General features: G+C 39.6%; 2 protein-coding genes across 5 annotated transcripts; one reads left to right on the plus strand and one right to left on the minus strand.

The window, feature by feature from the left end:
- Positions 1-23,530: 23,530 nt before the first annotated feature.
- HSF2 (heat shock transcription factor 2) lies at positions 23,531-39,438 on the plus strand. 4 transcript variants are annotated; one of them, XM_080342795.1, is made up of 13 exons: positions 23,550-23,801; positions 27,439-27,547; positions 27,772-27,899; positions 28,711-28,835; positions 31,212-31,287; positions 32,489-32,550; positions 32,664-32,748; positions 33,633-33,802; positions 35,059-35,328; positions 35,747-35,852; positions 37,446-37,499; positions 38,106-38,187; positions 38,543-39,438. In XM_080342795.1, the coding sequence occupies exons 1-13, from the start codon at positions 23,667-23,669 to the stop codon at positions 38,830-38,832; spliced, it is 1,692 nt and encodes a 563-aa protein (XP_080198921.1). In that variant the 5' UTR covers positions 23,550-23,666; the 3' UTR covers positions 38,833-39,438. The 4 variants fall into 4 exon arrangements, 2 of the variants coding, with proteins under 2 accessions (XP_080198922.1, XP_080198921.1); XM_080342796.1 differs by lacking the exon at positions 27,439-27,547 and having other exon boundaries at positions 23,531-23,801; XR_013922027.1 differs by lacking the exon at positions 35,747-35,852 and having other exon boundaries at positions 38,543-38,600.
- A 732-nt stretch (positions 39,439-40,170) lies between these two features.
- SERINC1 (serine incorporator 1) lies at positions 40,171-57,372 on the minus strand. The gene is made up of 10 exons (XM_080341578.1): positions 57,244-57,372; positions 51,455-51,616; positions 49,933-50,126; positions 46,644-46,723; positions 46,310-46,447; positions 45,175-45,344; positions 44,964-45,054; positions 43,700-43,841; positions 43,359-43,589; positions 40,171-41,836 (listed from the first exon to the last, which is right to left on the minus strand). Exons 1-10 carry the CDS (start codon positions 57,280-57,282, stop codon positions 41,698-41,700), a joined length of 1,386 nt encoding a protein of 461 aa, XP_080197704.1. The 5' UTR covers positions 57,283-57,372; the 3' UTR covers positions 40,171-41,697.
- Positions 57,373-72,089: the final 14,717 nt, after the last annotated feature.

The following is a 72,089-nucleotide window of genomic DNA, read 5'->3' on the forward strand; positions in this document are numbered from 1 at the left end:
TGGTGGTTTTTTGTTTGTTTTGTATTGTGGTTTTTTTTGTTGTTGCTGTGGTGGTGTTGTTTGTTTTGTTTTTTTTAAATAATGGTGTCTCCCAAATGAGCTTCGGGGACCAGTGTTAACTTTCCCATTATTTCCCTGTTTGTAATGACAGGATCAGCTAAAACTTCATCTCTTAACCTCTCAAGAGCCTGCTTGGCTTCTTTTGGTAACAGAACTAGCCCCTGAGAACTCTGTGACCTGCAGCCAGTTGCTGTTAATGAGCTGACAAGCAGGTGAGTTGCAAGTGAAGTGACTTTATGTACATTTTCTTGACCCTGCCTTCCAGGGTCTGCCAGCTGTGCAGGGAAGTGGATCAGGGACCTAATGCAGTTTAATTATCCTGTGTTGGTGGGGATACGTTTTGGGGGGGTTAAATACTCTACTGTGAGACTACGCCTAAAAAGGCAAAACAGTACCAAAGGTTAGTGATGGTAGTATTTCTGTGAAGGTTTAAAATGATCAAACTTAATTACAAAATCAAGACTTTTTTTTTTTTTCCTGAAGTTCCTACAAAAGCCTTAACTGATATGCTTACTGACTTGATTTGTTCTTGAACTGCATTCATGATGACCCTTGGTTGCGTTACTGATTAAGTTTAAAAAAAAAAGTCATCCGTTTTATGCACTCCCTCCACTTTCTGTACATGACAGAACAGTCTAAGACTAACAGGGTGCCCAAGTATTTATTGTCTGACTTGCCTGCATGGGAAGGGACGTAGACAAAGCACTTGGTGCTTCTACACCATCATTCTCAATTGCAGCACTAAATCGAAGTGGAAGTAATCATCTAGAATTGGAGTATAATGTCAAGAAGACTGAAAGCACAGCCTAGTAATTTAACCTCCACATTGGAAAGCTGAGAATTAGTTTGCTTTTGTCTTTTAAGAAATTATGACCTGCCCCAAGAGAAATTTTTCATAGGAAAGGGATGCCTGTAATATCCATGTAACTGTAATCCGAGGCATAGGAATGAAAAATTGCATGCAATTGCATGGAAAGACTATTGGATTGAATGGTGATTGATGGGATGTTTTTCAAGAAACTCAAGTGTACAAGCCTAAATCTGTTCTTGTGACTCAAAAGACTGAAAACAGAGTATGTTTAATAGAAGGGTTCTCAAATAAGGGCCCAAGTTGTTGGGTTAGTGCTGTGCCATTCTGGGTGTTTGTAGTGCTAACTCAGCAATTCCACTGGCAGGAAGAGCAACATGTTCTTTGGAAAGCTGTGCTAAGCTTTATGACAAGTGCAGAGCAAGAATGAAACTGCATAATTATCTCATTTTTTTTTAATTGCTTAGTATTATTTAAAATTTTATATTACTTTGGCATTTGGCATTGAGGAGGTACTAAAAATCTTAACTCTCTACCCTGTCTTCCATATATATTACCCTTCACCTAGCTAGAGTACTTCCTCTGCTTCTCTCTGTTCCTCTGAGTGGTTTTGTTGGGGGGTTTCTTTATTTGATTTTGAGTGGGTTTTTTTGTTTGGTGTTTTGGGTTTTCTGTTGGTGGGGTTTTTGTTTGGTTTGGTTTTTCCTCCTGTGTAAAGATTAAGCTCATGCACACTGAAATCTAGTATTTTGGAATTTGTGAAAGTCTGTCCCTGTAGCCCTAAAAATATATTGGGTCATCTTAGTTGCATTTCTATCAGATTTGTAGTAGTTGTATTGTATCTCCTTGATTGTCCTGTGCAATGTTGTATCTCAGAGCACAGCCACAGGGGATGATTAGAACCAAAGACAAGATTAATCTTTTTAGCTTCAAACCCCAGTACTTTAAGTGTACATACCCCTGGTTTGAAAAGTACTTGCTTTGGTCTTAATGCTTGAGTTGGGAACCTGTCAATCAGATGAATGTGTTTGTGTTATTTTTCTGCATCAAAGTGTATCATTTCCTAACTTACGGTACACCATGGCTACTGTCTAATTTATTAATGCATTATAGTCTGCTTTGCATCTGATAAGATCTGTCTTACCAATTCTCTGAATTTATTTTTGTCTTGCTTTTTATGTTGGTGTTCCACTTTGAAAAGCTTTTATCTTCATCATTTTATGATCGTGCATCTGTTTCCTTCCACTATAGTTTTCCTAGTTTGTTTCTCTGTGTTGGTTAGAGTGAAAGTTAGGAGCGTCTCATAAATGATATGTAAGCTGTAAGTCAACCCAGCAAAACTGTTTTACTAACTTTATAATAGATACATTCCAAGAACCTGCTGTCATTCTTTCTATCTTCTTTTTGCACAGATTATTTGAGTAATCAGTCTGTCACATCCTAGAGGGGAAAAAAAAAGTATTCCAAATACTGTGACAAATTTTGTAAATATTTCTAGTTATTCTAAGACAGCAACAAAGTTTCAGTCTTTGGCTGTGTGTATTTTGCATTTGGCTGCTTCTGTCCTTAATTCTTATATTCATCTTGGCTTAATAGGAAAAAATATTTTAACCGTTATATTTTGTAATTCAGTGGAAGCCATTAGAAATAGCTATAGCAAGTTTAAGATAAAGTAAAAAAAAAATTTGTACTTACTGAAATATAAGGTTTAGGGGAGGAAAAAGAATGTGTTTACAATACCTAATATAAGCTCATCTAATTTTGGCAGAGTACAATTGTCATATATTCCTCTTTCCATTCTATTCTTAACTTTTTCTCCTAAAGAATATTACTTGGGGCAGGAAACTTAAGTTTTCTTTGCTGTGAAGTGCTGTCCTTTTTCATTCCTCTGTAAGTTTGTTTTTTTGGCTGGGGGAAGGGTATATAGGGGAATTGTTTTTTTTCTAAGAATTGAGTTTAGATCTATGCTGAAGAACTTCTATGTTTTAAAGACTTGGTGTTTATAGTAGTTTCTCAGTGGGTATCAAGATGCATAGTGCAGTTTACTTGAACTGAGCATCTGGACATATCTCCTTACAGCCCAAAGGTTTTATGGAGGTGTGTGGGTGGGGGTGGGAGGTCTTTGTGTTTTTTCACTCCGGGGCTTTGTCCAAACTTGGGAACCTCAATTATCATTTAAACTTTAAAGTATTTGTAAAGGACTTTCACATTCTAAAGGGGGAAGATTTTTTTTTTTCCCTTCCCTCTCCTTCCCCCTCTCTTCCCCACCTCCCAGTTGCATTTTGGAGAAAACCTTCAGTCTGTTTTTTCATAGAAGGTCATAAGAACTGTGGCCACATCCATGTCCAGTTTTGGCAGCTGAACACACTGTTGTCCTTGCTAATGCAAGTCTTAACTGTTTTATTTTGCCTTTTTATTTGGACACAAAGAGATACTACTGAACTCCAGCTTTGTGTTTGCATAACTTCATGAAAGTCATAATGAAAAACAATATGAGTTGGGATTCAGTAAGCAAGAACAATAAGGTTCTGTCTGGCAAGTACCAACATCCCTTTTTCAAAAAACGATAGGAAATGTTGCTGTCCAAGATAAAAAGCAAAGTAACTTCAGCTTATGTTTCTAGGTAATAATATCCTGAGTTTGTTCATCAGTTTTTAATATTCTACTTAGTCTTAGGATATCTCACAGATACAAATGCATTCTAGTCTTGGACTCTTGGTTAGTCATATTTACCTTGTAAGGTATGGGAGGCATTTATCAGATGTTGCTGGGGGTATCAGTATTGCTGGTATTCATTCTGGTTGCAGACAGTGTGACTGCAGCTTCTGTAATCATCAGTATTTGGAGTGCACTACAAGAAAACTTTTCATGGTGAGCAACCTTATACATTACCTTCAGTGAAAAATGTCAAATGACTCAAATGCACAAACTGTACTGTCTCAGAAAGCACAATTGTGTATGATCATGAAATGCTGGCACTTCTTGTAAATCTAATGTGTGTGTCTAAAGACCTGTAAAAAGAGCATTCTCATTTTCGAATTTAAATATCTTAGTTAATGTCAATGTCAGAAGTGCACAAGCTTGCTTGTTCTGGTCCTTCAAGCTAATTTTTCCTCTCCTATTCTGTCACCTAACACTAAGGGGACAGAGTTTTTTAGGGATCCTGGACAGAATGATGATGGCGCTAAGCTGTAGTTACAATTAAAGCTTAATTTTCTTAATGGAATATTATGATTAGTATAGCACAGAATTTATTATTAGAATCACACAGGGTTTCTACAAGAAGAATCAATGTAGTATAATTTATAAGTAGCATAATACAGCATTTATAATACAGCTTAAATTAAGGTTTATAATCAACTGGACCATTTGCAGGTCAGCTCAAGTCTTGATACGTGCTTTGCTGTATCAGTAGAACAGTCATAATTCAGACTCAAAAATCATTTAAAAGAATGACCTGTGATGGGTTCACCAACAGCACCTGCCTGGCCAGGTGCCTGGGACCTTCAAGGCTACAAGGAGGGGAGTAATTGGCCTGGCACCTGGGAACCTTGAGGCTGGTAGGGAGGGGAAGAAGAAATCTGTTTGGTTCGTCTACTTGGTTCACAGGACCTTCAGGGCCTGATAATGAGGGAAAGGGAATGAAAATGTGACCTGCTCAGTCACAGAGAATGACTGCTTGCCTTATGAAATGGTGTTAGTTTAGCTGATCACATTGTCAGGGGTCAGGAGCAGGGGGCACCGGTCACATATATGTGCTTTTTTCCTTTTCATGAACCTTTGAGAATGTGAGGGAGATGGTAAATAAAAGAACTTCTTAAGCAATCTTTTTGTCTCTTTCTCACTGGTTTTATTCAGTGTTCTATTCTTGTAGTCTTTAGGGACCTTTATCTTGTATAGAAATTGGTAAGCATGATCCAGAGGAGATCGACAAGATGTTAGCAGTTGTTCATCAGGCTCAAGGAAAACAGGATGTAATGGATTCCACACTTTAGAGATATTTGACATACTGTTTTAAGAGTTAAAGCTGGTATTTGTCAAGACTCTGAGCATGTGGGTTTTTATTTTTGTTTATGGGTGGGAGGTTTTTTGTTTTTCTTTTCTGTACCACCATCATAAACAGTCAAAATCCTTCTTTGTTTGGGTGCTGTTGGGAAACAGTCATTCCAGTTTTTTTCTTGAGCATGGAAAACTATTCTATTATGAAATTGTACATCTGTTGGTTGCTACAGGGGCCTGCTTAATGGGATTGGACTGATCTGATAATGAAACATGGTAGCAAACATCCTGTGTACTGCATTTCATAGGCTGGGCCACTGCATCTGTGTTACATAAAGCATTATCATTTCTAGATGGAACCATGTTCCCAAATATGCTTTTATGATCCCAGTACTCACCAAATTAATAGTTTTCTTTATGTTCATGTTTCTAGTGGGGTAGACAATTGAAGAAATAAACTGTCTGCTAAAATGAGGAACTCTAGTTTGAAAATTAGATCTCTTAATTCACCTTCTTTTAGTATGGGATAATTTACTTTTTGGATGTGTGTGGCTTCCTGAATCTGGCACTTAGACGTAATCTTTTTAGATGCCTTAAGGTGGCTGAAATATGGTATGGCTGGAGTGGCTTATGTTTGTTGAGCAGTTACTCAGTTACATCAGATGTGCAATTGTATTATGAGAATGCATTTCTTAAGCAGAGGTTTAAATCTTGTATTGTAAAAGAAAGTTGGGAAACTTAAATTGCCTAACATGTTCTTGTGCAACTTGAGGCTTTTCTGAGAGAACTCCTGGTGGTGAAAGTCAAGTAGCGAGGTACCTCACTGAGACCTTTTCAGGGGTTTTGGGTACTTTCTTGAAGAGTTGACTTAAAAGTAATGCAGGAGGCTGTCAATGTGAGTAGCATGGACGTACATAATCTCTGCATTTCCAAGTGAAGTACTGTCGCTTTTCATCTGTTCAGGATGGATTGTTGGCTAACTTTCTTTTCCATGTTGCTTCCTTTTTCTAAGAGAGACAGCTCATGTAATAGAGGAACTCCTTTTAGTAAATACCACTGTATAATTAAGTTCTTCCCTGTTCCCAGGGATTGAATTTCCTCCTGCTGCATTTTTCCATAGTGTTGCATTACGGATTTAAAATAAGCAAGTAGGGTGTTGCTCTCTCAATCTAGGGAGTTTCCTAAATGTACTGTCTTCCTGTATGAGAGCTTTTTGCTTGTTTAGCTTAGGTTTTTCTGCTGCTCATGACATTTTGGTGAAGTGCTGTAACAGTCTTGAGAGCCAATGTATTATGATAAGACATGACTCTTGCTAAACCAGTATCCTGATTTTTATTTTTTCTTTTTTTTTCACTATCATCTCTTTGCAGAGACTGCATGTCATATAATAATATACCAAATGAGGCTTGCGGAGGGAGGTAATTATCTTTATTAGACTGGCTTATAATGGGACAGGGCACCACACAAGCTTTTAGTCACACAGTGACCTCAAAGGCCTTATGTACCCAGATGCACATCAGGTCTTTTTACCAGCTATATTAGTTAGCCTAATAAAAGGTATTACCTCTCCATAGAAACATTGCCTGACTTTGCAGCCTTCATGATCTAAGGATGCAACAACATGGCAACCACTACCAAGGCTGACTGACATGGTCTTCTGTGTACTATTTCCAGTTCCGCCCCCCCTCTTGTTTGCCACATGCACCTTTCAGGTCTAGGGTTTTTGTATTCAAGATATGATGAAGTCCTCTTTGATCATTGTGGTCTTTTCTTTAAGTATATTTTGAAACAAAATTTAATTTGTCTAAACTGAAATGGAAATTTTCACTTTGCAGTGCCTCTGGCATCTTTCAACATTGCTTCAGTGCATGGTTTTTAATAAATGAGACTCAGGTTTATAACTCTGGAAAGCTAAAGGTCATCCATTGTTCATGTATGAGCATGTGTAATTTATCACTGTCATGTTTATTTGCTTTAAAACTTGTCTTCATGAGCAACACAATGCTTCATGGGATGACATTTACTGTTGCCTTTCAGTTACTAAGTGAAGGATACTAGAAACTTGTTTCTGATGCCTGTTTTACACAGGATGTATTTCCTGCTTGAGACAATAACTAAACTCAAAAGCAGTTTAACTAATAAGGTGTTAGGATGTGTCACTAATGATGTCTTCACTTGCCCTGTTTTATCTCTGTAGATCTTCTCAGTTTTCTTGTAAAAAGATTTTACTTTAAACTAGGTTATTATTGTAATAATTAGAAGACTTGGGAAGTGTTTTTTGCTAATAAATGCACACAGTTTATGAAAATGTATACATGATGGGGCACTATGGCTATGTTTTCTGTTCTGAAAAAAGGCAGTTTTCCCAATAACTAATTAGATTGAAGTGAAACAAAAAAATCAGATTACATACTGGAAAGCCATTAGCCATTACATTGTCACCACAAAACTTTTTTTTGCTAATGGAACAGATGTACTACAGGGATTGTTACCAATACATGAAGTATCAGGGCAAATACCCGTGGCAGAGGGGCTTTCCTGGCTCCATTCTCTTGATCATTGTAGTTGCCTAGACAGGTATGTTATATTGGTACTATTTCTATACGCACACTCCTTTATGAGAAAAGGAAAGACATTAAATATTCCACTGAAGTACCTCAGACTAACCAGGTATAAGTAAGGAATTCTGAAGAGCAGTAATACAAACCACCACTAGATATTCTTATTTATTTAAAACAAAATGTCTTAGAAGTCTGTACTGATGGCAATTGCAGGTAGACACTAGTATACTTCTCAGTGTCAGAGGTACATAAGAAAGCTTAACAACGACAAAAAAATCACACCATTTCAAACTATCTACAGTTATGTTTTAGCATCACTCAGTAGCTATGGTTACTTACTGCCTCAGAGCTGTTGATGTCTCATTTGCTTCTGTTTAAGATCAATAACTTCCTTCCAAAGGAAGAGATGTTTTTTCCCCTCTGAAAATTCAAGGGAAACATTTCAGTAGATCTTGAAGTTCAACATTGATAGAAAAAAGCAAGGGGAAACTGGGATTTTGAGAGTAACCCTAAACTCCTCAAAACAATCATTGCATTCTTCCTTCCTCATGAAGTATTCTAAATGTGAGATGTGCTTTTGTCCTGTTCTGCATAGTACCAGTGCAGTTTTGAGGTAGTCTTAATGTTTTGGGACAGGTTAAATTTAAAACAAACAAAAAGCTTAACTGGATCTGTTCTGATGTATATTTTTCAGGATCAAATATCTGATTGAAAAAAGCATATTCTTCAAGTCATTCTGAAATTATGCTTTATATACAAGTAATTCTTACTATCTACGTATGGTCATTCTAAATTGCTGTTCTTGCAAGTCTTTATTCTTAAGCATGCAAGTTAATATCATGCAGTGTTGAAGGGGCATTTGTTCAGTCTTTAGACAAAGAACCTCAAAGTGTGAGAAAAATATCTTAGTAGCCACACTATAATGTTAGCACAGTAATCTCAATATGTGGAAATTGAGGAGTTAGGTTTTTTATTAGACTCATTTGGAAAATATTCACTTCTTGAAATATATGCTACATTAAGTATTGCTGTGCTGCTTAATGTTTTATCTGAAATATTGAGGAAGAATGTTGTGTAATTTGAGTTTAATCTTTTATTTACTAGTTGTATGGGATTGTAATTTAGCAAGCAAGCATAGAATGTACTTAAAACGGCTTTTTTATATATTCTTGGGATTGTTATCTGGGATCAACCAGTTCCCTACTGAATTTTGAAGTGCCAGATCTGTGTTCCAAATCAGTTTGAACAGCTTTATTTTTTGAAAACTCATGGTACAATTAAAGTATTGATTGAAATGGAGTTTGGAGCTTTCAGAGATTGGAGGGTTTTGTGGGACTGTATAAAAAGACAGGGTGTTTCAAAAAGATGGACCCAATGTGTTACAATTACACAAAGCTTTACAAATGGTTTAATGTTATCAAGTTTTAGTAACCTTTTTGTAAAATGCCCTGTGTTCCTTCCACCTGCTGTATGGACAACATCAAGATGATCATTGATAGTTCATGGTTTCAGAGAAACAGTGATTTCAAATTGGGTCCATCTTTTTGAAACACCCCACAGTGTGCCTTGCTGAAAGAACAGAAAAATAACCTGGTGGTCTCGCTGCTCTAAAGGACCGTGTTCCTTTTCATGAAAGACACTAAGCTGTTGCTGCTTAAGCTGTTTGGATAAAGAGGTTGATAGTTTGCCTACAAAGATTACCATACAAACACTAAACATCTAAGAGGACAAAAATTATTGAGTTAAATGTAGTAATTGTGATCATAATGTTGTGGAAAGTTTACTTTTCTCTTGAAAAGGAACTTTGATAAATTCAGGGTATCAAATTTCTGAATCTGAAAATAGTGTTAGGAAGCCTATTCTTCATCCTTGTTGATCAACAGATCTGCATTACCAATGACTGAAATTCAAAGCCCTCATAAACTGTGTAATACCTACACTTAGAGTGAGCAGACTGCTGGGGAACCAGCTGCTTGTCCCTTTGGCAGTGCTGCAGCAAGGGCATCTTAGAGGTTAATCAGTATTGTCATTAGGTATCCTCATTTCCCTGTTAGTGCCTGTAGCGGTCTTCTCCTTACATTCTTTGAATAACGTAAACTTAACTCGGATAATTCCTTGTGTAATAAATTCAATAGGACCATATGGTTTTAATGTTACTTTTATTTTACACTGAATAAGGATTTATTTATTTCAAGAAAATAGCAGCTTGGTATAGGACAAAGGTATGGGGGGTTTTACCTGCAAGCAGTCACTGAATTGCCTTCTTTTTTCCTTTCAGAGTTTGACAGGAAGCAGAAACAAAGTTGAAGCTGGAGTTGGTGGCTTTTATCAATGAAGAGTTGGAGCAGACACAGCTTGGACATCAAAAAGGATGGCTGAAGTGTAAGAGCAGTGCATATAATTTTAAGTGGAAAACAGTATCAGAATTCTTAAATCTATCTAAGAAAGGAAAAAGACTGATCTTGGGGTTGAGCAATGTTGGCCTTTCTGTAACAATAAGGAGACAGCTTTGCTGTAAGCAAGTCAAACTAATATCCGTCCTCCTTGTTTCCTGTTCACCTTCAGCTGTGCCTGAAGTTCTAATTCATGGCAGTTGGTTCAGCGTATTCTAGCTTGTCATAGCTGGTTTGTGTTAGCTGGTTTTGAAATAAAAAAGGGTAATATAGTAGGAGAAAGAAAGAGTATGTGGGGCAGGAGTTCATGTTGGGAAGGGTTAGTAGACATTCCATGTGTTTGAATGTAGGAAAAGAGGGATGAGGTTGCTTGAAAAAGTGTCCTACCCCCTTTCCCTGTCTGGCCTCTTCTACTCATGAGGTAAGGAAAAGGAATGGAGCTTCTAAAAGCTCCACTCAGATCCGAGGTGGGGTGGGAGCAGTCCCTCATGTTGATGGGATCAAGGGTGAGAAAATGGAACATTTTTCTGTCTCTGTGGGGACTTCATCCTTCCAGACCTCTGATTCTCAGGGTATTATTCCTTTTCACTTGGCAGGTTATGAGTTGAAAAGTGAGCCCTTGGGGTTTTGTTTGGGTTTTCTGTTTGTGTTAGAAGTGGACTTAAAGCAGAAGAAAGTGGTGAGGGGAAAGTGTTCAGTGAATGTAAGCTATTGTGGTTCAACACTTGCTCCGAATGAATCATGAGACATATGTATTTTAGTTCTTGGTGTTGAATATGAATGGAGTTCTGCCATGTACAAAAGCAAAGGTTTCAGAATGGCAGCTTGGGTTCAGTGTTTGAGGTGGGAACCCTGTTTTTGTTTCAGCTCCCTTTCTGATGAGAGTACAAATGGCAATTCTTAGTGCAACTCCTCTGCATTGAGAACAAATGTTCTAGTTGTGTCTTCAAAAGGGAGTTTAAGCAGTATTCAGCATATGGGTATACTAGAATGAGCACACCTTGTGAACTCTGAAACTTAGATCTAAGATGCTAAGGAAATATATCTTCTGGAATAAAACAAAGACATTAAGTCATTGGTTGCTGCTTTGAGTCAACTGCAGGTCTTTCAGACAGTTCAGAAATACCTGAGACGTATCAGGTAAAATCTAACAAACTTGAACCATGTGTCTTTTGGTTTAAATGTGCCTTTCTAGAATATGCTTAGTATGCTTAATATTATAGAATATGCTGGTTTATTCCTTAATATGTTTTTGCTGATGTCAGGTTACTGCACAGGCTCAAGTGCAGAGTGATAAATTACTTAAGCTTTTTAACATGGATTAAGTCTATTGTGTTTCCCTCCATGTTTTCTGACGAGTTGGAGTTAAAGAGCTGTTAAGCAAAGGTGTCCCGTTTGGATTCCATGCTTTAACTACTTTGCTACAAAGTCAATAGGAATACCTCTGTGTTGTGACACCAAGAAAACAGAATAAAAATTTAAGCAAATGTAGTGATTGCCATCTGTGTACTCCTATAAATGGAGCTGGTTACCCTAACAGTATGAGTGAGCACTTCAGCAAGGCTGATATTTGAGAAGCTTGCTGCCAGTCCTGAAGAATTTGGAGCATAACTAACTGACTCCATATCTCTGCTGCAGGGTATGAGAGACAACCACCATTTTATAAAATGAAAATTACATTAAGATTTGCACAAGGCTGTGGTGTCATTTACATTGAGCTTTTTGCCCTGTTCCATGCTACTGTCAGTAGACCTTGTCTATTGTGCAGCATTTTGAAGTGTTTCTGTTGCTTAAAAGATTTACCACTCCCAAGTCTCCTCAGGCTTCTCCTCGGTTGCATTAAATGATATGTTCTAAGAAATAATCCAGTCCTGGTTGCTGTCTTCAGTTTAAAGTTATGGAGTAAATTGCTTGTTTGAACATGCACTATGCATGCACACAGAGGCACCTGTATTGCCTGTGGCTTAAAGATGCTGAAAATTAACATTGAGTTGAAATTACATGGTTTCACTATAACAAAGCATTATACTTACAGAAAATACTTAGCTTTACTGAAGACCTTCTCCCTTTCTCACTGCTTTGCTCATACAGCTTGAGAATGTGCATCTGCACAGCAGTACTAATAAAGAGATTAAAACAGAATTTACTGCATAGAAGGATACTACAACTGAGGTGCAAGACAAGTTGGTCATTTAAGAAAAAATAGTCATGGTCTGTGTCCAAACCAAAATTTGCTTCACCAATTTGCATTTCAATTCCTGTCTGGCATGATTAGTAACTTTGTTAACAAGGAAAACTCTTTTAACTGAGTATATGTTATCCTAAGGTTTGTGTAAAATGAACAAAACTAAACTGTTAGATAAAACTTGTGATTATTTTATGCAGTAAAGCATGTGGCTGATTTAAGTCACCTTCATTTTTTTAGTAGGTCTGAACTTTCGCTATCCTTAGCTTTTATTGGAACACTTCTAAATAATGCTATCTGCTGTTGTACAGCATATGGTGTGTTAATGCTTTCTTTTTATTTTTAGTATGCCAGAACTATGTGTTCCTCCCTACAGCATGAGCTGGTTTTCCTTCTTCAAATTCCTTGCGGTCTATGTGCCTATAAATGTTTTTAGAGTACATCAAATGATGATGCTAAGGTGCTGATGTGTTAAGTCATTAACAATAAAAATCACACATAAAATTTTGTGGCTTATTTGGCCTGAGCATGTTCCATTCGCACCCCAAAAATCATGCAGCCTCTGTTTTTTAACTAAGATCTTATTTGGAAGCTTTTAATCTAAAATCAGCATTTGTCACATTTGTTGAGAGCATCTTTGGGAGTAAATCTGAAATTTTCTCCTATAGAATGCACGGTGTTTTGTGAAGGGCAGGCAGTATAAAATAAGTTCTTTCTGATTTGGAGAGAAACTGAGTGCTTTTTCCAAGTCACTGTGAAATGAAGGGGCCCAAAAGAGAGGTGAACGCATCCTTGTTAGACACAATTCAGCTAGTAAGTGATACTTTCTGAGAGGTGGGTGATTTTTTTTAACTGGATAATTCTCATCCAAAATTATTATTTTGTGGCATAAACCCCTGTATATTTGCAAAGCGGCAGAGGTTGCCACCTGTTCTTGCTTTACCTAAGTTATTATTGATGTAAAAATATTAACAAACTTACAATTGTCTGTAGTTCACAAGTTGCATTTTTCACAGTGGGTTCCTCAGGGTTATTGAGCATACTTCAGGAATAATGGTTGCTCTGGCAGAGCCTCAAACGTAAACTGTTGTTAATTAAGAGTCCTGGATCTTGTGATCTGACAGTGAAAAAAGGGAAAACAGGTGGTAGGGCTAGATATAATGGTTCTTTCCTTTTTTACCAGTGTGCTGACAGCTTTCCCTAGGAAGCTTTCTCTTTAGAAAAGAGATAAAACAGTATATGGAACGGGCTAGGCATACACAGTGCCTGTTAGCCTCTGACTCCTGCCATCTGCTATATGAATTCTTGTGTTTAAGACTTGATCCTGTACTAGTTTATGAAGCAACAAACAATTTTATTCTTTGTTTTAAAAAAATTCTTTTGGTGTCAGTGTATGGCATGCTTCATTCAGTAACACTGTAGTTAAATTAGTGTTGTCTGTCAACGCCTATGTATAACTTGGAAAAAATCTTGAGTAAACAGGTAATTCATAGCCATATCTCTGTATTTTTAACCAGTTCCAGATCAGTATCTAAATAGTAGAGTAGCATACACCCACAGTTTTGTGTTTAGTAATACTTTTTTATTTAATATCAGCATTTTCTAACACAGCTCATTTTTTCCCCAGGGTAGAAAAGGTTTTGAGGTAAGAATTCTGTGCTGTATTTGAATTGTTACAGACAGTTTTGTATTAGTAAATGGGCATATTATTCTCATCAACAGCTGCTCAGGGATAAGCAGAAACTATCATATGACTGGTGCAAATGTGTCTTCCATCAAGAAAGAAGAAATAAGCAGAACTGATGCTGCTTCATCTGGATCAGCAAGGCAGATGTTAACTTGGAACCTTTCGAGCATTGTATCCAGGTTTGCATCTTCTTTGGGAGAATGCTTGGACAGTAAGTTGTATATATCTGTGCCTAACATGCCACTTCTGGCATGTCAGTATCCAAAGTATGGTGGATTAACCAATTTTTCTTTTTTTTTTTTTTTTTGGTAAAAGCATGTATTAATTTTATCAATGATGCAGCCTTAGCTTCAAACCCTTGTGCCAGGGAATAAGTATAGCACTGTCTATCTTGTGTGTTATCTCAAATGGGTATTTAAAGGGTTTGGCTCTGATTAAAATCCCACTGATTCTGTATTTTAGGCAGCAGTGTGACTCAAAATGCCTTTGTAGGATGTTTTTAACCTCTCCAGCTGTCTTGTCAGTGAGGATGAGTCAGAAGCTGGAGTCCTACAACCAACACTCACTAAATCTGGAAGGCTGAGCTGTTAGGGTAGCTAATTTGGCAGCATGGTACAGGATGTGGACTGGTGCATTGCTGAGGTGACAGCAGCCTTCCTGGAGTGCTGCCACATCTCAAAGAGAGGAAAGTCTCCTGGTCCCTTATTTTACTCTACACTGACAGTGGAAACAGTATTTTCCAGGAGAACTGAGCTGACTGTGGGCTGACAGGAGAAGCAGTGTTTGTGGGAACTTCTCAGGTTGGTGGTATGGTGAATGCTTTGTTCACTTCTGGAGAAACAGAAAGTTTGGTGTTTGGAAGGCGTTGAACTTGCAGCATGTGCATGATACAGCAGATGACTGGTCTGCAGTCTCCTAAGCCTGAGAGAAAGTAGGTGGCTGGGCCAGTCAGAAAGGACTCCAGTAAGACTGGGGCATCCCTACTGTTTAGGAGAGATACATATGGAGTGCATGCAAACTGAGTTCACATGTTCAGTCCTGATGTATCCACACCTGTGCCACCCAACATTAAGGGGACAGAGAGGTTCTCTTGAGGATCCTGGGCAGAATGATGATGTCACTAAGCTGTAGTAACAAGGGTTTTTTTAGTTAATGGGATATTATGACTAGTATAGCACAGAATTTACTATTAGAATCACACCAGATTTCTACAAGAATCAGTGTAGTACAATTTGAGTAACACAATTTAACTTATGGTTTATAATCACCTGGACCCTCTGCAGGTCAGGTCAAGTCCTAATATGCGGTTTGTTGTATCAACAGATCATAAGCTAGACTCAAATCATATAAAAGAATACAGGTCGCTCCCTCAGTTGTCAGAAGAAGCAGATGACAGTGGATATCTCTGACCACTAGGGCATCATGGGTCTCAATGTCCAGCAGCAGTTTGGGCCCAAGTTTCCTATTTAGGACTTGTTGTAATAGCTGCTTGATTTTACAGCCAGTGAGTGCCCTGTATGCTGTTATGCTTCCATTCTGTGATGGGGGAGTTGCCTGGCTGGGTGCCTGGGACCTTTAAGGCCATAAGGAAGGGAGTAATCGGCCTGGCGCCTGGGAACCTTGAGGCTGGTAGGGAGGGGAAGACGAAATCTGTTTGGTTTGTCTACTTGGTTCACAGGACCTTCAGGGCCTGATAATGAGGGAAAGGGAACAAATATGTGGCCTGCTCAGTCACAGAGGATGGCTGTTTGCCTTATGAAATGGTGTTAATTATGCTGACCACATTGCTGGGGGCACTGGTCACACAGCTGATGCAGGTTTTGGTAGTGCTCTCCTATGGATGTTAGGCAGAGACTTCACAGAAAGTCATCCTGTGCAAACCATGGTTAGAGCCTGTATAGATTTGTTTCCTTCCCTGCCTTTGAATGTTGGAAAGAAGAGCTGTGTGCTTCGTGGTCACCTGGCAACTGCGTACACAATACAAGAGTGTTTTTTCTCTTTTCAAGTTACATCATCTTGATTTAGCCATAGTTACAAACTGCTATTGTCAGGTCATAGATGTTGGGTTTTGTAGTGTTTTTGGTTGTTTTGTTGTTTTATTTTCCTTTTCCAGTGAAATTCCACAGGCCTAACAGCAAATTCTTGTAAATTTTAAATATGGATAGACTTGTAATTTTAGGTCTACAGACAAAGAGAAACATTGTTTCTCTGTATTTTGTTGATGGTTACCGTGGTTGCATGTTTGAGTACCTTTGTGTTTTGGTTTTGCTTTTTAGTATAGTGTTAAAACTATTACACCAATAATGTCTTCATTTTACTTCCACAATATCTCCTACAGGCTTCAACAGAAACGCATACAGCTAACAAGAATTAGTCCTAGCTTTCTAATGCCATTTTAATTGTCCTCTTAAAAATATAGCTTTTTACAGTGATAATTATAAATCTTTCAGCTGTTATTGAAGCTTATTATTTAAGCCAGCTGGATTTGGAGTTCTCTGCTGAATATTTGTGAAAAGAAACTAGTCTATATAAAAAAGTTCCTAAGCCTGAGATTTGCTTAATCACGGTCAGAATAAAGCAAACTACAATAAAAATGATCAAGTACACTAACTACAAAGGACTATCTTGACAAACCAAGGTTTTGAGAAGTTAGGGTAACTGACAAGCTAAAAGTGCAGAAAAAGCTTTAAACTGCAAAGGTTTGCTGAGGACGCAGTTTATGGAATTGGATGAATCTCTTAAAAATTAATGTCTCTTCTGGTCTCAGAACAGGTGCAACTTCCCTGGAAATTGTAGAGGAGGTACATAAGAAAGTGAGAGTAAGTAAAATACCAGTGGTATTTTAAGACTGGGCAAGGGTATGCTATAGAAAGCATCCCTGATATTTCCTGTATCTTTAGGTGTTCTCTAAAACTAGTGCAAGAGTTCCTGTGTGTTTGGATTTAATTCCTACATTTGTTTTCACTGTTGGAAAAACTTGAAAATTTACCTAAAAGTACATTTTTTTTCCATGGCTGGAATTATGCATTGTGTTATCACACACGGTTTACACTCAAGCTTACGTTCTTTTTCCAGAACACATGCATCCAATACAAATTGGGTACTCAAACATTGGAATAGAAGCTGTGAAAATCAAGAATATCTAGTAAGAAAAAATACTGTATTCTTCTGCCTGCTGTTTATTTACATAAAGAGATTTCTTATAACCCAAGGCTTTACTGTTTCTAGTACTTTCTTTTTCATGTTGATACAAACTTTGTTTTGGCACTTGTCTGTCTTGATCGGGAAAATACCAGGCACTTGGAATATGGTTTAGCTTGTGCTTCATCCTGTGATTTATATTTGAAAACAGGATTGTCTTGCTTTTATCGTACTTCACCACTCTTTATAAATCCTTCACTGGGAGGAGAGAATCTCAAGGTATAATGTGCTTAAAAGCTTCCTAGCTCTTCCCTTCTACTCCTAGGCCATTCTTTCAGTTGGGATGATGAATCTTCTTTTGCATCTGCATTACCTGTACTGGATTATAGAACTGATACAGATTAAAAACTCTCCCGTAGGTGTTTAAGGAATTGGTTTTGGTGATTTTTTTTTTTTTTTTTTTTAAATCCAGTTTGCCTTGATCTAATATTTATTGCAGCATAGTACAGGAAGTAGCACAGCAGGGAGGGAACAGAAGGGATTGAGTAACATGGCATTGTAACAAGATTGGGAGGGGAAAATTTTAATCAAACTACAGCCTTTTATGTTCTGAGGTTGCTTGCAGTGTTCTTTCTGTTTTTGAAGGAGCAGCACCTAGCTGAAGAGAACTAGAAAACAATTACATCTATGGAGCTTCTTTAGTAATATAGCTGGTAAATGTGTAAGTGGAATGTCCTAGTGGTCCTCTGTGTGTGTCACTGGCTTGGTAAAAGAATTTAGTACAGATTCTGGTTCATAGTACTTGTCACTAATACAGAGCACCATAGCCTGAGAGTTGTTCCTCAGCACTTGGGGACAGACCTTAATGACGAGTGGGGAGATGAAATAAATATTAATTCGTTATTTGTAATGTCACTAAAGGAGATAACTGCAGGATATGATTGTAGCTTGCATCTAGAGGAGGATGTGATACATAGCTGAGACTACATTAAAGTTTCAGGATAAGGCACCAAACATGTGCAGTCCACAGACAGAATCTGCCAGAACTGTGAAGTCCAGATGCTTTGTCTGTGTTTAGTTCTTACATCTGCAAAATACAGAAGACTACCAGTTGCAGCTTTGTCTTTTTTTAACATAAGCATTCAACATAATGGCAAATTTGTGTGGGGAAGAATATGCAGCCTAGGAAAAACTATTGATGGAAATTCAAAAATAGCTTGATCACATTTTACTAACTAAACAAAGGCGATGACAGCTGCAATTGCAGTTGCAGCATAGATAGCATTTCAGTCACCAGCTGTCCACTGAACTGTGCTGTGTGGCTGTTATAGCTGTAGTTATAACCAAACTGGGAAGGAAATAGCAGAATCCTGCAGCAAGTCATTACTTTCTCTAGCATCTCTCACAATACAAGAAAACTAGTAATTTGGGTCACTTTTTTGTACATGAAGTCTTTTTTTTTTTTTTTTTTTCCTTTATAAACACTTAGAGGAATCTGAACAAGCAATAAACAGTGGATTAGACACAGAAGATTGCAGTTCCACCTGTTCAGATCCAGGTAAATTAGACTGAAATTAACCAGTTTGGTTTGTTCTGTTTTCAGTGTGAGGGTTTTCCAGTTTAAACAGGCTGAAGAGAGTTGCTAAATGGCTATTAGCACATGGGGAGACATGACAGACTCCACCACCACAGAGCACGTGGCTTTTGTCCATTCAAATAGTACCTCTGAATGGCTTTAAGAGGCAGACTAAGCTTATTTATTTGTGAAAATAAACTTAATTTTAAAACTTCATAAGAGCACTGTTAATTTTACATGTCAAATACATGGTTAAAAGTTGTTCACTGGTACTTCGTGAAGAACTACTGTGGTTTGTGCTTTTGTTAGGAGTAAGCCAATGTAGTGGATGTTCCTTGAAGAAAGTTTTCCCATGCTCTGGAATTGGGCTGACAGAACAGTTATTTTATGGAGGTTTTAACATTTGGAAAGTGAAATAGTGTGACATGGAGGCCTTTGAATAACTAAATCATTGATGCAATGTATGCTTCCTAAATTAGCTTCAGGTTAGATTAATCTTACTTGAAGAAACAAAATCTTGAGAAAATTGTGCTAAGCTTGTTGTATCTACTTTTCATTTTGGAATAAAACAGTAGTAAGTTTGGATGATCATATGAGCACATATGCTCAGTTTGGGTTTTTTTACTATAGAAACTGTTTTTCCAAAATTACCAACACATGGCCACAGCAAACTGCTCTAGAACTTCAGTAGTTTCTGCAAGGCATACAGCCCATGAAGGCTGTCCTTTTTTTCCCAAACCTACCATCCTTCCAGAAGTTTCAATAAAAATATTAACTTTGCAGAAAGTCCTGAAGATAATCTGGCCTGATATTGGAACTTAGTGTTTTAAGAAATGTTTACACTCAGGGTTTCTTTCTCTCCTTTTTAAAGGTTGGGCTTTTTTAATGTCTTCAAGCATCTTAACAGTTGATTTTTATTTTATTTTTTTTTTTTAAGAAACTGACTGCATTTAATTGAGTATTATCTTAGCTTGTTTAAGCTAAGCTTGTTTAAGACTTGCTTAGCTTTTTCAAGTTTTTAACTTTTCCTCACAGTGTAAGAAAATAGTTTAAGATACATTGAGCATTTTCATGTAGTATAGAAGATCTTGTCTAACTGGGGAAGTATTCCTCATAAAGAAGCAAATACAAAATGGATACAAAATGAAGGGTTAGTAGTAAATATGAATGTAGGTCTGAATTTTCCTTTCACGTTAAAAAAAAAAAAAAAGGCAGCCATTGATCATGCATAGAAATGCATTTCAGTTATCATAGCTTAATTTGAAATATACTGTAGGGAACAGCTATCATAACTTTAAAACTTACTGACAGTCTTCAATGTATCATTGTCTATTAGATATCCGGTGTGCTGACTGTGCCATCTGCTTTTCCTGAAGGGCATGTGGAGAAGGAAAATGAAATCATTTTTAGCCATCTGAAAAACTAAACTGTACTTGAATCAGATGCACAAGCATAGCATAAAACTAGCTGGAAGGATATTGGCTTTGAAAGAACAATCTCTTCAGAACCTCTCTGAAATTTCGTTTACCTCACCTACTCTAGCCGTTTTCATTATGAAGAAATCTCAGACAATCCCAGGCTCAAGGAGGTTTAACTTAAAGCTAGGCCTCTTAGGACCACTTTTAATTCAAGGAGATCCTAATATGTGCAGAGTTGGGACTCTTAGGAACACTCTCAGGTATTTAAATGGTGCAATACCTTTTTCAGAGGTGGGAGGCTTGCATCAAATTTGGCTGATAAGTGCTGTTCACACTGTTTGATACTACGGACATTCCAGGGTGGTTTACTTGCGGACTTCTGTGCTTGTTCCAAGGGCAACATATGTGCGAGCTCAGTGACTGATTCATCTTTTGCTTTCACATGGATCAATATAAACAAATCAATAAAGATAACTGGATCTTTAACACAAATTATAGCCTGCGTAAGAGTTACAGGATGCCTGTGTCATTCTTTACTACCTTATCATTGCCAGAACCTTGAAATGTCATGCATTTCAACCTGGACAAATAGTTGTCACAAAAAGAGGAGACTATTGCCTTGAAGTCTGTCACCCTACCTTTGGCTCACTTGGCATTTTGAGTTCCTTGTGTTGCATCATGTTGTTTGTCTAAAGGAAAATCTATAGACTGGTATCCATTGGGGAGTTGGCTCAGGCTTTACTCAGGGTCTGATGTAACAAGAATTCACATAGATTGCACTTTAGACTTACAAAAGCCACAGCAACAGCCTGTAAGGAAATGTTGACCCTTGCTGTATACTTCACTATAGTGGAAGAAAATAGGAAGTGAGAGAAGATAGGTGAAGTTCATGTCAGAGAAGTATTGTCACAGGACGGCTGTTTTGTGACCTCTGTGTAAGTATGCTGTAGAACAAAGAATCCTCATCCCAAATTATTTTTTCAGAAGCCGCATTCAAACTGGGCAATCGGTTGCCAAAGCTCATGAGAGTACAGGACTGCTGTGGGGCTTGCCTACTGCAGGGGGAGGGAACAGCATGAGCTGGGGCTCAAGGGGTTAGTTAAGGGATATGAGAAGAAATCTGTTCTTTCTGAATTTCCCCACATTTCACTATACCCTGAAAGTTTTCAAGTGTTATGTTTTTCTGGTGACAAGAGGCTAAGAACTGTATTGTGAAAAATTTAAATAGCTTGATCTGTCTCAGAACTGATAATTACCAGATTTCTGCAAGCTGAGTGGAAGAAAATTTTACCGTAGAGTGGAAAAAGATGATTGATAGCACTGTTCATGAAGATACTACGAAGTAAAATAGCCCTGGGTTAAAGACTGGCAAGTTCTACAATTGCTGCCTTGTAAAATAATGTAACAGGAAGCTTAATGAACATAGGCAAGCTATTACCTTCTGTTCAGACCCAGTAAGATAGTAAAAAAACCTAATTGAAGGGTTGTGTTGTATATTGCTAAAACTTTATGCTAAGTATTAAATTAATAACTTCCAGTTCTTAAGCCTTAAGAAGAAAAATTTTTTCCTAAACTGAGGTTTAGCAAGAAAGGTTGAAAGAATTCCCTTGACTGCAAGACATTGGAAATAAAGCCATACAATAGTCTTTCTCACCAAGATTAAATATAATACTTCTGTCTGAGCAAAAGATATCAATGTAGCATTTTATCTTTAGAAATAATTCAGCATGTACAAGCACATTTTGAAATATTGTCCAACAATTTTGCAAATTAACTCCTTTTTTCAAATGTATGTTATAAACAACAAATATAAGGTGAAGAGAAACATTGTGTCCAGATTAAATCACAACAATATTATTTTTGCTTTTCTAGCATTTGTAGCTAGATAAATGGAACCTGGTAGGAGCTTGCTGCATTGCATGTCAGGATGCAGAATTACTTGGACAATTACTGTAAACTCGTGCTTAAATTTAAAAGGTGTTCTCCTAAGTTTTACCATACCAAATACTGACCCTGGGACTCTGAGCCATAAACATCATTAGTAACTGTGACTCCTCTCAGGAATGATCTAGTCAGTGTCAGTCCTCAAGTTTGTTACAGGCTGCTGTAGTCTGCTAATGCTATAAGAGAAGCTGTGTGATACCTTGAAATTGAAATATTTAAATTTGTTTTCCTGCATGCTACCAGGCTAAAGGTTCTCCGTTTTTTTCCTGTGCCATTGTGCTTTAGTCTCACTGTGAACTGAAGCAGATCAAGCTGACCTTGATTCCTTGAGACTGTTTTGTGAACTCTCAAAAAAATAAAACATCAGTAACACTGTCAATTCCTGGGGATTTGTTGTGAAAATACTAGTTTTAGTTCCACATAATAATTTATTGAAAATTATTTACTATTAAGTTTGTAATTAAGTTTAGCAAAACACTTGATAGTGTATGGAAAGAAATGTTACTGCATTTTACCATTTGTTAGGCTATTTTCCTAGAGATGTCTTTTTTATTTCAATGGATTTTTCTTTTTCCAGAGTCTCTAGCCAATAGGTCTGAAGTTTAAAAACAACTTGCCTTGGAAAGAGGTCTCCTTAGAGACTGCCTAACTTTTTTCCTGCTGAATTAGTTTGGAAGTTGCTGTTGTGCATATGAGTATGTTCATTTTCTTAGGTCGTGTATATAATGATTTACCATGGTATGAGTGCTCGTATTTTCTAGCTGACAAGCTGTTTCTTAACCTTTCTACTAGATCTTTCTGAAAACATAGGCTTGGGTAGCCTTCCAAAAGGCATGTTCCCTGCACCTGTAAGTTGCTTTCCAGACCTTGCTAACCTGTTCTACAGCCTTCCCTGGATCCCAGTCGCAGGTGAGAGCAGACTGCTTAGAGAGAACTGGCAGCAGAAGTGACTGTTTCAACTAGCTTTGGGAAACCTGAACAATTTTGTACTTAGTTTCATTGAAAATGTCATCAAACTGAGGAATTTTAAAACACTGAAGTCAGATTTTTTTTTTTTTTTTTTTTAATTACAACCAAGCAAAACATAAGGATGGTAGATGAGGTGTCTCTAGCTATGACTACACTGGCAAGTAACCTGACAAAACAGAAGTCAAGCAGCAGGCTGAAGGGGAGGGGGTTGAGGTGGTTTTTTTTGATGGTGCTACAGTCCTAGGTAAGGCCTCCTGAGAGGCTTGCATAATCTTACCACGAAACCCGAAACCAATACTGTCCTTAACATTTTTATACAGCTGATTAGCACATCGTGTATAGCAGGTACTAATCCTTTCTTGTGCAGTGTTGGGCCACAGCAGGGGCAGGCAGGAGACTGATGGACAGTCAGAGCCTCTGCAGGCCCCAAGCAATGGGCTTGATACTGAAGTGCCTGGTACCTGCAATTAGAGGTGCCTGCTGTGACCTGGGTGAAGACAAAAGACGGCGTCTCCCTGGAGACCGCAGGGTCTCCTCAGCCCCTCCCCATCTACTTACGCTCACCCCCATGCCCCCCTGGGAACCGGCGCCCAGCCTACCGCGTGGCCACACCCCCAGGGGAGAGACGCGCCCCCATTGGTCCAGGCCAAGCCCCATCTGTGTGGGTGGGACCACGCGCTGCCCCGGCCGGCCGGCCTGGCCCGCGCTGTTGTGACACGTGACAGGGGGGTGCACGTGGGGCCGTTATGTAAAGCGCGGGGGAAGGGGCGGGCAGCCGGCCGCCCGGAACGCACGCGCACGTGCGGCGGGCCGCCGCGCATGCGGGGGGCGCCCGGTGCGCAGGCGCGGGGCGGGGGAAAGTCGAGCTGGTTCTCCTCCCCCTGCACCCCTCCCCCGGCCAGACGGCAGAGGAGCTCGAGCGACAATGAAGCAGGAGCAGCCGCAGACCCCCCAGCCGCAGCCGCCGCCCTCCGCCAGCGCGGGGGTCCCGGCCTTCCTCAGCAAGCTGTGGGCGCTGGTGGGCGAGGCCCCCAGCAACCAGCTCATCACCTGGAGCCAGGTGCGGCGCGCGCCAGCCGCGGCGGTTGGCCGGCTCGCTCCCGCCCGCGTGCGCGGGGCGGTGGGATGTCGTCCGTCCCGTCCCCCCCTTCCCCCCTTTTCCCCCGCCAATTCCTCCGGTGGCGTCGGGCAGACCCTCCCGCGCCCGACGGGAGCCCGCGGCCTGCTAGGGGAGGCCCGGCCGGCTGGTGGGCCTTCCCCGGGGCCCGCGGCGGTGAGGCGGGCAGGGAGCCGCCGGCTTCGGCGCGTGTGGAGAGGAGGGCAGAAAATCTGCGCACTCCCGCATGGCTTGGCCGGGCGTCCCTCCCTCAGACCCGGGGGAGCGCCGCCTGCCCGCCCCCCGCGCGACCGGCCGTGCGGCTGCTCTGGGCCATCGCAGCTCTCCCAGCCCGGGCAGGGCTGCCGGGGAGATGCCGGTTCCCCTCGCCTCCGGCGGCGGGCACCTGGGGAGTACGAGCGCTGGGGGCCGCGCCCCGGGCTGCCGATGGGGGGTTTGTGTGCCGGCCCCGACTGAGGAGGCTGGGGGTTTTCCCGGGGGGGGCGATGGGCGGGCGCCCCTGGGCTTGGGGGTCAGGGGTCGGAGAGGGGTTGGTTTTTTGCGGTGCGCCGACAGGCAGCTTTTGTTAAGCCGTAGTGCGGGAAAGGCAGAGATGCGGTGGGGTTTTCCACCGCGGGTAAATAACCGGGCTCGCTTATGGTGAGCCGAGGACTGCGTGACAGCGCGCGGTTCCCGGGTAAAAAAAGAAAAGGGGGGCGGGGAGGAATCGGGGAGTTGTCTTCTCCTGTACGTGAAGCAGGTGGGAGAGCTGATCCCCCATGTGACACCCATCCAGATCGAGCGGCCTTTCCCGCGGGGCGGCCGCGCCGAGCTTGCTGCCCGCAGGGGCCATGGGCCCGCGGGAGCGGCCCGCGCTCATTGGCGGGCGGACGGGCGGCCACGTGGGGCGACAACTGTTGCGCTCGGATGGTGTCTGCCCGGGTTTGTGTCCACCTGCTGGAGCGGGCATCACCGCCATCCACACATCAGCATCCACCCCCGGCCTTGTGCGGCCTCGAGAGGATGGGTCACGGGCATGTCTCTGCGGAAAGTCAAGCCGGGTACCCATCGGTAGTGATGGAGCCGATACATGTGTCGATCTGTTGCTGTTTGTTTTGGTAACCAGAGTCCCTGTCCTGGGAACTGCAGATTAACCGGGTACGGCGGCCATGTTGATATACATCTACTTTGATAGGTTTTAAGAAAAATGGTAAACCTGCGTTGGATGCCCTTTCATCTTGAATCCTTTATATTCAAATGTGGGCAGTTGTAGTAAGTAAGAAAGAAGTGTTATCAGGGCACAAAGTTTATAAGTATCTTAAAATATTAGAAAGCAGGAAGTAACCACCTTCTTACAATGTAATAAAGTGCTGGCAAGTTTGCTGCGGTAATCATTACTAACTCTTGTGATAAATGCTAAGTAGGTTTTTTTTTTCACAGTAACTTCATTTTTTTATGTATCTTAGATGTTTTTTAAATAATTTTTATTTTTAAAATGCTTCATCTCAAACTGCATTAACATCTTCAACTGGTGTTGTGATGTCAGCTCTCACTTAAGGTTATTTAAATGCTGAAGCATTATTAAAATGTTATCTTAAACATTTTACTGATTATGTTACCAGTAACCAGCCAAAACTTCTGAAGAAGGAAGCAGGTAGTTTTTGTAGATTACAGCAGCTTTTCCTCCCAATTTTTTTTTTTTTCTTTTCCTGGAAGAGTGATGCAAAGAGATATATGAAGATTCAGATCTTGTCTAGTTTAAGAAGTGCGATTTTTACACTTTCAATAGAGACTTTCCAGATAAATTGCTTATGCTTATCTCAAGTAAGCACTCTAAGGCTATTATTAGGTATCCTTATATTATTTTCTTAATTAAAAATAAAGACTAATTTTAAATTCTGCAAGGCTGTTTGTGGAAGGAAGATCTGCTAATCACAGTTGATGTTATCAGTGTGCAGTAGTTATTGTGTGGGGGAACATTTTGGCATCGCTTGGTACGCAAGTGATGACACCTTATAAAATATAGTATGTCAATATTGTAGGGTACAGAAAGCGTACCAAGTGTAACAGTGAAGGAAGAGTACAGTTACTCTAATACTTCCTTCCCTCCTATACAAACCTGTATCCTTATACTGTAAGGATAAACACCCTCTGAAACCAAACAGCCAGACTTTGTCTCCATGCGTACTTATGTCAGTGAAGCTGTGGGTACGTGTTGTCCGTAGCACTGTGTACAAGGAGTACCAAATGAGGTACTTGGAAGATTGCTGTGTGCTTCAGTCAGTAACACTAGAACTTGGAAACTGTATTTAGCTGTGTAGTAGTGCTTTAGTGAGTTCAAATCATGTCTTAATGTCTGTACAGCTTTGCTGTAAATGACTATCAGGGCAACAACAACTAGTGGAAGTATTGCCCAGATTTTCTGCGCTCTGCCTGAACAATGTCAAAGTGGCAATGAAGTAAGGTGCAGCGTGAAAGCCATTGGCATCACAGGTCACTGTAGTGCCATATGACTACCTTTGGCTGGTGAGTTTCTTTAATGCATTGGCTAAAATGATCTATCCCTTTGCTTAGTTCGCTTCCTCTTTTCCTTCCACCAACTGATTCTCAGTAGGGGGTAGGTCAGCACATAACTGGGAGGTTTTCATCCTCCCGCCCTCCTCTCACTCTTAAGTTCTTACCTCATCCAGTGGTGAGCCATTTATAAATCCTGCTTCTGACCAGCCTTGCTGATTTCTCTGAAACAAGCTCTTGGGTGAGGATCTTCACATGGTCTCATGGTTGGTTCTTTGCATTTCTTGAGATCATAAAACTGCTGGCATTTGGAGTAAGAAACAAATGTGACTTGTTGAAATAAAGGGTTTCGAAGAAGGTGCAGTGTCAGTGCTGACATTTGTCAAAGATAATGTGTTGCTTCTTATTAAATACAGGGTGAGAGTACTGTGGGTGTACAGATAAAACCTAAACCATTTTGAAGTAGCTAGTTTTGATTCTGCCAGTTCATCGTCCTTTAGTTAATGGAGCACAGTTACTAAAGAACAAAGAGCTGACCTTTCTATTTTAGTTACAGCTTGTAGATGAAATAAGATCAGTCCTCCCTTACAGCTGGCATCCCAGGAGGATGGGGTTGTTGCCTTGGGTGGCTACTTTTTGGTAACTCCAAACCCCAGTGGACACCCTACAAGTCCTATCAAACTAATCATGCCTTTATACTGGAAAGCAGAAGGGACTCTCAGCTGTTTGTTTGTTTGTTTTCCTTTGAGCAGTCTGTTTGTTAGATTCCTTCCCAATACTTTGAAGCTACATACAAAATTGATAGGATTATCGTGTAGCAAAACTGTGATAATTGTTGGTAAACAAATAATTAATTTCTCAAGGAAGCAATGAGTAACAATAAAGCTGTTCCCTTTCAGATATGGATAGCTATGTAAATTGATAATACGGTGTTGCTTTGCAACTTTTGTTGTGGAAAATTTTAAGCAAGCAGATCAGTTACTTACTGCATGCACAAAGGAAACATTCCTATCTGGTGATGAATTCTAAAAGCCCAGCATGTTTTCTGTGATGGTCTTTAAGTAGCTTAATGTGTCTTTCATTTTAGAATGGCCAGAGTTTCTTGGTGTTGGATGAACAGAGATTTGCAAAAGAGATTCTTCCCAAGTACTTCAAGCACAACAACATGGCAAGCTTTGTCAGACAGTTAAACATGTGTAAGTTCTTGGGTTTTTGCTTTCTAGCATCGTTCTAGATCCTGTACATGTTTAATTGTAGACAATTTCCTTTGAGCAGTGACCCTGCCTTCTTTGCAAGTAGGATACTGTCTTATCCTCAGAACTGATAAAGAGATAGTTGGGACAGCATAGTTTCAGTTTCTTAATGTGGGTTTTGAGAGGTGTTTATTTTTTTTTTTCCTTTTCTGTTTCTTTTTTTAAAGATGGCTTCCGTAAAGTTGTCCATCTTGATTCTGGGATTGTCAAGCTGGAGAGAGATGGTCCAGTAGAGTTTCAGCACCCGTATTTTAAGCAAGGCCGGGAGGACTTGTTGGAACACATTAAAAGGAAGGTTAGTGAAAACTCAGTATGTGGAAAAGCTGTCCTAGTAGGTATGAATGAATAGCAAAGTTCATGTCAAGCTTAATTGCAGGATTGTGGGTGCAAATGTTTGGGTTTTGGGGAAGCAAATTGCTCATATCTGTATCTTGGCTTGCTTGAAGATATGTTGGGTGATTTGACTGGGTTTCTTTATCTAACTTGCTTTGCCGTTATTATAGTAAGTTTTCACAGGTGGCAAAAATGAATGAGTTATGCAAATATGACATTTTGCAAATGGGTATTAAAAGGAGTGCAGAGCGTGCTTTGACTTAAGCATCAGTAATATAACAATTTGCTTGTTTATACAGCTCATTTCAGAACAAAGCTACTGTAAGCATTAAACTTTCCACCAAAGAGAACAGGAGGAAAACCTATAAACGTGTTTGATGTGCTTCTAAATGTAATTTTGAAATGTGCTCTGCTGTTACTGTGAATCAGGTGAATACAGATTTCAAATAGAAATATGTCAAGTTAAACTGTGGTGAGAGGGGTGTACTTATTAACACTGGGTTATTGTTAAGTGGTTGTGATGAAGTAGAGCACTTACGAGAATGCTTGAAGAATCTGAACGTACACAAATATTTGTAACAACTAAAGCTGATATGACATCTGTAACAGGAAATCTGTGTGTTTCTGTATTTTTTTTACTTGATACCTGGTTTATTATTAACTTAAATGCATGATTTATCAACACTAGAAGAAAATATACTTGATTACCAAAAGAAGATAGTCATCGACATGAGTAAAGGAAAGTGTTGTTTCTGGATTCTAATCTTTTAAAGGTTTCTTCTTCGAGACCTGAAGAAAACAAGATACGTCAGGAAGATCTCTCCAAAATAATAAGTAGCGCTCAAAAGGTGCAAATTAAACAAGAGACTATTGAATCTCGATTGTCTGCTTTGAAGAGGTAAGCTGCTCCATCAGCAAATGACCACTAAAATGGAGTAATTCTGGTAATAGATACTAGACAAAGACCTAATTTTAGGTGTTTCCTGATCTTGTTGCCTAACTTCAAATATTGCTTTAGGAAAGTAAATTTAAATAAAAGAATTGCATTAAAAATTGAATATTTTGATATAGCTAAAAGTAATAGGCAATGTTGGTATTTGAAGAGCTGTCTAGTAGTGGACAGTTAAATAACATCTTGAATAGTAGTTCCATAATGCTGGTGAGACTGAATATTCAACTCAGCTCTTAGCATAAAGTATGCTGGCTTATGTCTTCAAGTTTGAAGTAGTTATTGTGTTTAGTTAGAGGCAGAGTTTGGTTTGTGCAAATTGCTTCTAATACTTTTTCACGACAAATAATGCCTTCGCTCATTGCTTTTTATTTTCCTGTTGTCTTTGTTCCCCCGCTGCTAAAAATTGTGGTAGAGTTAATGTCTATGAAAATCTGTTTAGAAATCTAATTTGGAAATTCTTTAGTTGCCTCAGTGACAGAGTTACAGAATCTAAAATCCAAATATAAATAGGGTATTTTTAGAATTGCATTATTACCTATTTAGTAATTAGGATTTATTGTCAACAGTGAGAGATGTGTGTCACAAATTATTTAATCCTTTAGAGCAGGGGCGTCAGGTTCATTTTCACGGAGGGCCACATCAGCCTCACGGTTGCCTTCAGAGGGCCAAATGTAATTTTAGGACTAATTACATTTGGCCTTTGAAGACAACCGTGAGGCTGATGTGTTCCTTGGTGAAAATGAGGTTGATGCCCCTGCTTTAGGGTATATAGATACAGGCAGGGTATACGAGCATAAGCTCATGCACTATAAGTCACAATACCTCAGCAGTAACTATCTCAGGAGTCTTATGTTGAGAACATAAATGATTGTGTACTTCTGTGGCGGAGATCACCGATTAGTTTAAGAATTAAATTCTGTCATTTCTAGTCTTCAGTTCTAATTACCTTAGTGGTAGTATATCCAAAGGTAAACTTATTTTGTCTAAGAAAAGTATTAGAATCTGGCCAATCTAGAGTAAAAATTTTCATATTCACCCTTTCCAAATTGTAGACTAATTTGGGTTGGAAGAAACCTCAGAAGGCTGTCCGGTCCAAACCCCAGCCCAGAGCAGAACTGACTTTGGCTGAAATGACATCCAGTTGCTAATGACCTGACAATTTGTAGAGATGAGAAGATAAAATGGTTTGTCTTTGACATCCATATTGTTGTCCCATGAGTTTAAAATTATTTAAGTGGAAACTGGAGCTAAATCAGAAGACTTAGTCCTACAAAACATGTTAACAAAACAGATGAGAAATTGAGAAAGTTCAGAATCCCTGACCTAAGTTGTTAAATTTGTGATGGAACTGTACTCCTGAAGTGTATGTTTGACATAGGAGCAGTTTGAGGGGTGAGTAATAAGCTTCATCACACTGCATATAAACAACTGTTTCCAAAAACTTAGCTTAAGGTTTCCTAAAAACCCAGACACCACTGGAGAGATTTTCCTTTTTTGTTGTTGTTGTTGTTGTTGGCATACATATCTGTTAAAAACTAAACTGCAAAAGAGGGGAGGGTGGTATGTTGTCTTTCCTTATTCAATGAAGCTTTTGGTGTCAGTTATCTTCCCCTTAATCTACTTTATGCTGTTGGAAAAAATGAGATTTATGGATGTGATAGCGAGGACCATTTTACAGCAGTTTTATAATGTCTCAGCAGCTGGACTCCTGTGAGTACTGGAAAAACCCAGATTTGTAAAACAGCAGCATTTCATGAGAACCACATGTGTGACTTGAGAGCTTGTTCTGTAAAGATGCTTAGAGTATGGATGTACAGTTACAAGTCAAAGTGTGTGAGGGAGGGAAAATAGGCTTGATGTAGATGAAGAGCTCTGGTTTTTGGTGGTGAAAGGAAACTGCATTCTTCTACTGTTTGATCCTTTGCTGCTGCCAGAAACCAATTCCTTAGGATTTAATTACTAGAAGGAAGAGGAGAAGGTAACTTTGTTAATAAGACAGGAAACAATAGTGGTTTTTTTTTTCAAATGCTGAATGTGTGTGTAATAAGTCTTGCCAAATTGGCTTTTTTTTTTTCTTTTTTTTTTTTTTTCAAGGGGGCTGGAAATTCCCTGCAGGCTATTTGTGGTGTTTCGGTCTCCATTTTGTAATTATCTGCCAAGGCTGCTGACTATGACTTTGTTTCTTTTTTGTCTTTTTCCCCAACAATCTAAAACCACATTTCAGAGCTTTAATGAAGCTAAGTAACCATTAGCAAAAATTCTTAATGTAAATATTGTAAAACTTAGTTTTAGTTTGACTTGTAAATTGTGCTTTCCAAACAGGGAGAATGAATCTCTTTGGAGGGAAGTGGCAGAATTGAGAGCAAAACACTTGAAACAACAGCAAGTTATTAGGAAAGTAAGTATAAGACACTTCATTCAAGTGTTGTATATGAATGAGCGAGTGCTTCTGAACAAGGAATACTGTGCCACATATTACCTTGTTTTGCCCTCATTTGTTTTTTTTTTTTTTTTGGTAGTGTGTGAAATGTGTTTTAAGAGAAAAAAAAATTACAGGGTGGTGTATGGTGGACAAATCTTCGTGTAACACACATTCAATGTACTTCACTTCATAAGCAGATGTTAAAGCCAAATTCTCGTAAACATTTTCAAATAAAGAGGTTCAGGAACATTTTACATCATTCATTAAGGTACCCTTAAAATGGTCCATCCATTTTTTATTACTTCAGAAGTCAGATGACTAATATTCTGTGTTGGATGATCTCAGGCAAAACTCTCACTGCAAGAATTACAAAGTTCTGTACTGGAAATCCACTGCTGTCCTAATTAACTGACCCTCTGACTGTATATTTGTAAAGTTATCAGAAGAACAAGTTGAGTGGAACCCACTGAAAATATGTTAGCTTAGTTTAACAGTTGGACTTAGGATCTACCAAAACTGACGTAAATGCGAAGAGTTTTTACACATTCTTTTTTTTTTCTTACATAGCAGAAATAGCAACACTGAAAGCAGCCCTGTAGCAGAGACTCCTACTGATTATGTTTTAGTTTGTTCAAGCCAGATACATACTTGTAATCCTTAAGTTTTTAAAACATAAGGGAAAAAAGTCTAACATGTATAATGGAAAGGCAGCTGATGAATACTGTTAGGTGTACATGTCACTCTTTCTGAATATGTCAAAGATGCCTTTCACCAGAATCAGTATTTGCAGATACAGGTTACGTATACAGTCAACATGTGTGCCTTCTGTCATTGTTTATTAGAGTTCTTCTAATAGTTTGAGTTACTGCATGTTTTTCTGTGTACTATATGATGTACTGTAAAAGTTTGCTCTTAATCATTTGCTATGTGAAAAGCCTTTTTCAGACATCTGAATAACTATATTCTTTTTAGGTATTACCAGCAGTGTTTTATATTCTATTCTATCATTATTCTTAACTTTTCCAAACAGTTCTATATGAAAGTTGCTACACAAACCAAGTGTTCTTTATATATATAGATTACATTATTGAAGTCTTCTGCTTTAAAGTATCTTGGTACTCTTGAGAGAAGCAATTACAGAGTAGAATGACTAACAAGAGTGTTCTTTTCCTTATAGATTGTACAGTTTATTGTTACCTTGGTGCAGAATAACCAACTAGTGAGCCTAAAACGCAAGAGGTAAATATGGTCTTGAAAACTTGCTATCCAGTCAATGTACTGACATGTTTTGTTGACTAAACCCAAAGAATTAGTTTTGAGATGGCTTTCTTCCTTTATTATTTCTGATTTAGGCCTCTACTTCTGAACACTAATGGACCTACAAAGTCAAATGTATTTCAACAAATCGTGAAAGAACCAGCTGACAGTAACCACCATGTAAGTTTTCTATTATGTGTACTGTTTTGTTATGATGAAGGAAGGAGTGGAGGGGGCAGACAGATCAAGTAGCTTGTCTGATGGGGAATAAAACATAGCTGTGTACTGAGAGCTATCGACTTATAGAAGCAATATGCCATGCTGTCTTTCCTTAAGAAGCCAAGCGTGTTGATAATCACCATTCGCTTTTCAATATAAACATTTATAAGCATGTATAGACATGTACATGTATTAAATACAGCTTGATGTGATCCTACAGAGAACAGTTCGCTTTTAATAGCAGCACTGTTACAAATAGCAGGGCTATGTTGTGGTGTTATCTCTGGGAGGTAGGTATCCCTAGCCCCATACAGGGACAAGGATTCAGCGTGGTGCTCTGCAAGGCAGCATCCAACCCAGCAAACTCACATCAGGATGCTGTGCCATTTGAATGGGTTACACCACTGAAAGTTGTTTTTTGCTACCCAAAGAATGGTTGGTGGGAAAATCATTAGAATGAGTGCTGTAGCATGGTACTAGAATTAATAGTTTTATAACAAAGTACTACTTAAATGGCAGTCACTGTTTTAATATTTTTAGGTCTAATTTAGTCCCGTCGTAGATCTTTTGTTGCTTTTGATGGTAGTGCTAGCATATTTTTATTTCTATGCCTGTAGTATTTGCCAAACATTTTTTCCTGTAGCTGCTGTTCTCCAGCTTGTTCATTTATTTGTATGTTTTTCTATTCAATGTAGATCTATACAAACATCTTGTCATCTCTTAGAGGTGTAGGAAAGCTCTTATACCTCTTTAGAATTGAAGCATTGCAAGATACAATGATAACTGTCAGAATGCTGAAGCTTATTGTCCTTCTGTCCCATGACTCTTCTTAAAATAATTCTTAGGTACCTCTAAACAGAAATGAGGGCTTAAAACAAAGGGAACAAATTTCAGATGACATCATTATTTATGATGTCACTGAGGATGTGGGCGATGAAGAAAATCCCATGGGTGATGAAGAAAATCCTCCTATTACACCAGAAGCAAATGAAGATACCACTTCAGATTCTTCCAAGTAAGAAGTCTTCAGCAGTCTATATAGATAATTGACTTTCAGTGTTATATGATATACAGTAAGTCAGATGTCTTGGGTATTTTTTTTAATGAAGTCAGAATTATTCAGTACTCCTGCACATATAGAAGCTCCATCTGTGAATTCACACTAGGATCTGATTTATTGACCTCTGCATTTGTTCCAAATAGTTAATTGGCTGTTGGAGTTTTAATATACTGAAGATAGAAACTAGTGAGAAGCAATCAGTATTATTGCACTCTTGTTAAACATACTACTTGTCAAAAGACAGACTAAGTGAAGTTGTCTTAGTTTTGGTTATAAATACAGACAGGAATGGCTTCACTTGTTTTTACAGATTTTTATGGAGAATAATTTGCATGTGCTGTTTGTCAAGTGTTGGTGTTGTCTTTGAACTTTAAGATAGTTAATTTCAAGAAGGCTTTTTATTCAGTCTCATGTGTTTTGTGACAGTGTTCCTTCCTGTCTATACTTAGCACTATGGAAGTAGTTCATATTCCAGCTATGAGCAGCTGAAAGTTCATCCATGAATTGCAACACAGCTCTCTTCCTGAGTTGCATTGTATTAACTGGCCCGATCTTTTACCTCAAAGAATAAAATATATTTCTAGTTTATACTGTTCAGTTGGTATCTAGGAATGCATTCTCTGATAGAAAAGCTCCGTGAAGATAAGGCTGTGATAGAGGGACAGTACAACAAATAGCTACTTAAGGGTTAAGAAAACCAGAATATGGAGGAAAGCAAATTATTTTAGACTCTTTCTTGGTTTTTAGGTTGCCTCCCTGCTATACATAACAAGCTTAATTAACTACAACACTGTCAACTGAGATCCTTCATGTTGTGGATGCTCCAGAGTTAATTTTGTTCAACAGGAAAGATGCAAAATATATATTGTCTGCCTAGTTTGATGGCCTCATATTCTTTGGTCCATTTTGTACATACTTTATAGTAGTTGTTCTAATGCAAAAAATACCTATGTTGCTTTATAGCAGTCGTTACTGTGGTCTAGCACAACAGTGTCTGCTAGCTGAGCTGTACTAACTGTATTGAGCATTACAGCACCGTATCAGCAGAAAATAGATGTTTACAGTATCTTGCCATGTTTCATATTAAAAAACAGCAGGGCAGTTTATTTCCTTATTGTAGCTTGACTAAAATGAGAAATAACTAAACCTGTGGAGCAGTACCAATTTAATGAGTGTATGAAATACTTTAATTCATGTGTCTCACATTACAGCTGTAGTCATTCTCCTGATATTGTAATTGTGGAAGATGATAATGAAGAAGAATATGCCCCTGTAATTCAAGAGGATAAAAGCACGGAATCAGTTGCTGTCACAGCTAGTGATCCCCTCAGCCCAGTCAGCGACAGTACAAGCCCACTCATGTCAAGTGCTGTACAGCTGAATAACCAGTCAACTTTAACTGCAGAAGATCCAGTGTCAATGATGGATTCCATACTTAATGAGAATGGAGTCATTTCACAGAATATAAATCTTCTTGGAAAGTGAGTAGCCTGGTCTTCTGTTTTTTAAGTATTTTAAGATAGGACCTCTGGTTTTCATCATGAAGCGAGTTGGGGTGCATAATCTGACAGTCTAATGTTGTGGATATCGTTACTTAAACTGTAAGGATTTATCTGTATAGCTCTCGTTAGGGTTACCTGGGTGCAAGAATCGCATCTCTGTTTATGTCACGTCATAGTGTTACGCTGATGTGATATCTGTCTGTTTTCCTTGGGTTCTCCGCTAAGGAGGCTAAAAGTTTTCAGGTTTTTCCAGAGGTTGTTTCTAAGGAAAGAGTTAGTTCATTCTAGTTCTGGTGAAGATTTGTGGATGCATGTAGTACATCTGTGTAAAGCTTAATTGTGGATTTGTTTTCCTTTTTTTAAGGGATATAGCAGTAAAACACTGTTTGTCTTCTAGAGTTGAACTTCTGGATTATCTTGACAGTATCGACTGCAGTTTAGAGGACTTCCAAGCTATGTTATCAGGACGACAGTTCAGCATAGATCCAGATCTCCTGGTTGATGTAATTTTTAATGTTTATTTTAAGTATTTTGGTAACATGCTACAGAAAATATTTGTGTGGGTTGTTACTGTTTCAAATAGATTCAAAACACAACAGTTTTTTTATTCCTTCCCTTTAGAAAAGGAAAGCGATAAGTATCTGCGAATATGTGTTTCTAGGTCACTGGTGTGATTCTCAGTGCTACACCACTGCTGAAGCGAATGCTTAAGATTTTGATTGAAGAATGGCTTTGCTTAATAAAATAATGCTTGCATTTGGTGCCACATGAACTCAGACACCAATTAGATGAATACTGTTGCTTGAAATAGCCCAGCACATCATCTGTGGTCTTGTCAATGAACTGGGGTTACAGTGGTCTTAGCATTTGTTTTACAAGTTTCTCTGCCATTTCAGATTATTTCTTAGGAGTGGATAGATGTTCTAAATTTCTCTTCAGATTGAAGTTAAGTAGAATGGTCTACGTTGGAAGGGACCTGTGCATGTCATCTAGTCCAGCCCCCTTGCTCAGGGCAGAGCCAGCTTCAAAGTTAGATCATGTTGCTCAGGACCTTGTTGACTCAGATTCTGAAATCTCTGAAGATGCGAGATTCCACAGCATCTTGGGTGCCTGTTCCAGTGCTTGACTCTTCTTTCAGAATAATTTTCTTATATCAGTCACAATTTTTCTGCTGCAGCTTGTAGCTCTTGTCTTTTGTCCACCTCTGTGGAGTCTGTCTTCTCTGTAACGCCTCTTTAGAAGCAGTGGAGGAGTGCAGTTATCCTCACTTGTCTGCCCTCTCTGAACAAAGGTTAGCCAAGCTCCCATAGCCTCTTGTATGTCATAAGCCCCCAAACATCTGTGGCCATCTGGATGCCTTCTAGTTTGAAAACTCATACTGGGAGGCCTAAACCTGGACAGTCTTCTAGTGTCCCCCACTCTTCCACAAGTGGCCTCAGGTGTTGTGCGGAGAGAAATAATTGCTTCCACTGACCTCCTGGTGATGCTTTGCCTGTAGCAAGGCCATGCTGCTGGCTCATGGTAGGGTGTTGTCTACCATGACTCCCCAGTCCGTCTCCAAGGAGCTGCTCCCAGTCTGTTTGGTCCCTGACCTGGGCCAGTGCATGAGATTGCTATTGTGTCCTAAATGTGCTTGTCTATTGAACCTGGTGGAGCGCCTGTTGGCCCCTCTTCCACCTTGCTGACATCTCTCTTAACAGTGGCTCTGCTCTCCCACATGTTGATAACTCCTTCCAGTTTGGTGTCACTTGCAAACTTGGTCAGGGTGTGTTCTTCCTTACTGTGCACAGCATTCTCCATGCAGCAACATAAGAAGGAATTGGTATTTTAAGACTGCAGCAAACCATGTTAGTCTCAGTTAGGGGTAATATAGTTGTTTCCTTTGTGACCGAGGTACATGGAATTCCAAACCATTACTCTCCAAAGCTCAGTTTTCTTTGCAAAAGTGGTCACTGCCTGTAAATAAACCCTAATCCCTGACAGAGGGTGAAAACATTAAGTACAGGGATTATTCTCACACATGCAGATGTGATGTTCTTGTATTCTTAATAGCAACATCGAGATACCTAAAACTTGATGTGTTTTGTCTTATTCAGCTTTTTACAAGCTCCGTGCAGATGAATCCCACAGATCATATCACTAATGCCAAAGTAAGTCTTAAATCCATTCCTCAATGTGCTCAGTAGTGAGAGATGCAAACTTTATTCATCCTTTTCTATTTTCCTTACTGGTATAATAGCACTTTTTTCATGCTCTGGCTGTGAAGACTTCCATGAGAATAGGAAGGCTGCTGCTAAATTCATCCTGTTAGGTTTTAAACAGGAAAGGGAAAAGCACACTAATTAATAATGCCCATTAAAACTCATATACTACCTTTAGGCCAATACCTGTACATTGTACCAGTCTCCTGACTTTTGTATCCTCTAGTATTTTATACTTGCAAACATGGTGCACACTTTGTCTTAATGTTTTCATCTGTATTGTCAGGTGGGAGAAGCACAAGACTAAGCAGTAGTGCAAAGATCTAGCTCTTTGTATTTGTCCAGTTCATTTCTGAGTTTTAGTTTTGGTTCTTGCTTGAGTAAGCCTGTGTTTCCATTTCACATTTTCTCAGCCAAGGTCTCTCAGTGTGGGTAACTGATACTACTTTGCAAGGAAATTTATTTAATTTTTTTTTTAATAGTTGGTTAGCTGTGTTGTAGTGGCATTGGAAAAGGCTTCAAGAGTGTATTTTAAGATTTTGCTTTCATTTCCAGATGGAGACAAAGGGAATAGAAACGAAGAATAACGCTGGTCCAGAAGCTTCACAGGAAACACAAGTTTCTAAGCCCAAATCAGGTCAGTTGTAGTGGATTTTTTTTAGAGAGTTTTAACTGTTGAAAAAGCATTGTTCTAAAAAACATCTCAGCTATTTGCTCTTTTTTGTGTTACGCTGATTAGCAAATAACAAAAACAAAATACTTACTGTAGTTGCTTTTTACATTTTTGGCACTGCATCAAGTGCAGAGAAACAGATGTTTTTGCAGGAGAATCTGAAAAATCATGTGATGTGTGAATGTAGCAACTCTTTAGTAACAGCTATGTTTTTTATTAGTTTTTAAATGAATTCTGTGGGATGGATTTTTGTTGTTTCCTTCTGCACATAGAAAGGCATGTGAACTAATGATGTTTGGGCCATTTTTTTTCCCCTTAGATAAGCAGCTCATACAGTACACTGCGTTTCCACTCCTTGCATTCCTCGATGGCAACCCAGGCTCCACTGTTGAGAGCGGGAGCTCTGCAGCTGAAAATCTTTCCTCTGCTGACAAGCCCCTGGAAGTGGACGAGCTCCTGGAGAGCAGCCTGGATCCCGAGCCCACCCAGAGCAAACTGGTGCGGCTGGAACCACTCACAGAGGCAGAAGCAAGCGAAGCCACGCTGTTCTATCTATGTGAACTTGCCCCAGCACCCATGGACACAGACATGCCCTTTTTGGACAACTAATGTCATGGGGACTCTGTATATAGTCATGAAGATGAACTATTTATTTAGAATGTTGTTTGGTATATGAGTTTTTTGTATATCACTGTTTTATGTAACCAGGTAACGTGGAATCTAAAATACGTTTTCTATGTTACTTCCTACAAGCAACCGTTTACCTGGTTAGACAAGCTGTTAGACACGGTTGGCAATACCAAGTCAGACTGTTACTGTGCTGCTGTTAGATACTTGGTATTATGCATATCGCTAACTATCCCAGGTAACTGAACACTTGTTAATAGTAAGCTTTATGATTTCTTATACTTCTGGTCTTACATATGATGATGTAAACTCGTAGTGTATGGTTAGGGAGCACTGACTTTCTGTATCTTGGGTTTTTTCTATTTTTTACAACATTTTGTTTAACAAACATGAGGCTTTTTGGGGGTGGGGGGGCCCAGGACCTGATCTAGGCTTTTTTTTTCCCTGCTTGAACTGGGAACAAAGTGCCTGTACCTTGCTGATTTTTGGTTCTGCCTTACTTTCACTTCAGTGGAAGTGCTCACACATAGCACAAACCGGGCAAGTTCTATGGCCACCAGGCCCCTTGACTGCATGAGTACTTTTAACTTGGACCATCTACTCTGATATAATAAATGTTACTTAAGTGTGAGACTTGTTAAGAGTTGTCTCTTACTCCCATGTGCCACATGGGTGTGGATTTAAGAGCTGTGGTGGGTTGATCCAAAGCTGCTCTATCACTTCTCTCCTCAGGAGGGCAGGGGAGAGAAAATGCAATGGAAGACTCATAAGGACAGGCACCAGGAGGCCTTGACTCAGCCGTGGAGGCCTCTTGCCTCCCTTACCCCCTTTCTTAAACCTGGGGATCACCACCCTAGATGTCACTGAGGGAGAGAGAGCAAGGGAGAAACTAGATTTCAGTAATTTCGTATATACAACAGGCACAGCTGCTTATCTTCCTAACTCACTGACTAGGTTTTTACAGGGCTCGGGAACTGTTGTATTGAAACTGGTATCTAGGTATTTTACCCAAATTTAAATATAGGTGCAATATGAAGCAGCAGCTGCTGAATTAGGAAGGCAGTTACAAGTGTGAAGCATGTTTATGTTTTCAGAGAGATGGGTGCAAAGGGCTCAGAACTGTCAGAAAACTTCAGGAAGGAGCTTTGTGATCTCCCAAAGAGCCAGGCACTAACAGCCTTACAGGTGTGCTCTGCAGCACTGTCAGGCTGTCACTACTCAGATGACAAGTGCTATGAACTGCCCCAACAGAAAAGATGGGAATAAAATCCGAAACCATACACTGTTCATGTTTGGCAGTAGTACAAGACATCAAAAGTCACTGGCCATCTTCATCCAAATTTATTATTTAATAAGGTAACAATATATTCCAAATTATTACAAACCTTTACTAATCTTTGCATTACCATCTGATGTTTGACTGACATGTCAGACCTCTGCAATAACTGTCAAGTGTTTAGGTGCAGAATTAAAATAAAAGCTTAGAGAATAATTAGCAACAGGAAGTAACAGTATAAACACCACGGTAACAGATCAGCATGACATCTGCTGAAGGCTCTACGGTCACTCCCAGTCAGGCTGCTCTAGTCTCAAGCTGTAGTGAATAACAAAGAGGTATAAATAATGCTGTTTACCTACTTCAGTTACAAAGCAGCAAGCACAAAAGCATTTAAGATTTCATAACTGCACAGGAACTATACAATATTTTAATAAAACAGATTTATGTCTTACCTCATGCCTAGATACAGACTTCTTAGGCTCAAGTCCATCTCTGGCAATGGACAACAAGCAAAATACTTAATACATTAAAAGATTTCAAAATTTAGAGCCCAAATATATTAAGAAACACTTTTGTTGAAGCCTCAGTTAATGCAAGTCTCCTCTTCAGTTACTGTAGTTTCAGTGCTCCTTTTCCTCAATTTCTTAACAATTTTTTTTAACCACAATACTCAAAAAATTCCTCTGAAGGGCTTACATAGTTTTCACCACTCAGCTCCTTGCAAACTGTGATTGTAGCTTAATCAAGAAAGAAAGTGGCACACAAAACAGCAATAAATTACAGCACAGCTATACCACTTGACCTACTTCTAGAAAAAAAAAATAATAATACATAGATGCACATTGTAAACAGGTGTCTTAAAAACATGCTTCTGAGCATCTGGTAGCAGGATGTTTTCCCACAGACTGTCTGTCCTCCTGTCTGCAACGGGACACATCAGACCCAACAGCACCAAGGAGGAGATCAGCTCCTCTGCAGCTTCAGGTGCGAGTTTCCCTGTTTAACATCCCTGCTCAAGGTCCTACTGCCCTCAGCGCGGGACAAGGTCAGGCTTTTGGTGCCAAAAGGCTGCGAGATGTCCTGTAAACTCTAACGAGCACAATTTTGCATCTAACAACACTTACTCAAGCCATACTTTGAAATCAAGGCAACAGGGATTATCAAAGGCAGCCCCTCCTTCGCTTGCAAAGCCTGATCTAATACTGTTTTGTTATCCTAATCAACACTTGCACTTTTTTTTTCCTACAACTATTTAATGCAGTTGAGGGGAAAACACCTACTTTCAAAAGGTGCTGATCTTACATCTAATGCTCCCGAAGCACTCAATCTAGGAGTAATCCTATGAAAACCATCATTATAGCAATTGTCACTGAGCTCAGATAGAAAAAGTCTTTTAGTGAATTGACAAAAGACATGATTCAAGGTAATCATGCAGAATAAAGCAGGGCATACTACATGGGTAGCACACGCGTGTGCGCACACGCACACAACTGCGCTATTGTGTGGAATACCATTTGTTTCAAAGACACAGGGAAGCTAACACACAGTCTCCCTAGAGAGCAGACAGCTTAGTCAAAGTCACGGTTTGTAAGAACCAGCGGAGCAACCAGAGTCCACACGTACAGCACGATGCCAATCCAGCTGGAAGATATCTTCACCCACACAGACGGCCATTTGCTGGTCATTGTCTCATAGGAAGAATCCGGACTGTGAAAGAAATAAATGAAAAAAGAGATGATTTGCAATTTTTGTATGCCATACCTGTGTAATAAGCCACTCTTTAACACTGTTTTCACAGGAGGCCATTTTCACTTTGGCTCCACGCCTCAAAGGACACCTCTACCCTTCTTCCAAGCAGTTCTAGCCAATCTACACAGGAACACCATTTGTAAGTTGGTGTCACAGGAAGGCAAAGAGCAACAGCAACCCCAAAAAAATATGTAGTAAAAGATGCTGTCAAGAAACAACTATGAGGAGTCTCTAAGTGAGGCTATGGAAAGGAATTGGATAGCATTTATAGATACAAATAATGTGTTTTACCTTGCCAAAAGACAACACCTAGAATTAATGATCTTGTGTCATACTGACCCAAGCAGGGCCACAAATCAAATCTGCAGTGGGACTATCTATTAAGAGTTACTTTTGAAGGAAAAAACCTTTCTAGTGTTGCTATCTTGATGCAATTTGTCCTTTAACAATTTATTAGAGACCATAATTTTTATTTTTAAATTCTGAAGAACATCTGCTCAAGCTGATAACACAATTCACACTTAAGAGGACTATGTTAGTGTCAAGATTTTTTCAGGGAGCAAACAACCTTATTTCCTTCCACCAGACCCTGTCACAGAATGCCTGAGGTCAGAATAGGCCTCTAGGGGTGATCTTGTTCAACTCCCCTGCTCAAGCAGGATCATCTAGAGCCAGCTAAGGAGAATTATGCCTAAATGACTTTTGAGTATCTCCAAAGATGGAAACTTCACGACCTCCCTGGGCAATCTGTGCCAGTGCTCAGTCACCCTTTCAATAAAAAAGTGTTTCCTGACGTTCAGAGGGAACCTCTCATGTTTCAGTTTGTGCCCGCTGCCTCTAGTCCTGTCACCATGAAAAGACCCTGGCTCCAACTTCTTTGCACCCTCCCTTCAGGTATTTACACATAGTGGTAAGATCCCCCTGAGCCTTCTCTTCCTCACCTCTCTTAGCCTCTCCTCATAGAACAGATGCTCCAGTCCCTTAATAATCTTTGTGGCACTTCCATGGATTCTTTCCAGTCTCTCTTGTACTGGGGGGCCCAAGACTGGACCCAGCACTCCAGGTGTGGCCTCACCAGCACTGAGTAGATTGAAAGGATTGCCTCACTCAACCTGCTAGTTTAACATGTCCTATCTCTCCTTTCTCGAGCTCTCTGTACCAGACATGAATCTAGTGTTTATTTATTTTTAGTCATTATAGAATTCAAGACTCTATCCTGTTCACTTCAGCAGGACATATTTCAGCAGTCCAGCAAGTCTTAAGAATTATCCTAGAAAATAGGATAGACGCTTGTGAACAAGGCTGGCAACTGCAATTTTCAAACACAATTAATCTAATATGGATCAAACAGTATCCTTCCCTTGAGAAGTCCCATTCAAGACCCACATTCCTCAGAGCAAACAAATTATGCCTCTTGTCCAGCAAAAGTGAGCATTTTCTATGCTCATTATTAGCACAATATATTATGAAACGTAAATACCTGTACCAGTTGGTAAGTGTCATCATGATATACAATGACGCCAGGAAAAGCATGAAATGAAAGAAAGAGTAACTGTAAGTAACTCCATCCCTCTCATTATCTATGGCTCGGTGAACATCATCTCCATCATCAAGGGAGCCATCACTCCTGGGCATTCCATCCTCTATCAGCGTGGATTCATCGCTGGTCAGCATCAGCTTGTTGACTTGGCTGTTGTTGGATGTCCGGATGCTGTATTTGACAGGAAAAGGGCACAGTACAGTTACCCAAATAAATACAATTTACAATCTGACAATGAGAAGTAATAGAAGTTAATAGCAAATTCTTTAAAAGAATCTTACCTTGAATAGAGAACACACAGCAAAAATAAAACCAGTCCTACAATTCCTTGTGCATCCCACCACTGAACTACCTGACCTTGGGTTGGAGTGGTGGTGCTGTTGTAACCAATGATGCTCAGCAAGCTTGGGTTACAGCGCCTGTCTGTGGGGGGAAATGACATTAGAACTTAAATAAAACAAGAACTGAACAAAGATTTAACAGTACATTTCCACACCGAATGCATGGCGATAGAAAGGAACTTTGTAACCATGACAGTCTTGAAGTAAAAGAGCTCTGAATCTAATTTTAGCCTATTGAGTTTCTCTAAAGCAGGCAAATGACAGTATGTGGCATAAAAAAATCTCTCTCTTTGAGTGGATAAAGGATTTTAAACTTATATAAGATAAGCATCAACTGCTTTACTGTTACACCTCATATAATTAGAAGCAACAAAATTCAAATGCTCTGCATATTAAGCTCTCAAAATTCTACCATGAGAAAACAAGTCTGACAAACAGTCTATAGATGGGGTAGAAGAGTCATCTCAGAGCTGGAAAAGAATGCTACAAAATCAGCTTCATATTATCGAGAGTTCCAAACCCACAGCATCCACAGATAACACAGATGAAACAGCTGAAAGCAGCAATCTTATTTCCCCACAGTTACTGGAGGAATTAGATATCACTCATATATATGCTGTTACATAGGAGCACAGAAGATTGTCCATAATTAAAAAGGTCAGAAATGAAATCAAAACCACCAAAATCATTCTTTGGCAATTTATTTTAATCACTAGAATTCCTGGCTTTATTTATATATATATTTTATGTTTAGAGATGCTCAGTTGTTTTCAGACATACGAAACATTGAAAACCTTTATTAACACATTTTTTAAAATTCTCACTTAGGAAAATTACAATCGCAGCATCTCACTGACCAGGTAAGAAACCTGAAACTTGGTAGGGAGATGAACCTTCCACACATCTTGAAACATTTGTGATAATCTGAAAAATCTAATATTTAGAATACTGAAATCCTGCCAGTAATGGGTAGAAATTCTTCCATATGATAAACATAAGAGCAAATGAAAAACACGTGACCTTTGGAAGAACTATTTCTTCAGTATCATTACAGAAAGTTGGGGTGGGGGGAGAGAACACAAACTGAGTCCTGCCTCTAACCTGCATGCATTACAGTACCTCCTTCTAATATTGCTTTGCAAAAAGGTGAAGATACAATTTACTGCTGATTACCCAAAAAGCTTTATATTGCTACTATGCTTACCTGGTTCATTGGTCATAGCTGACCAAGTCAAATACATCGTATAAATTGTGATCACAGAAGACTGCAGCAAACCAGATCTTGGCTGAGATTCCTATACGAAGAAGTCAGGAAACAGCGAAGTTAAGCAATTAAGAGATCTCAGGCATAATTACAGGTTTCTGGGACTCATAATACAGAAAAAAATAAAAAGGCAACAGAATTAAAACTATACCTGAATCCTTGGCAGAATTGACATTACCGAAGCACCAATACACAGCAGCATATTAACACTGATAAAGGTCTTGTTTTCAGAACAACCTTCCGGGTGAGTGTAATAAACATAAAACAAGACAATGGCTACTAGAGACAGCAGATAATTGACAGCTGTAGCTGACAGCAGAGCTGTGAAAAGAAACAAAAACAGTTTATTAACTGGTTAATGGAGAGTATTAAAACTGAAGTAATATTGCATGATTATCAGGTTTTAGTTACGCTATAAAACTACAGAATTAGAGAGCGGCTAGGCACACTGAAATGTAAAGGAAATAAGTTCCTCTCAATACTCCAAGGTGTTAAAAGGAAAGAACACAATAAATGGGTAGCCTGAAGCCATACTTGATTCTCCAGCGCTCTAACAGCAACCAAGAAGAGCAAATATGAAGGAATATGGTCATACTGCATACACTTTGATGAAAACAATAAAAAAAGAAGACTGAAGAACTACTTCTCCAACAGAAGAAAAACCAAAATCTTATTTCCAAATTCCTTCTTATTGAAAACATTAAAGAGTGAACTGGCCATTGCATGAAGACAGGATGTGCTCTCTTTTTAACACCTGAATTATCACATCTGAAATGTTTTATTAAAATCAATATATCATTTATCCAGTGAGATTACTTGTACTCTCCTCCACTATCTCAGCCTTTCACTCAGCATATACCTTTGAAGAATGACCAACTGGCAGACAGAAAGAAAAAAAAACAAGTATTTGAGATGCTTGTGCTCAGCATGAAGCAGAAGCAGGCTAGCTCATTTTTAATCAGTGCCAAGATGTAAAAAAACTTGTGGCTGAAATGACAAAAACACACCACTACAACTGCCACTTCCTTGCTACCATAAACTGATGACCTTCTCCCAGGGATTAGCTCTTATTACTCAGAGGCTGCTGCCCCTCTCCCTGCCCCCTCTTATTTAACTCAACATCAAAAGGACAGCAAAACAATGGAGCTGAACTACACCTTCTGAGAAAACGGTACTTATGCACAAAGTAGCTCTTCTGTACTCTGGTAAATGGATTACTCAGTGAATAACTCATTTGGCATAACATACAATGACATTTAAAACTCGATTGTAGTGCAGTCCTGTACCTGCATACCAGCATCTTGAGTTTCCTTCTTCCATTTTTTCAACCCAAGATTCATTCCAGGAGTGGGCAAAGTCAATAAGCAAGACCAGTTGAATAAGAATAAAGCAGAATGCTCCTGCCATACCTACATAAAACCACACTAAAAAAGAAAGAAACTAAAATCAGTTCAGAACCACAGACAATTTACCATCCTGTCTTAATGTCTCTAAACACAGTACAGTGCTATAGTTACACAGCCAAGATAAAAAGTATTAAGACAACAGCATACACTTGAGTTTTGTATTGAAAACAGTTATGATTATACCATGATACAGTGGAAGACAATATTTCCTTACCAGTTGTAAATGGTCCCTCTGGTATGAAGAAAGCTCCAACACTAATTGCAAATGCTGTTGCAAATTTAAAGAACCAGAATCTAAAGAGAAATTTAAAAAAGAGTCAGGCAACTGCCAAAGTCTGATCTAATTCACACAAACTGAAAAGTACACAAAATGTACATCCTTAAAATTTTGTGGGTTTTTTTGTTTGCCTTTTTTTTTTTTATTCATTCATTCTTAACGCACTTCTTTTGAAGTAGAAGAAAAATCTTGTTTTATTTGCCCAAGATTTTTGTTCTCCAGAAAGTTATGCTTAAACTGTGCTAGACAGACGCTGAGTTTGATGCATTTCCAAGAGGTATCTCACTGATGTATTACAAATGAAGCTAGGGTAGAATATAATTCTCTGTTTGTTTGGGGTTTTTTTAAGAAGGTTTTTAACTAGAGCAGTGAGATTATTGAACTGCCTGCGTATCAGAAAAAAAAGAAAAAAAAAAAAACCGGTTAAAAGAATCCCTATCTGTTCTTAATATCAAAATCAGAAAGGCAGCAGATGTGGTTGATGCCTGCAATGACAGAAGACATTATCCTGGAGTTCCCTACCAGCCTCAATTTCCTACAAGAGAGAGAAAAAAGCCTGAATTCTTCCCACTTAGACCCTTTAGGCTTGCATCTGATGAGGATTTATGACAACAACAAAAGCAAAGGATTTATCCTTCACAGAAAGGACACAATCAAATTCTAAGTCCCCTTTCCAGTGCAGCAGAATGGGATTTTCTTTCCACTAAAAGACTGTTTGTCCACTCATGGACAAACAGAACAGACCAGATGTCTCCCAGAAAGCAGACAAGGAAACACCTTCCACCAAAGATTCACCAAACTCACCCCAAGTACAGACTGTGTACAAATATATCCTGCATAGCGAACTTCAAACCAGAAAGTCATGACAACAAAACCATAAGAAGGTGAAGACTGTTTTTTTCTGACCAGAGTGACAGGCAGTTCCAAATAGAGACACGGTACCATCAACATCTCTTTGTGCAATATTCAGTTTTGAAATACATGTACCGCATCTCTACAATGTCAAACGCTCGCGTGGTTCCCAGGTCTTCTACCCCTTCCCATACTTTGGTCATCATCACCTGACTGTGGCAGCCAGAAAGGCAGACTAAACTTGTTCAGAGGAATAAATTCCCATTGTGTGGAAAAGAACTATGTGAGATGACAGAATTGCAGAATATGGGAAAAAAAAGGACTAATCCACTGAAATATAAAAAAGTGACTTAACATAGTTTGAAACTGAATTAACTTGTAACATTCGCTGTGTAATATATACCCCACTAAAACTAGTTTTTGAATCCATCTGTGGAATATTTTTTTTAAGTCAACATAATTCTCAATTATAGAAATAAGAACAGGTTCAAGCTTGTATAAGTTTCATCTCTAATTCCAGACTTTTAAATTTTAAGGATCTTAACGACCTACCCATATAAGCCAAAAGTAATATTTATCTGGAAGAACACCTACATTTGCTATGCATTCTGTGCGAGCCAGCAATAGTCTTCTGAATGCATTATAACTGATTTTTTTCTGTTATTATTATTACTACTAACATGAGGCAACAAACCATTCTGACTGCTGTCACAAAAGCCAAGAAGGTGAACATTGACACTGGACCACATTACTGGGCTTAACTTGCATGCAAGTATGAAATAGTACACATACACAGGAAACCAAATATTCTAGATATTTCAAATCCCTAATAGAAAGATTACATTGCAGAGTATTACTAAAGATACATATAATTTCAAAAATCAAAAGCCATGGTTTTCATAAAGCTCTCTCTAACGCATGCTATTGAAGCAAGTACTTGCTTATTGAAGCAAGTAATTGAATACTAACTTATTGAAGTTATTACAGAAATCTTGGAAGTAACATTATTAAATATTTTACCAGTAATGTTAACAAGTATAATTATTCCTTTCATCCTAGTGCTGACACCTGATTGGCTAAGAAGAGTCAACTGCTATGTGTTACATAAATAGTCCCTAAACTTGTGCTGGAAAGCACAATTCCACAAACCAGCATCAAGAAGATCCCAAACACTTACAAAGCGATTTTACATAAAAAGATTCCACACCATGTAAAAGGCATCTTTTATTGTAAAAAAACCACAGTGTTGACACAGTATGCACCTGAACCATTTTCTCCTTGCTTGTAACAAGTTATGTTCTCCTGAACAAAGCAGGGCAGGGGGGAAGGGCTGAACTGAGTTACTGCTGCTAACACATCTTAATACTGTACCCAGCCTCTTTTTCTTCACACCAAAACAAACAGAAGAAGTAAACAAAGCAATATTCTGCTAAGTCTTAATTATTTTCTTTCCCCCTACAGAAGTAATATGAAGTTTTTTCTCATTTTATGCTAAAAATGTTTAATCTTATCACACTGAATATAAAATAAAACTACTACTTCATTTTTATGGCTTAGCTGTTGACAGTTTCCATTAGATAAAACCACCTTGAAAAAGTAGTAGTTTAAGCAATCACTGTGACCACCAAGACCAGGCACCACAAATGGTTTTATGCTTTTTCATACCTTGCCCTATTACAAAAATCTCCATCTCTCTGATTCAAGAAGCTGCATCACACTTAGGCTGAGCTTCCAGGAAAACTACCACTTGTGTCAACCTGCAAGCTGAAATCCTACTATAATGTTCCATCTGATAATCCTAACTATAATGAAATACAAAAGAAAAATTTATTGGGAAGCTCAAAACTACATACACGTCTCACTCTTCTTTATGCAGAGGAGGACACAGAAGATAGCAGAGGGGGAAAAAATATGCTATATATCTACGTGTGTGTATATACACATATATGTAACTGTTATCATCCTTGAAATAAAACTGCTCAGCAAAGAGCAAGCCCTTACAAATATCAAAGTTAGGAGGAATGTAATTCCTAAAAGACAGATGAGGCTTTTTAATATTTTTATTTGCTGAAAACATCTTAGTGGAATGAAACTTAGTGCCATTATTCATCTCTGCATTTTGTCATCTTTGGACAAAAGGAGACTCTCTAATCTTAGGAAACCTCCAGACAGATGATGCACTTTAATAATTCAGGCTCTGAAAAGCAACAGCCATGTGTATCTTTTCCTCTTATAAAAATTAATCTGAAATTGTTTGTTTGTTTGTGGAACAGTAAATTTGACAACCAGCATGCTCAGCCACAGGCTTTATTTCATAGTAGCTGTATCTTATCTGTGCACACCACCCATCTCAGTTCTCATTTCTAGACCTTACCCATTGTGCACCGCTGCCCTTGGGTCATTGCTGCTCTTCACTTTGATCATCAACAAGGAGAAGAGAAGGAAGAACATGGCCATACCGAAGCACACACGGTACACAGCTTTGTAACCAACGAGTACATCGCAATTCACGTGGCCACGCACACCAGGAATACTTGTACCCATCCCTCCATCACAAAATCCAGGAATCTGTGATAAATACAAGACACTTCAGGGACTTCTAAAAGGCCTCCTGTGAGTAAATAACTGTTAGCAATTTATTAATATACAACTCATTAATACTGTAACATTATGCAACTATTAACATTACTAGAAAATATGACACTGAAGGGCTGTATTGTTAGTTACAGTCAAACCAGAATATTAAACACATACAAGGAAAAGTATCCCTTATAGGCAAATTCTATACAAAAATGTATTATTAAGAGTGTGGTGTTATTAGTAATTTCAGAACTTCTCAAAGAAAAACAATTTTGACTTGTTCATCTGAATCAGGAGATACATAAAAGATCTATGATTTGGTAAATTTGACACTTCCTACCAGGTTCATGACATAGCCAGCCTGCTTACATCTCTTTAATACAGAAACAGCCTCTTCCCCAAAAAAGTAACATCACAATCATTAGAACCATCCAACGCTTCCTTATGAAACAGCTGAGAATATCCTTTCCAGTCACTACCAGAACATGAATAACACCTTTTTGAAGTAAAATCATAGTCCAGGAGGCTGTAATTTTCTTTCCTAGGTGACTAACATGGTTCTTACTATACCACACCGAAATAAACATGTGCAAATGAATCATCTTGGGGGGCGAAAAATCAAATGCATGCCTAATAGATGCTACTGTCTACTAGAAAAAAAATCAAGACAGCTTAACAAAGACTAACAGAACCAAAGCACACACAAACCAAGTTCAGTGAATCTGTAAGCTCTCCTATAACTCAAATTATTACTCTTATTTTCCATGCATTATTGTGTCTTCATATAAGTAATAAACCGTAAAATCCTATAAAAACTTTCCAATATCCTTACTGAAAACTATGCTACTGTCATTAGTGAGAAATATTTTTGTTATGCATTTGCAGACTTTAAAACAGAATTTTAACTAGTGCAGCACAATGAAACTAGAAGACATCTCAGACTGTAGTTATTTTTGATTCTTTTATTAGCAGCAATCAAAATTAATCAAGTGCCACAAATACAAGCATCTCAATAATATATAATTTTAAACTAAGCAAATATAAATTGTATTTTCTTATTTGATAAAAGATTTTACTCTTTCTGCTCTGAGCTAGTAAAGAGGAGGTGCAGCTTTTTTCTAAATAGCGGGACAATCACTGCATAGATAAAAACCACAAGTTGGTTATCTGATCTACAATCAAATTAATGGTGACTGTGAAGCACAGGTGGCAGCACAATTACATATTTCCAAATAAAACCCATGCTTTCAAGATGTTATTTACAATTATCTCTGACATTTGTTCTACTAAATATATTAGCAAAGAAGTAACCTGACCTTCTTCAGCTGCTCTTCCATCCCTGGTATTAGCATCACACAGGCAACGCTCACTCCAAGAAGTAAAAAGAGTGCATAAACCAGGCGAGTTATGGTGGAGTTGTTTCCACTGGGGCAGCATCGGCAGAGCAGGCATGGGGCACTTCCACATAAGCATGGTATCTGACAGAGAGACAAAACACAAACCAAATTATTTGAAAAGTTTTGCATTACCAGATTTCAATATTTAATCAGGCTGTGCAGATCATCAGAAGTTATGATGGAAAGTGACTCATCCTACACATCTCATCACTGGTGTAGACTAAGTCACTGCAACATGTTACAGAGCCCACTAACAATATTGGCAGCGCTTCCTAATGTACCACTGTATGGTGAAATTACTGCTAATTCAAAAGTAATCATTTATCCCTTCAGAGGAAACAAAGACTGGATTTAGGCTTATTTGCTCTCTTTAATTTTATCTAGTTTCAGCTAAACGAGACACAAGTATTGCTTTTAGATAACAACTACATCCTCCCTTCCACAGCTGCAGAGATTGAACAAGTACACTGCAGAAAAAGAAAAAGAGCGCAACTGGATCTAAACACACTTTCAAAATCTGGCAGAGCTGGCTACAATCCTCACTAGGGCATAAACATGACTGGACCACAAGCAATAGGTAAAACAGCCTAAGGCTCAAATTGCAATTTATTGCGCATTTAGCAACTACTCATGTATAACGTAGTTCTCTGCCAGCTGGCAAAATTACTTTATGCAATGTGAAAAAGTCACAAACCACAAGAACAAAGCAAACACAAAGAACACACATTATCATCACTGCCAAATATCAGCAGCAAAAGTGGATAGGAATGTTGTACAGTTGCATTATTACGAGGCAAAAAATTAAGACAAAAGTTACTTGTATTCAATTCTTAAACAGAAAATTGTGGGAAGAAGGAAAGGGAATAGATAGTGCTGCAGTGGAATTTAAAATTAAAAAAAAAAAAAAACACAACACAACAAACTTTATCCTGTTGCAATTTTCTGCCACTTGCTAAGTGACGAGAAAGAAGAACAAGATTCCATACGTAAACATAAGCCAATAGAGGAGAGGTACAATTGAAATGTTTGAGGGTTGGGTTTTTGGTTTTTTATTTCCAAATAAATTATTTTGCCTAGAAGACAATATCCCAGAGAGCAGTCAACAGCTAAGTTTTGGAGGCCACATGTTTTTCAGCTAAGGTAAAGTTACTGAGCAAGCGGTGCCCTATCTGAACTACAAGAGATGGCACAGCCTCTGATGAAGACACTGAAGGGCAGTAAAACCAGCTTTGTCCCCTGCACACGGGCAGGGACGCCTCGGTCATGAAAAAAGCCACAGGTGTCAATCACTGCGTCAAAGACACCCAGTCAGTCACATAAGAACATGACTATTTACACGGCCACATGACCAGTGCATGTCAATCACCCAGTATGACTGGCATGTATCAGAAAGTTTAGTCATATAACAAACAAAACCACCAGCAGCCTCCTGCTACCAAGAGGGCCCAGGGGCTTGCAGGGAAGAGCAGAGGGACTGACTGACAAACCACTCCAGGCAGCCTCCTGAGAAACCCTCAGATGATCTGTTCTTACAGGTTCAACCAGACACACATACCGGACTCACAAACTGCATCTTTTAGATCATTTTCTTGTATTCTTTTCATATTTGTGTTCCTTTCCAAGGATAGAGGAGACAGGAATTTCGACTCTGCTATACTACAGAATAATTTTAAAATTAGAAAATTTCACTATTAATCTTTCCTTGCTAAAAAAGTAAAACTAAGTAAATTCTCATTATAACTATTTGAGTATGTAAAAGATTTTTTAGCTGCCCTTCTCTACCTCCTTCTCCACTCATCATCATTATAGCACAAAGAGTACAAGGGTACTGATTCCAACAGAGGCTTCATCTCAATATAAGATTTTTTTTACAGTGAGAACAATCAGTCACTGCAACAATGTCCCCATTGGTGTGGTAGAGTCCCCATCACTGAAGGTTTTCAAGATGCAAATGGACAAGGTGCTAGGTCATCTCATCTAGACTCCCTTTCCCACGAAAGGGTGGACCAGACAGTCCTTCAAGGCTGTTCTATGACTGCAAGCAACTACATTAGAGGCATCTATGCTTAGTAAGCAGGAAACATATGGCAAATACTGGCTTAGGATGTATTAGCATTTTATAGTACTAATGTATTACACTATTTCTTCCCCACATACAAATAACTTTTCTAGTGAAGAATATCTCTATTCGCTGCTCAAAAAACCCACTTTCTTGAACTAATTCCATCTGCATGAATATTTTAAAAGATATTGTTGAATAAAAGGTTGAATTTGGCAGCGCAGGATACAAGTCTAGGCTCATCTACTGCAGAAAACTTGGTACAAGGACCATCTGGCATAAAGTCACTTATCTGGAGAACCTCTGTATTAAAATGTTTATTAAATGCCTGAGTAATTGAAGAAGCTTCCTCCTGACTGAACCAAGGACAGGAATGCATGTATCCTGGATGTTTCTAGAGACACAGAAGGCCCACATTGGCTGAAAAAAGATTACTGTCCCCCACCCCCAACAAGAAACAATATGCCCCAAATTTAAGTGTCTGAGCTTCAACACCAACTTTTAAAACATTATGCACCCAAACAGCTCATTCTTACAAGCTGTGATCATGCACATCTCTGTACAAGAGACACCTATTGATAATTTGTGCAAGCTGGCCACTTCTACAAGGAGTCACATTACAGTCCAAGTACGTTTCTTTTGGTACAACAGAATAAAATACATAACATTCCAATCAAATAATATTATACGACTGGCAAAAACACACTTCTAACATGTAACAGACTTCAAAAAGAACAGAACATTCAAAAAGAACATTCATCCCGCAGAATTGAGTTTACCAGCAGAGAAAACAATGGCAGTTTGTGCCACTCTCTTCCTAAACTCAGAGCTCACCTTCCAAAAAAATACTACAGTACAAACTACTACACAGATCAAGGCTTGATATTAACTCCCCAGGTGAAGCCCAGCTTAGTCATTGATGCAAAGAGTTACTCTGCAAACAGTTTTGAGTTTGTCTTCCTCAGGAAGCTCAGTCAACAGTTATTAAGTCATGACTTCATAGACCTATTGCCATCCAGTAACTTTTGGACCTCCCAAACAACTTGCATTTCTGTACGTTCCATACACATTACAAGATAAATATTGCAGGACAAAGGAGGAGGGAGAAAATCCCACAAAACTACTGAAAGCCAAGTATTGCTTCCCCGATGCACACAGAACAAGTTTTGAATATCAAACATAATCTTCTTACTGGGGTAATGACTACATTAGTATATACAGAATTAAGTATTCACAAGAACATTAAGCCCCTCGGCTGGGCCTAGTCAGGTCTCAGCTACATCATCCCTACTCATACGCTTAAAGGAACTGATTCAATCAAGATCTTTGCCTTCACAGAGAATATTAAAGTAAAAGAATCAGCAGCTGAGCTATTTCAGAGAACAGAGCAACAGAGGAAAGAACCAACAGAGTGAAAACAGCACTGCCTCACCAATCTAGGTCATCAGGATCAGAGACTTTTGATGAGATGATAGTGCTCTTAAGGCCTCCTCTCTACCCTACCCTACATCTCTGACAGGCTCATCTTTGCTCTTAAAAACACTAAACTGAAACATTACCTGACCAGTGCACAGCAGGGCAGAGCTACAATAGCACCACACAAAAGTTCTAGCAGAAATAGAGGTGTGAGGCTGGATGCTGATGTCAGGTACCCAGAGTAGCTCTGCATGGCCCAACACATGACCTCGGAGAGAAGCTGCACAGCTGAAGCAATACCAGCAGTAGCGTTTTCCCAGACAGAAGCGGAGCAGTGATCCCAGCCATGGCACAGTCTGCACTAGGACAAACTCCACTACAGCTGGCTCCTCTGCTACCTCACCCTCTCAGTTTATTTCTTTCCGAGCCTTGAATGGTGTGTATACTGACATATCCTTAGAGACCAGTGCAGAATTCTCCTATAGGAACTATTGTTTAGGCTTTAAGTGCTGATTAGCTACGGTTTTATAAGTGGAAAGAAAATAAACGCTTTAAAGCCACATGGGAGGGGAGCCCCTGACTTGTTTGGGCACTTTAAAGGAAGGGATGGATGGTGTTTAGTTACCGGCAGTAAATTTGACTTAATCAAGATTATGTGCTCATGTAAATTATTTTATCTAAAAGATTAGCTGAATTTCTCTGTACAGAAACACTCAAAACCAACAGCAAGTATGCAGGGACTCTTCATACTCTACGAACACCAGCTAGTTATCAGAAAAGCTGTTTATGCACTTGAAAATCCAGCATATATTAACTCAAGTATTTGGATTAAAACCTATAGTTATACTGTCACTTAGTATTTGAGAATAATTAAAAATGTTAACGTTAACTATATTCAGATAGTAATTAAAGCCTAACTGGCTAATCCATTAAGTAGTGTATAAAATGTTAATTAAAGCAAAACAAACACTAACAGTACTTTGTTAGCAGGGTGTTATCAGTGGTCTACGTGCTTATTTACAGGCAATCTGCCTGGAAGCTTAGCTCATACAGATCTATCACTGATGGTAATTTCACAGAATGTGCACAGGAGATTAAGGAGTTAAGTATCATCTCTCTAATTAAATACATGGGGAACCAAAGCTCATATATATTGATAGCACAAAACAGAGCAGTTTGGATCAATATACGGTTTTGTTAGATCATTAAATTGTGTCTGTTTGAACTCCTGTTTAAATACACATAATTCCATTTAATCCAAGTATGGCATAATATTTTTAGTATGGAAAATTCAGGTTTTCACAACCCAACTGACATTTCAAACTCAAACATCTGAAGAGTCACGGTCCATCTGATCGTGTCTATTTGCATTGGAACTAGATTTGGAAAGACATACCACTTAAAGATAAGACAGCAATGCCTCAACTGCAAAGAGGACTACCGTGCAGGATCTCTAGCGACTTCTATGTTTTTATGGACAGTACTAACAGTTTTAAAACCATTTCAAAGTATGTTTTCCCGTTAAGGAAAATTCGCTGTCGATGCTCAGCATGGGGCTGACACATCATCACGAACCACTGTGCAGTGAGAAAACGATCCCTCGGTAAGACAAAGATGCTACAAGGGGTGGAGCTGCTCAAGACAAAGCCGTAAGAAAGAGGAATTAAATACAATCACCAGGACCAAGACAACACGAGAGTTTTGCTCTTCCCGAAAAGAAACGCCGGACTTCCTAAGCGTTTAATGAGATTTTGAGTCCTTTACAAATTTGGGGAGGGGGAATTTTAGCTGACACAGTAACGCCTCTCGCACAGTAAGGCGGATTCAGCAGCAACCAGCAGCGCGACAGGCCGCTCTAAGTCAGCACGAAGCCGCCCATGGCCCCAGCGAAACGGCTTCGGCAGATCCCTGGGGAGACCCCGGAGACACCCGAAATGGGACACCAGGGTGGGGGCGCGGCCCAAGGCCCGCGTCCTCCAGCCTGCCGGGGGGAGCGCCCAGCCCCGAAGCAGCGGGGGCGGCGGCCGCTCAGGGTGCAGAGAGCCCGGGGGGGTGCGGGTGGGGAGGCAGCGCCACCGACACTCCTGGGAGACAAAGCTCCGGGGCGGGGGAAGCGGGGAGGGGGACGACGTGCGAGGCCCCGGGAAGGGGTGGCGGGACACCGGCCGCAGGCTCCGGGCCTGTGACGGACAAAGAGGGGTAAGGAAGCACCACCCGCCCGCCCCCGCCTTACCCAGCTCGCCATGGAGCAGAGGCCCAAGACGCCGCCCATGGTCCGCGACGGGATCCGGCGCCGGCTCCTCTAAGATGGAAGCGCCGCGGCCCCGGGTTGTTTACCGCTCCCAACGGCGCTTCCGGGTGCTGTGACGATATCGCACGTCACTTCCGTCAGGGGGGAGACAGGCAGCCGTCTCAGCGGCAGTCGCGTTTGATTGCGGGTCCGGGTCCGGGTCCGGGTCCGGTCGCGGTTGGGCCGCGTTGTCCCTGCCCTTGTGACTGGGGAAGGCGCCGTCCTGCGGAGCGTACCGCTGCAGGTGGCGGCTGGCCCGCGGCCTCGCCGGTCAGACCCCCGCACGGGCGCCGGCAGCCGCTGCCATGGCGGCTGTTGCGCTGTGGCTGCTGCGCTGTGGCTGCTTGCGGCGCCGTCGCGTTTCGGTCAGCTCCCCTGATGTGTTAGAAGGATATAAGATGGTTAATAGTCGGCCTGCGCTTCTTCATTGCCTTCATTGCCCTTAGATGGGGTGTGGTTAGTAGGTCGATACAGGTCCTCCTTCCCCTCTACTCTGCCCTGGTGAGACCGCACCTGGAATATTGTGTCCAGTTCTGGGCCCCTCAGTTCCAGAAGGACAGGGAACTGCTGGAGAGAGTCCAGCGCAGGGCAACAAAGGTGATTAAGGGAGTGGAGCATCTCCCTTATGAGGAAAGGCTGAGGGAGCTGGCGCTCTTTAGCTTGGAGGAGACTGAGGGGTGACCTTATTGATGTTTATAAATATGTAAAGGGTGAGTGTCACGAGGATGGAGCCAGGCTCTTCTCAGTGACAACCAATGATAGGACAAGGGGCAATGGATACAAACTGGAACACTTAAATATGGGAAGAAACTTCTTTATGGTGAGCGTGACAGAGCACTGGAACAGGCTGCCCAGGGGGATTGTGGAGTCTCCTCTGGAGACGTTCAAAACCCGCCTGGACACCTTCCTGTGTAAGCTCAACTGGGTGTTCCTGCTCCAGCAGGGGGATTGGACTAGATGATCTTTTGAGGTCCCTTGCAACCCCTAACATTCTGTGATTCTGTGGCTGCTGCACTGTGGCTGACAGCGGCACCATCACGTTTTGGTCGGCTCCCCTGATGTGTTAGAAGGATATAAAGTGCTTAAGAGTTGGCCTGTGCTTCTTCATTGCCTTCCCAGGCATACCTAGAGCAGGGAGTGCCGGAGAGGGGGAAGATGTTGCCTGGAGCGATAGGCCAGCCGCCCTACAACAGCGGGTGGTGCTCACAGAATTGCCCAGCACTTACCAAAAACAGCTAATGGGCTGGAGCTGGGTGGCTGTAGCCTCCTTACCTGAGCACTACTAAATGGGAGGCTTCATCCCGTAAAACCCATATAAAACCATATAAATATTTCAGTGCATCCAATCTCATTAGGCCCAACATTTCCTACAAGTACTGGTAAGAGTCTTGAGCCTGCAGGACCTTCTGGCTGTCATGGTGGTGCTATGTAGAAGATGAACATGGTCCATAAAAGAAAAAGTCAAAAGAAGAAAATGGTCCAAAAAGAAAAACTATTCCTCAAACTTTATCTTCATAAAACAATCACACAATCAAGGAACAGGAAAAGTACATTTTAATAATATAGACATAATAATACCAAGGATACTGTCTCAGCTGAAAAAATACAAGTTTCATTTGGCAAATGTGTTTTAATATTCAAAAGTAGGCACTTAACAAGGATAAATAAGCAAACTGATTTTTTAAGTATGAGGCAGAACATTTTGCATGGAATAAACAATATGTAACGTAATTTTACAAATTAAGAAACATTTTTGACTCCCACAAGCTTCTCTTATAGTACTACATACTGAATTACTGATCAGGTTGGACTTATCCACAAATGTTGCTAAATCTATCATTCATAATTTTTTTAAAGGCAATCCTGTTTGTCAAATTCAACATGAAAAAGCTAGGAAGGAACTTTTGCACCCTGAAGGTTTCAGGCTGTGATTGTTGTCCAGTGATGATAAAAAGAAATGAGAATAATTAACAAAATGGTTACAGCTATTAGTTTGAAAGGCAAGTACACAGCATTAGTGGATATTGAATGCTGAACTGAAATAAAATGTGTCATGCTTGGCCTTACCAAAAGGTTAAGAAAGCTTTTGAAAGCCTGCATAAAAGTAAAAATGTTGGTAGACTGGAGGTTCTTAAGGATGGGAGGTGGAATTGGCAGCCAGAGTGCAACTGCTTCTTGGCCACCAGCCTCTCCTTGATCCATAAGCACGTCCTGGTCCTGCAGTGAGGCAGGAGCTGAGGTGCAGCTGGGCTCTGAGCCCAGCCTGAGCCATCTTCCCCACAAGACTCACTGTGGTTTAATGGAACCTTATCCCCCACTGGGCAGGGTAATAAAGGTGGATTGGCAGCTGCAGCAAGGAGGAGGAGGGAGACATTGCAAGAGGAAGGCAGCGAGTGCTCCTCACTCCTGCTCCCTGTTGCTGGGGTATGAGGCTGGGGTTGGCAGCAAACAAGGATTTGGTCCTTCTGTGTCCCGTGTCTCCTGAGAAGGGCCATGAGAGGGGGCAGGGGGAAATGTTGGACTCCCTTTAGTTGGGCCAGTAGGTCTGCAATAGCAATTCTTAACGATCACTTTTGTTTGAGCGCTAGTTTGAGCCAGTGAAGTGTGCTGAGTTCGGCTTCTACATTGTACCACCACAACAGCCAGAAGGTCCGTCAGGCTCAGCATCAGCTCACAGCTAACACCATGCCTGGCTTTGTATGATGAATTTATGATCTCTCAAGACAGGAGTCCATTCCCTCTCCTTTGTGAAGCCTTTAATCTTTTCGAAAGATGAGTTTTCATTAGTTACTGATTTTTTTCTGCTTCAGTATCCCTGCAATCTTCACAGTGCACTCTTTTTCAATACAAGGACTTCTGATAGCCAAGGTAGACTATTTCTGTCCAGACCAGCCTGATCTCTTTTCTTTCAAAATATCCAATCACATCATTGTTCTCTGATTCTTTCATTTCTGCTGTCTTATTTGGAGCATCTGCTATGGAAAGATACTGAAGCATTAGATATACTTCGCTGGACCAAGTCCTTCTCCTCCTCCATCACACATCTGCTACAGGAATTTCTCTTCTGGAATTTTATGTCACTTTCAAGTTGTACAGCTTGCCTGATAGCATTAAGTCATACTGTGAAATATCAGTTTTGTAGAAACTCCATTTTCTCAACATTGTTGCTCTGGAATTTGTAAGTCTGTTTTGGCGGTTCATATGCTGCTATGGAAATGCTTGGGACTTTGGTTACCTTCAGCCATGATGGCAAATACTTTCCTTTGTACTGGCGTTCCTTTTGACTAGTTGCTGTCAGGCCACTTGCCACTGGAAAAGCCTCTTGCAGCATTGCTAGGTTTGAGTCCGTCCTTTGTTTTCACTGCAGTGCTTCAGTTGTATTCAGTTTGAAGGGGGATGGAATCCTTCAAAGCCAAGTGTCTGTCTCAGATGGCTTCTCTAGTGTGATCTCCTGCTTCCCTGTGAAGTGTCTTGAGTTTGCATGAATATGAGGATCAGTTGTCTGTTATTTCAGTAGCTCTTGAGATTTTTTTTTAGAAAATAACAGGACCCAAATAGCTGAAGTAGTTATTTTTGCTTTTTTGTGTTAGAGAGCTTCTTACTAAAAACTGCCTTTTTGTCAGATGCTTGTTGGAAAATTAGGATTTTTCCAGACTACAGACCACTTGCCAGTTCCATGGTCTGCACAAGCAACTTCCATCAGCTCCTTCAGAGAACACCAGCTCTGCAGTGTCCAGAGCTGCATTGTGGGGGTGTCCCAAACACAGCTACACGCACCTTAACATGCAGCAGAAAAGCCCTGGTGACCATTTTGTCTCTTGAATTCGTGTCCTCAGACCACTGAGAGAAAGGGCAAGCTAGACAGCACAAGATACTCTAACCAGGCTTATGCTTTAGGCAAAGCTTTTCCAAATACACTTTTCTGTTGGCAGATCAACACACTGCTAAACAGCATGAGAGGGAGAATCCTGAAAATCCCTCTGGATGGGAGGTGGACAAGTTGCCTCCCTGCCTCACACTGAGGGAGGCTGCACTTTTTGCCATGAATTCCTGCCCTCAGTAATTGAGTTACTGTTCATTGCTTCTGCTGTTTGAAGGAACCAGCAAGTAGGAGGCAGGTAATACAATGTGCAGAATATACTGCCTGGTGTACGCAGAATAAACCCTAAGGCTTGCAGGAAATACCAGGTATATGGACTGTGACCGTGCAGGCCACAAGTTCACCATAATCCCCGTGGTTGTTCATACAGTTCAGCAATGTCCGTATATGTGCTAGGAATGTGCACTGTGTAAGCAGAAGTCAAAACATTTTATGACAAATGTTGAGCATGACATGTTTTTTGTCCACCTTCCGTTGTGTTGAAGCTATGAACACGTTTCTCCAAAACTTCAGGCATCGCTTCGTGAAGCATCCAGCACTTTGGTACAGCAGCAGCAGACCTTTCACCATGGATAGACTACCTTACGTCCACAAATCTCAGAAAAACATAAGGGCACCTTCAGGCCTTCCCAGACAATATTTCCAAGCACACACCAAAAAAGAGAACATTTGTAAGGGAATAAAAGGCAAATAAAAGGTGGCTGTAATGAGGCCTCTCTCATCTTTGTGTTGTGATTACAAAATCATGCCAAGCATCAGCATAAAATTTGGAGGAGGCAAAATCTTCAGCCTTCATAAGTGAAGAAGAAAAGCGAGGAAGGCTTTTGTTCTCTCCACATTGCTATGGAGATATATCTGAAGATCATCTCCCCCAGAGGGCAGTGCAACTTAAAGAATGGAAATGTCTCCCTGGAAACCTTTACATGGAAATCAGCAATTTGAAGATGTGTTTTTTATCTCAACAATGTTAACAGAAAAATAGTCTTCAGGGGTGTATTTTCTGGAATAAATCTGTGTGCACAGTACAATTCTACATTTCACTCACTTTAAGTCATATTTAAGGGAAATCTAGAAAAATCCTTTTTTTCTTTTTTTTTTCTTTCTCCCAATCCTCCAAATGGAAAGTACTATTGAAATAATGTCTGTGATAACAGATTATGATATTCAAGGTTATGTCTCTATTGTGATAGAGAAGCAGAGCACAAAAGAATAAAATTATTGTTTCTGATGGACTGTGTGAAGGCTGGTAATAGAGATATCTGAAATTAATTGTAATTTGGAGGCCATATCTTTTAAGGTCTAACCTAGATGTAAATCTAATACTGATTCAAATAAATCAATAGGTCTATAAAATAAATCTTTATCTCCCTCTTACAAGTTTTTTTTTTCTGTTCTATCAATACCTGTTTATATAGATCAAAATCAAAACATGCAATGGATTTCAATGGTAAAGCATGTGGTATGTTTATAGAATTATGTTTTGCCTTCTCAAAAAATATGTTACTGAGTAGAAATTTACTAACAACATACATATTTTTTGTAAATATGTATGGATTTAATCCTTCTTTAGAAAAGAGTCAATAATCTGAAACTGCTTTATACAGCTACTGTCATGAAGCAAAGTACAAATAATCATCAGATTTTGCAAATTACTGTCTCTCCATTTATGGCAACAGAAGATTAAATGCAGATGGGGTCAAGATTGTTATTAGTGTTTCCCATCACAGTCATTGCAAGTGAGAGACGAAAACAAATTTCTACCTCTGTTACTGTTGTTGTTTGCTTGGAAAAAAATGTTCTCTGAGGGCAGATTAACAAGACAGTTCCACATCACTACATAACACTCTATGTTCTTAACAAGAAAAGACAGAAATATGTGTAATAAAAAGAACCCTCTTCAATTTGTATAGCATGATATGGTTCAGTGTGTCTAAATAATTGGCATCGTGTAGACTGCTGCTAGCACTGTACCAGTGTGTGATGGATGCCTTTAAAACCCAACTCTGACAACTTTCAGTTTGTTCCCATCTTGCCTAGTAGTCCAACAATGAGAAGCTTTGTGTTTGTATCATTCGTCCTAAGGACAAGTCTAAAGCCCGTGGAATTCATCAAGGAATGATTTTTTTCCCCCATATTTTTCATCAGCCAGTGAGATTTCAGAAGACATGGGTCCACTTATGTTGTTCAAAGGCATCCTGTCTTGTGTACCGGAGAGCTCTTGGGTGTCGGAGGGGACCTGAGGACACATAAGTGTTGTTGCATTAGGGCTGCCTCCAGTCTGAACCCTCACTGACCAGCGTCCTGGTCGCAGTGGCTTTGCCAAAGGTGGGTTTTGGCAGAGGTTTGGGGGACAGCTCGGACTCAGGTTCCAGAGTGCAGGCTGGGCTGGCTGGTGGTGACTGCCCTGCTGCCCCCTGCCCCTGAATAAACCCTGATCAACAGCCTCACAGGGACCGAGAGAGAAAATGCTCTGAAAGCTGCCCCTGCACCTTTCATACATGTTCAGTGTTAAATAATAACCTACCTCTCTTCACTGGATTTTTTTTTCTTTTGCAGACAGGCAGGGTTTCCTTGGCTTTTATTCTGAGCAGTTTTAACAAAAACTAGTTGAGAACTGAAAGCCATGCTACCACCATCTCGTTACGTGTGTCTAAGTTATTCTTATAGGTACAGACACACAGAGAATATTTGTCATTTCTCATTTTTCATATATATGTGTATATAGATAAATATGTATGTCTTTACATATTTGCATGTTGCACAGTGATGTACATATATGTGTACACATACATGTACAGAGATATACCTTTATGCATTAATATGTTACTTGAAATGAACTGCCACAGATCTTTGTGCTGTACCAGCACTTCTAATGAATTTGTTGGCACTTCACTCTTTATTCTAACACCGTAGATACACAGCCATTTGGGTTTTATTTATTTCTTTTTATTTGTAATGGCTAATTTGGAGCCAAGTCCTTTTCCTGAATTTTTATTAGTGCCTCTTAACTTCCATGTGAAATCTACGTCTGGGCCAGAACCTTAACCAGTACAGTGTATGTACCCCAACATTAACTAAAAAGATGGTGATTGTTATATATATAGTAGTCAGTACATATAATTATATGAGCCATAACATTTCTTTTAATTGCATCTGTTTTAACAAATACCTGTAACTACTGTCTCATCTAAAAATAGACCAAGAAAGGTAGAAATTTTTAGCTCAGGATTAATAGGCAAGTTTTAAATGACATGATAGTTTAATTTTAAATGAACTCAGTTTTGTACCTCAAAGTTAAAGCCTAGATTAAAAGATAGAAGTCTTGGTGATATCTGTTCAGTCTCTTCTGGATAGCAGTATCTCGAGCCTGTTGATTATTGAAATAAGCTTTTTTTTTTTTTAAAAAAATAACCCTTAAAACACATACATACATACAAAAAGCAATACTGTTACATAAATTTGATATACTTTTAGAAAACATCGGGTTTTATTTTTGATACTTTTTTTTTTGTATCTATAGGGGATGTTATTGGAGCGATGCTGATATACATCAGCTGTTACTGGTCTATATTATTAATGACCTTCCATTTTCAAAGGAAACAAGGGCATATTTCCCTCAATTATGTGTTTCAGCTGGCATAAAGTTTGCCAGTCAGGACCGACAATACAGAGGTTCTAATCTTCTTAAAATGTAATCATGAGGAGGTAAAGCTGTAGGATTTTAGTATTTTCTCCATAAGAACACTTACCTTTTGCAGCAACAAGAAAGCAACAGGCAGTGATCATTTTGCCTTTAGGACTGATGTTTCAGGCACTTTGGCTAATATCAAAGAAATTCATAACGTCCGTGGGGATCAGATGCCGTTCACAGGCTATTTTAAACAAATTAAAATATGAGATTGCTGAGCCACGAACTGTTATTTCACTGTCTCTGACAGTTGTCCCAGAACACAGGGGGCAACAAATGCGATGCCTATTTTTCCGCAGGCTCCGAGGGCACCCGCACAGCTTCCCCTCCCGGGGACACACGCTTCAAAACCTAATAGCAGTCTTTCAGAAAGTTAGTGAGCATATGAATAAGCGTGATTTGGCTTCTACAGTGTACCTGGATTTCTAAAAAGCCTTACACAAGGTCCTCAGTGAGAGCTTTCAAAGCAACTAATCAGTCACGAAATGACAAAAGAGGCTCCCTTTTCGATTAATAGCTACTAGCAAGATCTATCAAGGGCTATTAAACCTAATTGTCCAGTTGCAGCCTCTATTCAGGAAATCCTTAGAATGGTAATTGCTGGACCCGGGATGGCAAAGCTGTCACCACCTGCTTGTCCTTCACTCACACTCTTGGCCTCTGTCAGGGACACAATGCTGGGCAAGAAGACTTTTACCCTGACCTAGAGCAGCCTTTGTGATACTCTTGTAGGAAACAATTATTTTGCAAATATAATAGGCCCAGGCAGGATCTCTCAGCAAAGCATGTTTTAATAACGATTTTGCAAGACTGGGTGTTCTACCTAAAGGTAGGCACACCTAATAGGGCAAAAAGCCCCTACTTATATCCCCCCAAAATCCTGGCTGCAGTTTCCTTCCCCTGCTCCCCATTGGTTGGGTACTTCAGCGTTTACAGACTACCCCGACGCACACAATACCCTTCCCCTTATCAATCTATTTAAGAGATGGATTCCTGGTATTTCGGCTACACTTCCCCCTAAATTAACTTGTAAATACAGGTATCGGTATGTATACAGGTGTCAGTATATATTCCGGGAAGAGACTCTGTTTTACATTAAGGATTCATAGTCCGATGTCTCTCGGTCCTTCCCCACTGCTGCGGTCAGATGCCAGGTCCTCAATTATGTAAAAACAACAGTTAAATGTTCCTTACGCTCTTAGCTGAGTGTCAAATGATACACTGAGTAATAAAAAGTATCTATATTTTCCTCTTTTTAATGATAAAATGGCTCTTCCTTACATACCTTAATAATTTTACTTAAAAATAGAGCAAGAATTTCCACATCAAGTGCTTCTTTCATGGAGTATATCAAACTTAGAAAATTTGCGCCTTTGTCCATTTTTTTTAATTGTCACAGTACAACGTAGGGAGCAATGGAGAAATCTATCATTCCTCTCATTTTTAGAAGATTTTGGAGAAAGGAAAGTGGTTTCTGCAGTTTGATGAGTTGTAACGAGAGGGCTCTTCTGTGCTGCCCTGAGAGACCAGCAAGGGCACGTGTCGGCCATAATCCTTGAACCCAGGGGCTGCCCTTGTGCAGAAAAGTGAAGGTAGAATGTGTGCACGTGTGCTTTAGTAACTCACAAGGCCACCAGCTCTGAAGTACTGAACACGAGGAAAGTTTGGACTACAACATTAATTCTGTGTCTATATAAACTCACATGAGAGAGAGCAACACTATTTAAGTCAACATTTGTAAATGTAAGCATTCTCCCTCAAAGCAGCTTCTTTACTACTGTGACAATATATATGTTAGTGGCAGGTTCACGTGTAGAAGCAAGCTGTCCTGTCCCTTAAACAAAGCTGTTAGGAGAAAAGATTTGTGTCTGTGTACTAAACAGACAAATTTCTCTCTCAGCCTGTTAAGCTGTCAGTATGATCACTTGGCAAGCTAGAATGGTTCACAGCTATTTTTTGGTGCGGAACAAATTGCCTGGGTGCAAGTATAGCCTAATAGTAAAAGACACCATGGATATACTGATCAATGCATTCAAGGAAGTAAATCAGTGTTTATTTTCAGAATTCCTTGGCTTCATATAGAACCAGTTTTTAAACAGAAAAAGAATGAATGTTTTCAGAGATGAATGCCTAAATTAATGTGTAAATACGTCCTCTGCAGTCCCATGAATTTCAGCCAAACTTGCTGATTCTTTGAACCTCCAGCGAGCGGACCATTCAGGCCACCCAGAAATCATGCCTGATTTTAGGTTCCTATTAAAAAAAAAACAAAAAAACCAAACAAACCTTGAGACAATGTTTAGAGCCAGAATTAATTTTTAACAATTGCTTATTTGTGACGATGGGCACCTTATTTTGCAGAAACCAACGTTAAATTGACTTCATACCATTGAAGAAAAAAACACACTGTACAACATAAACATCCATCTGCCATTTTTCTTCTCTGGCTTGACAGGTTGGTTTACAGAACAGTGTTTTTTCACTGCTAAATCTGAGCTTCATCATTCATGGTATTCTGCACTGGAGTAGCGGTTATTAGAGCAGTTGCTTTATAATAGTGATGGAAGAGCCATAGGCAAGAGGAAGCATTCAGAAGCAGTGGTGTTTCTATGACTGCTTTGGAATACATTCAGCGCTGGTTTCCTCTTTATGCATATGAATTTATCCAAGCGCAGCGAGGGATTTTTTTGCATACATCTGGATCAGTACACAGCATATCGAAGTTTGTTATGAAAAACACAAGAATCTCAGTAATCTTCTTTATTTATTTGAGACTTTCTATCAACAGAGTCACAAATTATTTCAAGGTGTTTAAGTGCTGTTGAGAGATAATATTCTGTCCAATTAACATGGCTTCAGAGATACAACCTAGCAACAAGAAGGCTTTTTTGGAGGGCACTAGCACTTCTCTTTCTCATTTTTTAAACAGTTTGAAGTTTTGTCCTTAGACTGTCATTTTACCTGCGTTAGTTTCTCTAACTATGAAAAATTATTCTTCTTGAAGCTTTTATGACAAGGAGGGACACTGGTCAAATATCATGCAATGATAATGGTGTCAGGAAATATTTATGTAGTCTGCTGTGAATTCAGTATCCCCTATAGGGTCCATATCCTATATATTAAAATTCTAAAAAAAGGGGGGTTATTTAACTGTGCAAGAGTTCAGGAGGGGTCTATCTAGTCTGCTGCCACAAATAAGGCAATACATCTTGTTCATTACTAGTAGCTTATTGATTTCTTTTTGATCCCAGTTGCAGACTGGTTTATTGTAACCTAAGGCAGGAAAAGGAATCACTGTAACTTTTGTTTCTCTACCAACGAAAAGATTTTGTACTTTTTTCAGACTAGTGCAACTGGATTTTTGCTGTTTCATCTGTCTCACTTAAGTGAATTGCAAATATTGATTTTAGAAGTCATTGATGATCTATTATATAAATGTTAGCTGGTCTAGGTTTGCTTTCTTAGGTTTTCAGGCTTTCCCAGCATATTATTATAGCAAATTTCCTTGATATATTTATCTATATTTTACATATATAAGTTACTTTATATGGATATCCTTTCAGATACAGACTGAAAAATAGTTTTTTTATCTTGTCTCTTGACTTTCATGGCAACTTAACTTTCATCCTAGAAAACATCTATCTTCAATGACAACATGTGCCATGAGCAGTGTGTGACAAATATAGACAAAAAGTGTTCATCTAAAGGAAATGCTACCTGACTTCCCTCCTCCTCTGGACTGTCAGGGCTCCAGCAGCTCCTCTGGCTCTCCAGAACCTGCAGTAGTCAGCAGCATGATCAGGGCAGATTCCTTCAATTCCTCATTGCTCTCTCATCTTATGTCTTACCACAGCTTGTACTGAGCACCCAGACTGTTTAGCACCTACACTGACATGAACCTTTCAATGCTGAACTAGATCAACTCCAATTTTGACTCAAGGGCTCAAGCCAGGGCAACCCTGGGTTGTGCTGTCTCCTGCTGGTGATTTGCACTACAGTTTTCAGCAGCTTCCCACCATTTCTGAAATGTCCCCAGACCAGCTTTGTTTCTGGGCAAAGCAGTTTTGTGAAAGCTAACCAAGTCACAAATAGCATTTGCCTGTTTTCATACAGTAAACCTATTTCATATGGGCATGAAAGGTCTCATAAAACAAGCAATGAGATTTTCTGACAGCTCCGAACAGTGAATCAGAGCCTGGGGCTGAAGATGTTGTTCTTGTCTACCCACCTGGTATCCAGGTAAGAAAAGCCAGCTCCATGCTGCTCAACAAGAGGCAGATTTTCATTTCAGTGCTCCAAGAAAAAGAATAAAATGTAGTTTGTCTTCTTCCAGAGGTTGTAAAATCTGTGACAGCCGTGTGTCAAGTGAAGCAGATGAGGTAACAGGTCTGAAGGAGGTCAGTTGTGGTTTCAGGACAATATGGATGCTGAAAGAGAAAGGTCCAAGTGGTGGTAGGAATGGATTAAAGGTCACTATCTAGTCACCATCACCCTGATTAAATTAGAGGCCCAGAAATGCCCTCATCTATCTCTTGGAATATGCCAAATTGAAGACCACTTTAAAGTTTTCTTAATGCTTTCTTAAGTGATGTGCCCCAAATCAACATCTGGTTCCCCAAGCTTCCCCATGTAGCCAGCAAGTGGACTATTGTCAGCCCACTGCTATTTTTCTCATTGATCTAAGCTTGGAGTCTATGGCGAGAGGGCTTTGGACTCTGGCATCTTGGTGACAGGTCTCCAAGCCTCAGGACTGGAGACATGTTTCAGGAGGTAGATGAGCTCCTTTCTGCATGTATATCCTAACCCAGATGATGGAGAATGAAGGTGAAGAGCAGCCTGCAAGAGCAACGATCACTTGGGGTGAATCTAGACTTGCACATCCAAGCAGGTGCAATCTGGTGTCCCAGCACATTTGGTGTGGTTTGTGCATATAAATATGCAGTGTATCTATATATAAAACAGACATTAGTGCAAAAGAAATACATTATGTCCATGATTAATACTTTTATACCATGTTTATAAATTGAATTCACAGTGTTATGTTTTTATCCTTATCAGCTTAGCTAGTGACAGATGTCCTCCTGGACCCCAGGTAACATCCCTAGCATTCTGTTTAGTATCAGGTATTTTCATATCCAAGCAGTATAAATGCTGATTGTTGCTGAAACTCATGTTTATAGAAGTGTTTACACACATTTTTCTAAAGAAAGAGCCACAGACAGTCAAGCTTAGGAGGCTGGGAACAATTTTATAGATCACAGTGGCAAGACTTCTGTCAAGACTCAACATGCCATTAGCAGAAGAAGTGCTTTTTAAAGCTGACTACAGGGAAGGAAAAAGGTCAGTCCCAGAAACTTTCATGTTCCGATGAATTAAAAGAGGGAGCAAAGTATAGATCTTTTATACTCCTAGCTGGCACATCAGTGACCGTCTCATAGGAGATTTCGTGGAAGGGAGCCTCAGGGCACCAATGCCTCCTTAATTTGCACTGTATGATCTAGGAGGGAAAGGAAACCCAGATGAAATAGGAATATATAATAATTATGGAGGAGAACCACCTATAACAAAAATGTGTATTGAAGCAACCCAGCCTAAGCTAGCTTCACGTTGTTTTCACTGTTTATGTTATGGAAAATGAGAAAAGGGTTCATCACGTAACTGGTTGTAATTGATGAATTCCTTTCCAATGAAAAGTTGGACCAGATGATATTTTGAGGTGACTTCCAAGCTGGGCTGTTCCATGATTCTATAAATGATGTGCTAGTGTTAGTTTACACCCAAAACCGTATTTCAACATTACAGTACCAGGCTGTTGCAGTATTTGTGGTCTTTGTTCATGTCACTTTCTGGTTCCAAATATTATTCTTTTGTGATCAAGTTGAATTGACCTAAATAAACTGAACTAAAAAAAAAAAAAAAAAAAAAAAAAGCCTAAAAATTTATTTTTCTTATTGGCAATCATCTTTTTCCTATATATTTATGTATTTCACATCTGTAGTGTAGTAGAGGAAATTCACGTTCTGTGAAACCAAAACAGAAAGAGTGCAAATCAATATTTAGCACTTCCCATATAGCAAGGACCACTTTGTCTTCTAGGTAAAGAGGTAAAATCTCACTTGAGAGCTGCTCCATTCAATTTAGAAGCACATTCAAGTGCATAAACATTGCATAGACTTTAAACAACATAGCAAATGGACTTTCCAGTGATGGCCTCCCCAAATAATGCGGTTTATTATAATATAATAATTTATAAGACCAGCCATCTCTCAGTATTGTGAACTATCCCACGATATGTCTAGAACTCTGAAAAGGAAATAATGTTTTCTACTGGATAAATAGAAGAAACATGTATTTCAGGGATTATGAGAGTGGAAAAAAAAATTAGGCTGTGTATCTTCTACATAGTGATGATTTGAAAATTTTGCATTCTACAATAACCAAACTCTTTATTGTTGCTAAATTGTCACAGCAGGAACTTCATAGTAAGTTTGAATTATGGAAAGACCACGTGCACCATTTCTGTAGTCATCAAACTTTTGTGTGAAACATCATTACAGTTATTGTCACAATCAAGGAAAGTCTGCAGAAGCACTGCTGTGGCACCCTAATAACATATGAGTAAACTGGAGATACACCCATTTGTTGGTTCTAAATGAAGATATGATTTCAAACTGATACCATCTGACTACACCTGACTTTTATTGGAGTATGATTTTTTTGTTGCAACTGTTTTGGTGGTTTTGATTGGACATTCCACATTTTAATTACCATTGGGGGAGAAATATTTCAGTTCTGCTTTCTAAAAGCTCATCTTTCTTCCCAGCCCATTGCTGCCAGTCTTTATGTCAGCTAGAATCTTGCTCAAACTGCTTCTCTCAGAACTGATGAAATTTCAGATATGTCCATCCTTAACTTCTTCCCCTACAGTCTCATTACCTGGTATAATGTTTTGGACCTCCAAATCCACAGTGATCATTCTCTTAATGATTTTCTGAATTATTCATATTCCCATTTTACAGAAGCCTAGAGAGTCTTGTGCAAGTTTATTAAGAGGGTCAGCCTGTATCTTCAAATCCATGGTCTATGCCCTAGTTATGTTCTCCCCCTGAGCTTTCTACAGAACAAAACTTTTGCTTTCCTACTATGTTGAGATAATTATAATTCTGATTGAGACTAATAAATACAAAGTTAAAAACTTTGATCTTCAAGGCTGCTTAAATT

This window comes from Nesoenas mayeri, assembly GCF_963082525.1.
Source record: "Nesoenas mayeri genome assembly, chromosome: 3".
Classification (NCBI taxonomy): Eukaryota; Metazoa; Chordata; class Aves; order Columbiformes; family Columbidae; genus Nesoenas; species Nesoenas mayeri.

What these genes read in the sequence shown, in the direction of transcription:
- HSF2 (XM_080342795.1), top strand. Translation starts at nt 23,667, where the DNA reads ATGAAGCAGGAGCAGCCGCAGACCCCCCAGCCGCAGCCGCCGCCCTCC. An exon ending in CGATTGTCTGCTTTGAAGAG is followed by an intron (nt 28,836 to 31,211) that starts GTAAGCTGCTCC and finishes CTTTCCAAACAG; the next exon opens with GGAGAATGAATCTCTTTGGA. An exon ending in AATATAAATCTTCTTGGAAA is followed by an intron (nt 35,329 to 35,746) that starts GTGAGTAGCCTG and finishes TTTGTCTTCTAG; the next exon opens with AGTTGAACTTCTGGATTATC.
- SERINC1 (XM_080341578.1), bottom strand. Translation starts at nt 57,282, where the DNA reads ATGGGCGGCGTCTTGGGCCTCTGCTCCATGGCGAGCTGG. An exon ending in TGGAAGAGCAGCTGAAGAAG is followed by an intron (nt 50,127 to 51,454) that starts GTCAGGTTACTT and finishes TATTTATCACAG; the next exon opens with ATTCCTGGATTTTGTGATGG. An exon ending in ACACTTACCAACTGGTACAG is followed by an intron (nt 41,837 to 43,358) that starts GTATTTACGTTT and finishes TTTCTTTCACAG; the next exon opens with TCCGGATTCTTCCTATGAGA.